Source organism: Syngnathus acus, unplaced genomic scaffold (assembly GCF_901709675.1).
Source record: "Syngnathus acus unplaced genomic scaffold, fSynAcu1.2, whole genome shotgun sequence".
NCBI lineage: Eukaryota > Metazoa > Chordata > Actinopteri > Syngnathiformes > Syngnathidae > Syngnathus > Syngnathus acus.
The window spans coordinates 124,436-196,524 of NW_023590226.1; the positions used below are offsets into that span (position 1 = coordinate 124,436).

Consider the following 72,089-nt stretch of genomic DNA (forward strand, 5'->3'; position numbering starts at 1 on the left):
ACTCTGGGTCCCTGACAGGACGATTCGTGCGGTCCTGCGTGATTGTAATCTGTGCAACAAATATAACGCAGGGCGACGAGGACATCGCACGGACGGATTGACGATCAGGAGTACTGTGCCGTGGGGCTCGGTTTGTATGGACGTAGCCGGCCCCTTGGGGATATGTGGCACTAAGGGTGAGAAATACCTTGTTGTGCTTGTTGACTCAATGTCAGGACATGTCGGGCTAAAAGCAGTAAGGAAAGCCAACGCAAACAGCGTGATCAAGACACTGGAAGACGGGTGCATGTGGCTAGGAATTCCCAAAGAATTAAGAACAGACAATGGAACTCATTTCAAAAATGCCCAGGTGGACAAGTGGTGTTGTGAGCGGGGAATAATCAGAGTCTATTCGCCTCCGTACACACCACAGGCTAACGGGGTAGCAGAGAGAACCATTGGGCTGGTTAAAACCTGGCTGGGAAAAAATGCAAACGGGAAAGAATGGAGTACTAAACTACTTGATTTGGTTGCAGACCTGAACGGAAGGACTAGGGCCAGCCGGCCCTCCCCGTCCGAAGAACTCAACCAACGGCACTTTGTGTCACAGGAAGTGGGCAGGACCCAAGACGGCTCGATCCAGCATAAAGAGAAGTGTCGGTTCAGCGTTGGACAGAAGGTGTGGGTCAAGTCGAGAGACCTGAACAGCAAGACTGCAGTAAAGGCCAAGTACGACTGCTTGGACATAGTCAGTGCGGTTTTGGATGACAACACAGTACGACTGAAGAGGAAAGGAATCCAGGGAGTTGAACAGCTGAAGCCGTTACCGGCTGACCCAATTAAAACCAAGAAGTAACTTAGAAGATATATGGCAACCGACTACAGTACATTCCCGGCCTTCGTGCGCTTGGCCGCGCACAAAGGAGCGGTCATCGTAAGACGGTCGCCGTATGGGATTCAAGCCGGAAGGGCCCTAAATCTAGTGAAATTGGCCAAGAGGGGGGGCACTCCCGATGGACCGGAACATTTTCGCTGGACAAGGGTCGACGAAGCATGTGTCATTTGTTCGACACCAAATTTGTTGCCTACTAAGTGGTCAGGAGTAGGTTTCATGATGCCATCAAATATGACCCCCGACGTAAGAGACTTGGAGTTTGCCCTGAGGAACGAGGACAGGCTCCCGGTCAAAGTGCTGGATGCCATGGTGTGCCACCCTTGTCGGATCACCATCTTGGCAAGAATGGTGGTCTTTGCACAGTGGGAGACCGGACCGATCATAGATGCACGGGCTCAACAAGTGGCCACGTGTACATGCGCTTGGGACGGCGGTATACTGACATATTGCCCCATGTGTTTGGATCGCATGGCAACGGGAAAATTATTAAGAGTAGGTGAAGCACAAGGATGGCATATCACCAAGGCCATGACTCCCCTGGCAACCCTCTATCCAGTAATGGGGGGAGCAGCTTGGCCTGCTTACGATCACAAACAGGCCATGAAGAATTTATATGCAGCCCTGGGCTATTGCTGGCCCTGGACAGGGCAAGCTGGCCGGCCTGCCGGCTGTTTCACGGACAAGGCCGATGAAAGGGCCTTGTTTGCTCGGGCATCAATTATTCCAGTAGGGGGCTGCACAGCATTAGGAGACCTGCTGAACGACCCTTGGAAGCCAATCACCTGGGCCCGGGCAATAGCCCAGTTGGTGGCGTACAAGGACGCACCGTTGGTCGCAGTGGGGGCAGCCCCTACGGAGACCAACACAGTCGTGAGCAATATGTATTGCTACCGAAGTGTATTGGACATGAGTAACAAAGGATTTCAGTATGTAACGAAGAAGGGAATGTTTTGTTTAGCTCCTGGTAACAAAGTCGGATCCGGCCTTTTGGTGAATGAGGATGAGGCAGCACTGGTAGGGATTACAGTCAAAATGGCAATCATTCCCTATGAAGGAATATATTCGCTGGGAGTGACATTCGAAGCCAAACGTCTCAGCCATTTCTTCGCCATAATGGGCGCCGGAGTCCTGGTCCGGGCGATTCGCAGGGATCCAAGACAAGCGAGAGCGGAACAAGAGCAAGTCCCGATTCCGCTCAGCGGAGCAAGAGAAGAACGAGAGCAAATCCTGGTTCCTCTTCGCGAAGAAAGAGGGGAACAGGAGGCCGCAGCAGCGGCAAGGGAACCTCAAGAAACAGTTGAGGAAATGAATGACCTGGAGCCGCCAGAGAGAGGAAAACGTCAGGAGAGCCCGGAGCTGGAGTTGACGCAGGAGGGTCTGCCTCAATCGATAATAACTAAGGAAAACGACGTTGAAAAACGAGGGGCGGGAGACTTAAGGGGTTTAACCACTTCTCTCCCCAGAACTACACCAAACCAGGGGGAGAATTTAGCGAGGAGCCCAAACGCGGAAGGCGGTGGCGCAAGTCACCAAACCAGAAAGTTCCCGTCCCCCTCCCAGTGCTTGACGAAGTCATATCCGGCAGTTTGCCCCATGCCTGGCTGTAATGGGGGTGGGAACACCCGACCAGGGTCAAGTACCCACCGCTCGCTCGGAGCATGTCCGGTGTATGCGGGGACCCTTGAGGCGTGTCCTACGCCTGGATGTGATGGAAGTGGAAGCACCAGATGGGGACCGGACCGCCACCGCTCCCTCAAGACGTGTCCAATATTAGCGGTGAGGAAGCGAAGAGCCTACGAGACTAGAGGACGGGTCGACGGCCGAGAGAGCGACAGGAGCCAGAGTGAAAGAGGCTGACAGCAGGGACTGCGGAGGCCACAGGAGGAAGGCGTGCCCATCCGACTTGGATGATGTCACAGGGGAGTGGCCAGTGACGAAGGAGGGGCTGGAGGAAATCTTGTATAAACAAGAAGGAGAGGTACCAGATCTTCATTCGACCCCGAGGAGTGCTCAGCCATGAGCTACCCGCACGGAGCCAAGAGAAGGAGAACAATGAGCTTGGAGGGTGGTGGGTCACCACGTACTCTCCCGGACTGCGTGGCTGTCCTTCCTGGCTGCGACCTCGCCGACCCAGGGGTCACACACACCGAGGCAAAGGGCTGGAACAATCCGGCCTTTGGAAAGAGGGCTTTACGACGGGAAGAAGAGAAGCAAGAAATATATGTGAATAAGGAATGGATAACTTTGGAGCCAATCTATGCGAACGCAGCTTCCGGGAGGAATAATCCAGGGCCAAACCTGGATGGCACCTGGCCTGAGGTGGTTCCTCCACCGGACCACAGAGCAAGCTCAAGACCGGTGGAGAGATATGCTGTCCACCGTCAGGAGCAAGGAGTAACTTTCAGAGCGAACGATGGTTATGAGGTTCCTCGAATCTCACCTTTTTACGAAGAGCCGCTGGACCTGCTCGACTACCCTACGGTGGATTGGGACACAATTGATTGGAAGCCGACCATCTCTCCTCGGCCCGCCTTACCAAGGAGGAGGTCCCGGGCGATGGACTGGCTGGCGGCAGTACTTATTTCAGTCATTTTGGCATGCGTCCTGGTCTGCTACGCGCTTCGAATGAGTACGACCCGGAACGACCTGATGGAGATGATCAACGTCAGATATGATGGAACACAGCTTTTCAACCAGACCTGTTGGGCTGTGGAGTTTGAAAGCATCACCGTGGAATGGAACGATTCCACGGCGCCTGACATTTCTGCGCGGCAGCTTTGGACAACGATGCTACGACAACCAGGAAAGATGACCGCTTGGCCGTTCAAACCAGGGGCATTTCCGCTCCCTGGTAATCAGGAGGACAAACGGAATAAGACGAAGAGGGACATCTTGAGGGAAGTGACTCTTTTTTCCGACCAATTTGAACACGTAAATGGGACACGACATGCCAGGCACAGCATCAGTGCTTGTGATATTCGGTATTTTATGGCACCCAGAAATTATGCCAATCTGACAATAAGCTTGATTTGCAAAATGAGGCTGGAGGGGAAAATTGTTAAGAGGAATTGGATTTACAAGGAGGGGAATAAGCACGCAGAATGGTATAGTAATGCTTCGTGTGTCCCGTTGCCCGAATCTCAAGGTGGTTATTGGGAGAAGGGCAGTAGGAGGCCGGAGGAATTCTCATTCCCAGCTCCGATGAAAAACTCCACTTGCCACGGTACTTATCCCGGCTGGGAACCGTGTTGGAGTTGTTTAGATTTAGTTTGTGAGAAAACACCAAATTATTCGAACAGTAAGCGTCGGCTTACCAGGGTACGTCGAGGCCGGCCCGACGAAAGGACGTCGGCGTTTAGGGATTGCCAGAAGGTTTATAGTGGGTTAGATCCGTGTTATTTTAATGTGGGACAAATTTGCAGTGACAATTACCATGTTATAATGTGGGCGTATAAGTACCAAAAATTGATGGCCCCTGTCACAGCCTCGACAAAGACAGGGAGGATGTTCAACCCTAATAAAGGTCCGGTGGATTTTGAGTTTTGGTTGAATGAATCGTTGCCATGGCTGTGGCAGGTCGAAAGAGAAATAGCTGTGCCAGCCAGGTACCAAGGGGGACACCGGTTGTACACGTCCGCGAGACAATTATGGGTTCAGCGGGTGCCCACGCCTGACGATTTATTTACAGTGATACCGGGGGACTTTGACAAAATTGACCAATGTGTAGTGGGGAAGATTTATGTTGATCTGCATGGTAGGGACTGGACTGTTGGAAAGTCGCCAAGATGTGACCTGGATGAGATCAAACGATCCGTCTTGGGCACAAGGTGGGTTCACAACTGTACCAGTCTCTTGGCAAACAGAACAGTTAAAGGGGTGTTACAGGCATGGTCTGAGGTGGCCACAAGAATTGCCGCGAAGACGTGGTGGGGGTTTAATGGGTATGAAATGAAACAATGGTTGATACCCTGTTTAAATGTAACTACAAATTATTGGGTCCAATACCAATTTATGGCGACAGTATATTCAAAAGAAACTGATATTTGGCCCACGGGCATGTATTCCCCCTATATCTATGTGAATCCTCGGCCTTGGTCAATGACTTGTAACACTGATAAAACAAAGTGCCTAGTGGCCCTGGCTCGTGAACAATGTATTACATTGCCTAATTGGAAAGAATATTGTGCAGACAAATATCAAGACGAGAAATACAGAAGTGTGGAAGGAGCCTTGTGGGAGTTGAACTCGCCGCAGAAAACGTGGAGACGTCAGCCCTCTAGCGACCGACAGCCGTGTGAAACTTGGTTACAAAATGAAGGATTGCTTAATCTGAGTAGACCTGTGTCAATTCCATATCGGCTGCCAGCTCTAATACAGATTGCGGAAGGGCGGGCGTTTCGAAAGAGCCTTTGCGAAGGCCGACAGTTTATGGGATTTGATTGGGTAGGGCCAAATAGGATTTTTAATAATGGAACATGTTTCTCCCCCGGGGAACATTGGATCAAGTGTGGCCATGGAAAAAATATTCACGACTGTACTTGGTTTGAAAAGATCGGATCGGCACTTCAAGCGGCTAAAGACGCCGCGATAGGCGTTATTGGTGATGTAATTACTGGCGCTCTGACAGTGGTGCTGAAATCGGCCGGGGCGGGGATATTATTGGTGTTCGTTTTGATTGGGGTCGCGATCGTAGCGGGCACTGCCTTAAAAGGAAATGTCAAGAGACTTCGAACTCTGACAATTATTGGGGCGTCACTACCTACGCGAATGACACCCCTCTCAGGAGGGGGAGTCAAGATTTCTTCTTAAATAGAAGGGGTCGGGCGGTGGCCGCACATTCGGGCCAGGGAAGCTCAGTGACTGGAGATTTCGGGGAGACAAAAAGAAAATAAGAGAAAACAAGCAGAAAAGGGAAGATAAAAAAAGGAAGTAAGAGAAGTCATGGCGAGTAATGCAAGTATTTTTATTAATCCAATGGGGAGGCCCGGAGCGCTAAAAGTGAGTAATGAACCTCAATATTGGGTTTTGTTCAGCATCTGGGCGGCCTATTGCTGTTCTGGGTCATGGGACTCGCGACAAATGACTAGGCCGGTGATTTTGGTAATGGCGATTCTCAAAGTTTTGCTTTTGAGATTTTTGCACAAGATATACACGATGGGATTGGGTCTCTTTGTCGTGTATATGCACGGCCGAATATATTTGGATCCTAAAACGTCCAGAGGCATCGCGGGGATTGTGCTGCTTTGTCTTTGGATGGCTTTAGAAATAGGATCAATGTTTTGTTACTATGTCATATTTGGAGTTATCATACTAGAAGCAATATTAGTAATAGGATTGGCCGCGCATGTGCTTGGAAAAGTGTCACAACTGGACCGAAATGTTCGCTCCTCTGTCACGTGGAAAAAGCGCACGGCCAAACTAATGCTCTGGTGCACAATATGGGGGCTATTGTCAGTGTTGCTTTGGAGCGACATAGTGGACCAACTTGTGATGACGACATGGTTTTTTACATACTCGGTCTTTTTTCCTCTCCCGTCCCTTACGGATAGAGGAGGGGAGCCGAGGAGCCCCCCTATTGTGCGCCATAGGGCGGGTAGAGGGTTTATGATTTGATATATTACATTTGTGCTTCCATGTGTTCCAGATGGTGCACCGAGTTGCGGATGCACCGGAGTGCGTCCTATGCGGGGTGAACCGTATGAAATTGGCCTGGGTGATCGGAAAGGCTTATGTGGGGGACTGTTGTTACCCGGCCTGCTTTAATGTGGCTTGGCTAGTCCCAGACGGAATTTATGTAAAGGAAGGGGAGCGGTACAGCTTGGACCATCTCGGATGGGAGGGATATGCGGATTTAATGTCCACCGCAACTCTGCTCGACACATCTAGAGGGTCCCTGTCTACATGTACGGTTCTCCTCGAGGAGGCTGGGGATGCTCACGGCACCATTTGGCCCCTAACCCACATGACATGGCGCCAACAGAACGGCGCTCGATGCGTCACATCACATTCACAGTGTGGCCGCTGCTTGACCGTCAGTCCGGTTCACCGGCGGCTGTCTGCGGACTTTTACAACACCCCGCGTACAGGGCGCGACTCGCCTCAGGGGATGGAGCAGCCCAACGGAGCCCCGGTGGGACTTGTCCGGCCTGCACGTCGGGACCGCTGTTTTGGACATTGGTCCCTGAATGGGACCTTCGTTGAGTGCGGAGTACCATGCGATGAGTGCTTGGAGCGTCAAGCTCCTGACGGCATCCGTCAACGTGAGAATCCTGGCTCCAGCGGCGACATTCCCCCCATTTCACAGGCTGGCTCCCCGCCGGGAGCTCCGTCTGTGTCTGAGGACGACGTCGAGGCTCGCGATTGGCGCGGAGATGAGGCGGACGATGAGAATGACGCCGCGAGTACTGCCACAGGGATTTCGACACCTCCGCTGCTGAGAGTCCTCACGTTGGAAGCTCGGAGGGACGACGACGACCCTTCTGATCGCTTGACCCGCCTGATCAACGCCCTTGCAGAGATCGCCAGACAGGGGGATGGGACGACGACCTGCCCTACATCTACAACCGCTGAGGTTGTGAATATTTCCGACGATGAAATGACTGATTAGCTCATGAAGTGGGTTGTGGACGGGGTGATTTATTACCTGCTTCTCAATCCAAGGGGGCCGTGTCATGTAACATGGAGTGGGGGGGGAAACAAATGGTGCATAAAGTGAGTATGGATTGCTCCCAGTAATAAATTGGCGGGGCTGACATTCCAAATTTTAACAGCAGATGGTGCAAAATTAAGTGGGGGAATATTGAATGAATTGGCAAAGCTGAAATTCCAAAATTCTCCAAAAGATGGAGCCAAACCGGTGCAGGAGACCAAAGAGAAAGAGGGGTCGGATTATGGGTCACACATGGAAGCACAAAAATGGTTTTTATTTGTATTTTTATTTTACTTGCTTGGCTAACATATATTCTGTAACCGCTTAAAGCAATATTATCACAGAATTAGGCTAAGCTGCCCACCCATATAAAAATAGGGGTGTGTCAAAGATTGTTGGAAAGGGAAGAACAAATGAGTTTTAATTTTATTTTATTTTTTATTTTTTTTTATTTTTCTTTGCTTGGCTGAAATATATTCTGTAACAGCATCAAGCAATATTATCACACAATTAGGAAAAGAGGCCCACCACGAGTGGTGTGTTAAAAAAGGTTAAAACATAAATTCAAGGGCTTTGATTTCTGATTTAAATGGTTGAGTAAAAAGTGTACTTTGAAATATTGGTTTTATGAAAGGAGAAGTAAAGAAAAGAGGAAATAAGGTGCTTGCCGGGGTTTCTACAGATTTTTGGTGGAAAGGGAGTGGGGTGGAACCAGCTGCTCAAACCGCAAGGTTATGACTCATAACTTATGAGCGTGGGAAACTGGACAGTATAGAGGCCAGCGGACACCTGCTCAAACCGCAAGGTTGTGACTCATAGCCTATGAGCGTGGGAAGCTGGACATTATAGACATTATAGAAGACAGTATAGAAAAAAGGGGGGGGGGGGCCAGAGAGGTCTATAAAAAGGTCACCTTGGACATCTGCGGGGCTCTCTCCCGGACCGCGTTCATACGTGAAGAAGCCCGTATGAGTTTCAAGACTTTTTCTACAGCCTTCAAGAGCCTTGTGTGAGACGCAAGATCGCTGGCCTGGATTAACTTGGATTTACTCAAAGAATTGGACTGGACAACTTTGCATGAGAAACTAGGTGAGGGGAGACTTCTTCTGTATGTACGCAAGCGGAGGAGACAGTCATCGGGTAGTCTGTCCTCACGGGGCCTAACTAGTTTCCAAATTGGATTTTAGAAATAAAATCGAACTGATCACTCGACTTTATTTCCACCAAAAAGAAAATAACACCCAATTGGTAGCTACCTTTTCCCTCTTTTCTGATTTTTGTTTTGCAATCAAAAGTGCTCCGGGATTGAATGATTTTATTTGCAAGTGTATCAGTGAGTGGGATTGTTCAGTTTTTGGAGGATTGAGATTTGTAATTCTATTTCATGCTTCTTAAATAAATGTGTTTTATATACTCATTTAATTCGTGGTGCGCTAATTTGTATGCAATTAATTGTTTGAGGTTGGGTTGATAACTCAGTTTATAAATAGGAGATTATTATGGTATGCAAACATACCATAATAAATAACAATAAGGAAGGTTTTCAAATTCGACTTTTCGGATTAGTGTTAGAGCTATAATTAGTAAATGTCCTTCGGGCAAGAGCCCGTTCCTGTTTTTTCGGGCCGCGTCAGAGGCTACTTTGAATGATTTTGAGGGACTAATTTGCCTTCAAAATAAATTGCAAGATAATAATAATCCGATTAAATCATTTTCAATCGTATTAAGTAAAATATTATTTTGTTGGAAACAATCGAATCGGTGGAAGCACTCTCACGGTTAAGTGTTTAAATATATCATGCTAAAATTAGTGATTTAATGCATTAAATCCATTCTCACACACTATCATTGACATACTTCCGCAAATGGGACTTTCTTCGGAGAAATAGGAAGTAAGCTTGTTACTTCCTCAAACCAAGTAGAGCGAGGCCATATCAAAAGTTATTTCGACAAAACTAGCGCTAGAGGGTGCGCTAGACCAACGAATCCTTGAGGTCTTATCAAAGACATCTAAACAATATCCGTAACGTAATACCAGCATCAAACAACCGAAGGGAGCCATCATTACGGCGCGGTCATATTGACGACTCGCCTCGAATAGAGTTACTCGGCTCGCGCGTCGGATGACTTAAAAAGGATTGGCGTCGTAAAGAAATTAGATTGATTCTGGTAGAATTAATTTAACTCGGGTGGTCAGCTACGGACGAGTCCCTTCACCCCCGGCTTATTGAACCCGTTACAGGGGAGCCGGTGCCACTTTAATAAAGTGCGCGTTTGACATGGTCCAACGTAAGACTGTTTAGGGTGAATAAAAATAACTGCAACAAGTTTATTCTGCTATTAACCAGATTCAAACTGGGATTGCAGCCGCCTCAATGCTATATTATGGCCAATATGCAGTTGCATGTTTAGGGTCTTTTCTCTAGGATCTTCAGCCACGACACCCAGGCAGACCATGAAAGAATGTTGATGTTAAAATGTTGGTGGAACTATCCAATAACTACGCAGATCCGATGATCCCTAAGACTTGAGATGAGACAAAATTGAAAAGGCTATTTGTTGACAGTGTCTGTGAGTTACTTCAACCCAAAAGTTCACATAAATTACACATAGCTAATGTTGACCACAAAATGGCATGTGAGCTGGCCAGGAGTCCTGGAATCTTCTGATCTGTAGACAGTATATATATATACTGTATATATATGTATATATAAAATATTTCTGACACGTAACCGGTCCGTGGTGCAAAACAGGTTGGGGACCACTGATTTAGTAGAAGGTGGCTACAGATAAAACTTTGAGTTTATTTTGAAAAACTTACAGGTCACTCACTTAAGTTCAAACGCACGCACAACCAATGCAGCTATATAATAACTCTGCTGCAAACATAGGTTAACGCACTTGGGTTGATAACTGAACCCTGGTCTTTCACACGACAAGCAGAGATACTATCCACGATACTAACGAGGAACATGCCCTGTGTTAGGGCAAGATGGACTGCTTGGCGGGAGAAAGGAAAGGGAGGGGGCAGAAAGGGGAACGCTCACGGGACACATGCGCGTATAACTATTATGTGGATTTTAATCATCTGTAAACGTTATTAAAACAGTACTGAAATGGGGCAATCTGCTGGTCTGGTTCGTATATGCCTGCCTTCAAGTTTAGAGGGCACTACCTTTAGGGGGCGCATTAGAGGTTAGGGTTAAAGGTGAAGGGGTTACCGTTAGCGAGTTAGCAGGTTAGGGGTTAATTGTTAGGGTTTGGTTATTGTTAGGGTTTTAGAGTTAGCGTTAGGGCTTGAAGTTAGGGAATTAGGAGCCTTAGGCCAACCAGATTCCATTTATTCCATTAATCACTGACATTCAGTCTTCAGATCCATGTCACATGGGCTACCAATCGGAATGTAACGGGGTCAACTGGTCTACTATTAGATAGATTAGATTAGATAATCCTTTATTATTCCCTCAATGGGGAAACTCCTGTGTTAGCAGCAGTACACTTAACATATACACACACACACACACACACACACACACACACACACACACACACACACACGCATGCGGGGGAGGGGGTAAAAGATTAAAAAAGTAAAAGATATATATAATTAAAAAATATGGACAATACATACACAATACATAATATACAGTGGAGATAAAAAAATATTAGATAGAAAAATAGTAAAACTGCAAAAAAGCAGGTAAGAAGAGTGTGAGGTAGACAGATATTGCACATATGATTGCACATATGGTTATTGCATGTTATTATTGCATGTTATTATTGTCCGTTAGCTACAGTGATCGGCCTGGTTGTACAGTCTGATGGCAGCAGGGAGGAAGGACCTGCGATGCCTCTCGGTGGTGCATCGTGGGTGACGAAGCCGGTCACTGATGGAGCTCTCCAGGGCTCTGACAGTCTCATGAAGGGGGTGGGAGACATTGTCCATGATGGAGGACAGCTTAGCCACCATCCTCCTCTCCCCCACCACCTCCACCCGGTCCAGACTGCAGCCCAGGACAGAGCCGGCTTTCTTCACCACCTTGTCCAGTCTCTTCTTCTCCGCTGCAGTGATGCCGCTGCTCCAGCAGACCACCCCATAAAAAATGGCGGACGCCACCACAGAGTCGTAGAAGGTCCTCAGGAGGCCGTCCCTCACTCCGAAGGACCTCAGTCTGCGCAGCAGGTGGAGTCTGCTTTGGCCCTTCTTGTATAGGGCCTGAGTGTTGACAGTCCAGTCCAGTTTATTGTTCAGGTGAACACCCAGGTACTTGTAAGAGTCCACAATCTCTATGTCCGTTCCCTGGTTGTTCACCGGCGAGGGGGGGGACTTTGCGCCGGCGGAAGTCCGCCACCAGCTCCTTTGTTTTTCCAGAGTTAATCTGGAGCCGGTTCCGCTGGCACCAGTCCACGAATCTGTGATTCAGTTCTCGGTACTCCGTCTCGTCTCCGTTGTTAATGAGACCGACGATGGCGGAGTTGTCCGAGAACTTCTGGAGGTGGCAGTTTGATGTGTGGTGGGTGAAGTCAGCTGTGTAGATGGTGAAGAGGAGGGGGTCCAGGACGGTAAAAAGCCTTAAAACAAAACGAAGAAGAAAATGACGTAACTTCCCGTTCGCGAACGAGTCGTGTATTGCATTTGCCGTTCACCAACGAACGAATCTGTGAGTGAACGGATCACTCATTGAGTGAATCACTCAGTGAGTGAATCACTCACTGAGTGATTCGCATTTCCAGTTCATCGTGAGAACGGATCAGTGAGGGAACGAATCCTGACTTTCCCGTTTGCAAACGAGTCATTGGGTTAACTGCCTTTCCGTGCATCAACGGATCAGTCAGTGAACGTGTTGCGTCTCCTAGCGTGAACTATGTAAGCCAGAATGTAGATTTACGATTTACTTATAGTAGGTTTTAAATGACGTGTATGCAAACAAAATGCCTAAATGCTATTATCTAATATATCGACTGTAGTTTCACATTAGATTGGTTTGAGATGTACTTTTATTATCATTATTATTATTATTATTATTATAAACATTTATGTTATAACTTGTCTGGTGTTTTATTCCTTGTTTTTATATTCGCCATTCAAAACATAAAAATCTGACATTTGGTTAACTGCTTTATATGACAATATGTATGTTTTACGTTGCTATATGAGTTGGTGTCCCCCAAAATAACAAACGTCGGCATAACGGTTTTTTTCCAACCTTTTCTTCAAACACAAACACATTCGGTATAATAACACCATCAACTACAAGCCAACAAATACAAAATTGAAACATCAATGTCGGCATAACGTGTGTCGGCTTGCAATAGCATAGCAGCAATGCTGTCTGTCACTCACTCACTCACTCGTGAAGACCAATCAGCAGCGCCAGCGAGCGTTAGATGGAGGAGGGACTTCACGCGTCAGTGACGTAACTTCCCGTTCACGAACGAGTCGTGAATTGCATTTGCCGTTCACCAACGAACGAATCTGTGAGTGAACAAATCACTCACTGAGTGAATCACTCACTGAGTGAATCACTCACTGAGTGAATCACTCACTGAGTGAATCACTCACTGAGTGAATCACTGAGTGATTCGCATTTCCAGTTCACCACGAGAACGGATCAGTGAGGGAACGAATCCTGGCTTTCCCGTTCGCGAACGAGTCAATGGGTGAACTGCCTTCCCGTGCATCAACGGATCAGTCAGTGAACGTGTTGCGTCTCATGGCGTGAACATTTCAGTGGGTGAAATGTAGAAGTGTAGATTTACGTTTTGCCATGGAAAGACTGAAACACCACGTCTTTTGTGCTCGTTTTCCCCAAGCTAATGGCTAGTGTGCAAGCGCATGAAGAGACTGCCGGCCGGCCAGCAGACCCCATCTTCAACTTTATTCCATGAAGGGATGCGCCGGTCTGCAACAGCTGGGAGACTATGTTTTTAAATAACATGTTTATGCATATATACGCCAAAATATTGTTCTCCAATCTATCTACTGCAATTTCACATTAAATTGCTGGTTTGAATTTGTATTTTAAAACTTGTCTGGCGTTCGAGTGTTTTATTCCTTGGTTTTATTTTTGCGCATGAAAACGTAAAATGTAAGTCCCAACATTGTAAAAATGAAAACAAAACATACAGGGCGTGTTTTCACGCTGTGTTGGTGTCCCCCAAAATAATAAATGAAGGTTTGTGCGTCTTCCACATCAAATACAGGACAGCAAAATAAGTCAAATCGCCGCGGTTGCGCACAAAAAGGGAGAGCGTTATGGTGGTCCGTTGTCGGAGAATGGGAGGGCTTTACCTTATAGGGTAATGTTTGGGGGTGGGGGAAGGGTTAAAGCACCCCGTCACCTGGATCAAACTAAATCCTTTTCCGGGCAGGGGGAGAGAGTAGGTGCTTGAATTACAGCACGATGTTTACAAACACAAGCCTACCCCCCTCTCCCTCCTGTTAATTGTATAACCCCATGACCCCCTCATCACTTTGTTGTTGTTGTAAGTTTTTTCTTTTGCTGAAGTTATCAGAAGACAAGATGAGTGAGTCAAGAAAAAGAAGTGCCGTGTGGACCCAATTTAATAACATTTCTGATAAAGCTGCAGCATGCAATATTTGCAAAGCAAAGATTTCAACAAAAGGTGGATCTACAGCCAATCTTCTGCGCCACTTAAGAAGTCAGCATCCAACTGTCCAGCTGCAAGAGGTGAGAGAAGACCTTCGCCTGACTGAAGCTACTACCAGCACTGCTAAAGTAAGCACTGTTCAAGCCAGACAAACCAGACTTACTCATTTTATTTCAAGGCCAATTGACCCACTTGGGCAAAAGGCCTTGGATGAAATACTTGCTAAAATGATTGCAAGGGATTTTCAACCCTACTCCATAGTGGAAGACCCTGGATTTCGGCAATTTACAAAGGCACTGAATTCAAACTGTATTCTACCTAGCAGAAAAACCTTGTCAAATACAGTCATCCCTGATTTGCACAAGAGAACCGTCGAAAAAATGAAGGACAGGGTGTGTGTTTGACCGCTGACTGCTGGACATCGAGGACCACAACATCATTTATGTCAGTGACATGCCATTTCATTGACAATTATGAGATGGTCTCTGTCCTGCTGGAATGTTTTGAAATGAGTGAGAGACACACAGCCAACCACCTATCGAAGCAGCTCGTAAGAGTTGCAAGGGAACGGGACATTTCAGACAAGATATGTGCCTGTGTATCTGATAATGGTGCAAATGTAGTAAAAGCAATTCAGATCACAGGTTATCCTCACCTTTTCTGCTTTGCCCACACCCTCAATTTAATTGTCGATAGTGGCATGATTGCAATAAAAGAAACGATGGAAAAAGTAAAGGCAATTGTTGAATATATGCACAAAAGCACAGTTGCCGCTCAAAAACTGCGAGCCACCCAAAAACAGTTAGGCTTGCCAGAAGCTCGCTTGAAGCAAGACTGCCCCACAAGGTGGAATTCAACATTGTACATGATCCAAAGTACTCTTGTGAACAAAGATGCAATAATTACAACTTTAGCACTTACAAATCCAAAATTGTCACTCCTAACACCAGAGGAATGGGAGGGAATAAAGCAGGCCTGTAACATTTTGAAGCCCTTCGAAGAAGTCACCAGGGAATTATGTGGCCAGAGGTACATATGTGCATGATCGTATTTTCGAAGTGTAATTTTGCCCTTAATTTTAAAGGCTTTGCTTTCAGTGTCCCTTTAAAATAAAAAATAATCAGAAAGAAAAAAACATTTGCCTTTTGTAGTTTTCAAGCAAATGTACTAATCATTACTGCTAATGCTAAACATTTCATATGCACCAACAACATGCATTCATATGATCATTGTTGTTATCAGAGTCAAACCTTTTTTTCCCTTGTCTCAGATACTATGTTACTGCATCAAAGGTGATTCTTCTTGCGAGAGGATTACAGAAGATAATCACAAATAAATAAAGAATTGCAAACATGACGGCGCCTGTGACAGCCATGGTGGAGACGATTGCGAGACAAATGTCAAACAGGTTCCACAAGATTGAGGCACATGTTTTGCTATCTGAAGAGGCAGCACTGGACCCAAGGTTCAAAAAGAAGGCCTTCGGCAGGGAGGAGGATCCCGATAGGACCTACCAGCATCTTAGCAATGCTGCTGCTAAGGTGAACCTTCCCAACCAGCAAGCTGAAGGAGAAGCAGAAGAAACAGCACAGCCTCAGAGTTCCGGGCAGGACAGCCAAATCTGGCAGGAATTTGACCAGCGGGTCTCAGGACTTGTGAGCAGCTGTCGTAATGCATTAACGGATTCAATGCTGGAGGTGCGTGCTTTTGTGGAAGAGCCCCTTATAAGTAGAGGTTCAAACCCCCTCTCTTGGTGGCAAAGTAGAGGTGTGGTTTATCCAAGACTTTCTCATGTGATGAAAAAGAGACTCTGCATTGTGGCTACATCTGTCCCGTCTGAGAGGATTTTCCGCAAGATGGGGCAGATATTATCAGAGAGATGAAATTGACTGAGTTCATCAAAAGTTAGTCAGCTTGTATTTTTGAATGCAAATCTGAAGTAAGAGCAAAAGAAAGTACAATGCATAGGACATTTTTACTTGACTTTGTTTGACTGTTTTGGTGTGTTTGCTTTGTTGATAACTGGATTTTTTGGGTCACTTTTTGGGGAATTTCTACCTCTTAGTGAAGTATTATTTTGCACAATTTTGGTGTGTTTGCTTGTTTGGTTACTGATTTTTTTTTGTCCCTTTTTTTAAAATGTCTACCTCTTAGTAAAGTATTATTTTGCACAATTTTGGTGTGTTTGCTTGTTTGGTTACTGTATTTTTTTAAACACTTTTCTAGCTCTTAGCGTTGTATTATTTTGCACAAAAATTATTTTGTATTGGACTTTTGCTTTAAAGTCTTTGTTTCAGTATCTTTTTATGTATTTCCGTATTTTATACACCTCGCCGTGAAACAAAACGAAGAAAATGATGTAACTTCCCGTTCACGAACGAGTCATGAATTTATTATTATCCATCAGTCAGTGAATATGTTGCGTCTCCTGACGTGAACTGTGCAAGCCAGAATGTAGATTTACGATTTACTTATAGTAGGTTTTAAATAACGTGAATGCATATATATGCCTAAATATTGTTATCTAATATATCGACTGCAGTTTCACATTAGATTGCTGGTTTGAGACGTACTTTTATTATTATTATTATTATTACTATTATTTTAATGAACATTTATGTTATAACTTTTCTGGTGTTTTATTTCTTGTTTTTATATTCGCCAATCAAAACATAAAAATCAGACATTTGCTTAACTGCTTAAATTAACAAATGTCGGCATAACGGTTTTTTTTTTTCAACCTTTTATTCAAACACAAACACATTCGATATAATACCATCAACTACAAGCCAACAAATACAAAATTAAAACATCAACGTCGGCATAAAGTGTGTCGGCTGGCAATGGCATAGCGGCAATGCTGTCTGTCACTCACTCGTGAATCTTCGCGAACGACCAATCAGCAGCGCCAGCGAGCGTTAGATGGAGGAGGGACTTTACGAGTCAGTGACGTAATTTCCCGTTCACGAACAAATAAGTGACGCAACTTCTCGTTCACGACCGGGTGAGAGACTGTTGCCAACGGATCAGTGTGTAGGTGTTGTATTATAGAAAGAAATGTGTCAATTACCCGAGCCAATTATTATTATATATAGGTTCTGTAGTTGTATTGTTTGATGTGTATGGGTTGTTGCCACTGGATGTTATAAAAAAAAAAAAAAAAAAGCCGTATCAGTGTGTGTGTGTGTGTGGGGGGGGGGGGGGGGGGAGAGAGAGATTCATTGAACGATTCGTTTGAACGAATCCTTTGAGTGAACTGATTCTAAGGATTCAGTTCACCTAAAAGAACTGGAATGCACATCACTAGTGGTAATTACATAGTATTTTGCATTTACTAATTTGTTACATACAGTTTAGCAAGCAAATGCACAGTTCCAGAGTACAATTAATAACATGTGTTTTGTTTTGTCGTTTAATGTGGGTTTGTCCGCCAGTTTTGTGTGTTCGTCTCGTCGTACCGGGTTGTGCTTCAAGTGCGGCGGGCTGGTTCTGCTCGACATCGGCGAAAGCGAGTTTTGTGGCGACCTGAACTTTGAAGCGGGGACATTAAAGGCGCTCGGTCTGCGCCGTCCTGGAGCGTCGCCGGACTCGCCTGCTATTCTTCCCCCGGTTGGGCGTCCGGGCCTGGCTGGCGGCCACCCCAGCTCGCCCGTCCGTGCCTTCCATTCTTCTGGCGGACGTTCGATCGCTGGACATCAACATGCCTGCTGAGTTCTGCGGACCGGACAGTGCGTAGCTGCTGTGCGTCTGGAGCGGATGGCGCGCTATCGGGCGGACCGGGCCATTGTACGAGGGGGAACATCGCGTGGAGGTGGACTGTGCGTCTACATCCGTGAAGAATGGTGCCGGGACTTTGTTGTGGGATGCCAGCACTGCTCGCCACTGGCGAAGTTTGTGATCTCCGGGCTGTTGGGGTCCTGAACTCTCTCCCCGTTGTTTTACTTGTGTGTTAATCGTGTGCTGTGTCTCGTCACCGTGGGATAGGGGGAACGGTATTTCGGTTTCTTTGTGTGTCCTAGCATGAAGAAATTGACAATAAAGCTGATTCTGATTCTGAACATGCTCAAAACCGTTCAGTGTGTGACAGCACCTAAACTCCATGTGCGTACTACTGCGCTTACTTTTTGCTTTAAACAGTAAAACCAGGGGAGAGCGCGGACGCAGTCCCCCACTACCAGAAATTATGCAGTCGAGATTCCCACATTCGGAGAATTCGCAGAGGTCAGCACAACCGGAGTGTAATGGCTGAGCCTCTCCCTGGGTGAACCACCTTCTTGATCACGGCGTCTCCCCTGCCAGGTAAGTATGAATTGGATCAGTTACCCGGCCGCCGTCTTTACCGCACACGCCATCTTCAGTCACGGGCTTAATTTCGCCAAACGTGTGGCACACATACACACTCAGTGGATGAAACAGGATTTGTAGAACTTTTTATATAGTACCTTTAGTCATTACAAAACCAAAGCATGATAAATTAAGTAAAAAATAGATTAAAAAAGACGACCATCATGCTTTGCTTCTTTTCCTACCCTTAATTGCCCCTACACCCGCGCCTTTGTTCACCTCCTTTTTCTTAGAGTCGCCATCTAGTGGTGATGGCAGCAACCCAACAAAATAAAGTGAAATAATATATCTGCAAAAACATGCCCATCACGCATTGCCTCTTTTAACCTGAGAACCCTAAAACTATGAATTTGTATTTATTGAAAACCTCCAGGGCAGCTCGGTGGTGCACTGGGTAGCACGTCCGCCTCACAGTTAGGAGGGTGCGGGTTCGATTCCACCTCCGGCCCTCCCTGTGTGGAGTTTGCATGTTCTCCCCGGGCCCGCGTGGGTTTTCTCCGGGCACTCCGGTTTCCTCCCACGTCCCAAAAACATGCTTGGTAGGCCGATTGGCGACTCCAAATTGTCCCTAGGTGTGAGTGCGAGTGCAAATGGTTGTTTGTCTCTGTGTGCCCTGCGATCGGCTGGCAACCGGTTCAGGGTGTCCCCCGCCTACTGCCCGATGACGGCTGGGATAGGCTCCAGCACTCCCGCGACCCCCGTGGGGACTAAGCGGTTCAGAAAATGGATGGATGGATGGAAGTTTTGAAAACGACATTTTCTTGAAAATTTGAGAATAAGAATTGTAATTAAAATTCTTGAAACAATGATAGGAAAATCTCAAGCAAAGAAACACATTTTAATTATATTTTAGAACGGTTACGTAAATTCTTGCTGCCTCTCAAGCCGAAACGTCTTACATTTAGATCAGACCCCATCAAGTCATAATTGACAGCTTAACCCTGTAAGAATGAAGCGAATGGATTGAAATGGTTTTCTTACATATTGAACTGTTGATTTGACCAGGAGAGGGGGTGCACCGTGCCTGGAGATACTGCTATATCAAGTCGATGCGTGGAGTGGACGGGGCAAGCCCCTTTTCCAAATCCCTATTCCAAATAAATCAATTAAATATGTGGTCCCCAGATGGGGGACGTATCAGCTATTAAACTGATAAGAACAGATACTACACTTGATCTTAGCCAAAAGGCCGAGAAGCGATAACCCGAAATGGCTCTGAGGCAACGACTTAAATAAAAAGACTACCAATTCAAGTTACGGTTGCATGTATCAACTGATGCTAATGCCACATATGACCCCTGTGAATTCCCCAAATGTGGGAATCTCGACTCCATAATTTCTGCTAGTGGGGGATTGCGTTCTTTCTGTTTAAAACAAAACTTTTGCGCAGTAGTACGCACATGGAGTTTAGGTCTACAGTGCTGTGACACACTGAACGCTTTTGAGTAGTGATGGACACATGAGGCTTCCTTGGTGTAACTGCCGAAGTCGAAGCAGTTGTGTCTTTCGCCGCTGGGCGGAGCTGTTGTGGCTCTGGCGAAGCTTCAAGTTTTGCATGGTGTGCAAATTATTTTTGTGTGAATTTATTTTTGTTCCTTGTTATTTGTATATAGTTTGTAGCACTGTCTTGTTGATATTAAGTTGCGATAGAAACCGGTGGTAAGTTAGACTTCGAGGGCACTTCCTGTTTCCGGGAAAGAAGCGGGAAGGTGACGTGATGCAACAGCGCAATAGTTAAGGGCCGACCTAGGATGCGTCATCGCGAAGCTACTAAGTCAAAACAGTAAAGTACCCGGTTGTTCACTGGCAGGCCAAAATATGTGTTGTCACCAGTTCTACGGTGTGGCTGTGATGTCAATGAATTAAGATCACAGTAAACATCTGTAACAAAGAACTCTCGTCTCTTTAGTGAAGAAACTGGCACACTTGGGATTTGAGGCTTTCCCACCAAACGGTTTGCAAATAGGTTCATTTCTCGAGGCTTCAGGTGCACACAACCCCTCCTGCTGGTCAAAAGGAGTAATTTATTCCATTAATGAGAATTACATTCACCTTTATATTTTGCTTCATGCAGCCTGATCAAAATGAATAAAACTTCTCTCTGTATGTGCATTCACGTGTAACATTGAAGGAGGTGGACGTGTGTTTCAATATGTAAATAAATACCATCATTGTCTATTAAGAAACTAAAAGTTGATGGAGCACATTTTGTTTTGAAGGGCTGCTGTGTTTTAACAAGGAAAGACTGATGTGCTTATGGATGAAGATGACTTGTACTTGTGATTGTGCTTGTGAACAGTAAAGGTTCAAGATTCAAGAATTTTTATTTGCCATGTTTGAGCGTGCCAAACAAGGAATTTGACTTCGGTACATCACAGCCTCTGTTCAACATTTTGGTAACTAACAACACTCAGGACGTGTGAAAAATGACAAATATTCTCCCAGGAGGGCAACGAAAAACTCAAAACTCCAACTAGGGCAAATGAGAAACCTTGAGAAGAGACCACAGATGGGAGGGTCCCTCTTCCAGGATGACCAGGCTGCAATGGATGCAGAGAGGACACAGTACAAATAGTGTAGACAATTCAAAAAAAGGTGTGGAGAGCGGGATGTTATTGCACAGCAATGACTCTGAGACTCTAAGAGTGGTGTGAGTTCATCAGAGCAACAACCTGGGGGAAGAAGCTGTCTCTGTGTCTGCTGGTTTGGGCGTACAGAGCTCTATAACGCCGTCCGGAGGGGAGTAGTTCAAACAGACTGCAATCTGGGTGAGAAGGGTCTATAGAGATGTTACTTGCACGTTTCCTGGTCCTGGACAGGTACAAGTCTTGGATAGATGGGAGGTTGATTCCAATGATCTTTTCTGCAGTCCTGACTGTCTGTTGCAGTCTGTGCTTGTCTTGTTAGGAGGCCGATCCAAACCAGACAGTGATGGAGGTGCAGAGGACAGACTGGATGACGGCAGTGTAGAAGGTCTTCCCGCAGCAGGTTGAACTTCTTGAGCTGTCTCGGGAAGTACAGCCTCTGCTGGGCCTTCTTCCGGACAGAGTCTATGTGGCCGGTCCATTTCAGGTCCCGAGAGATTGTGGTTCCCAGGAACTTGAAGGTGTCTGTGGAGAGAATAGTATTACTGCGGATAGTGAGGGGTGAAAGTGGTGAAGGGTCTCGCCTGAAGTCCACTGTCATCTCCACGGTCTTGAGCGGGTTCAGCTCCAGGTGGTTTTGGCTGCTCGTGGACCAGCCGCTCCACCTCCTGTCTGTACGCAGTCTCGTCACCGTCCCGGATCAGTCCGATGAGAGTGGTGTCGTCCGCATACTTCAGGAGCTTCACAGGAGAGTCACCTGAGGAGAAATTGTTGGTGTAGAGAGAGAAGAGCAGTGGGGAGAGGACGCACCCCTGAGGGGCGCCAGTATTGGTGGTCCGGGTGTCGGATGTGATGCTCCCCAGCCTCACACTGTTGGCCAGGAAGCTGGTGATCCACTGACAGGTGGAGGCAGGCACCGCGAGCTGGATGAGCTTCTGTTGGAGGACGCCAGGAGCGATGGTGTTGAACGCCGAGCTGAAGTCCACAAACAGGATCCTGGCGTACGTTCCTGGGGTGTGCAGGTGGTGCAGGATGTAGTGCAGTCCCATGTTGACCGCATCATCCACCGACCTGTTTGCCCGGTAGGCAAACTGGAGGGGGTCAAGCAGGGGGCCCGTGACATCCTTCAGGTGGTTCAACACTAACCTCTCCAAAGATTTCATGACCACAGATGTCAGAGCGACAGGTCTATAGTCATTCAAACCTGTGATGGCGGGCTTCTTGGCCACCGGAACGATGGTGGAGCTCTTGAAGCACGAGGGCACCTCACACAGCTCAAGGGAACGGTTGAAGATCCGTGCAAAGGTGGGTGCCAGCTGTTCAGCACAGACTTTCAAGCAGGACGGTGACATGGCGTCTGGGCCCGGTGCCTTCCTGATCTTTGGTCTCCGGAACATCTGCCGCACTTCCTCCTCGCGGATCTGGAGTGCGGGCGCGGCCTCTGCAAGAGAAAGAGTAGGTGACAACGGTGATGGAGGTGTGGACAGAGCGGTTGTGGGGGGAGGTGAGTATGTTGATTGTGCTGCAGGAGGTCCTGTAGTGTGGGAGGACCAATCAAACCTACAGTAGAACCTGTTTAGCTGGTTTGCAAGCCTTGGGCTCTCCACAGGACAGGGGGTTCGTTTCTTGAAGCCGTGATGCTCTGCAGACCTTTCCACACTGTTGAGGGATCAGGATTGGCAGAGAGGTGTCTCTCCAGGCTCTCCCCGTAACACTTGCTGGCTTTCCTGACCTCTCGGTTCAGTGTGTTTCTGGTCTGCTTGAACAGGTCCCGGTCGCCGCTCCTGTAGGCCTCCTCCTTGATTAAAGATTAAAGTCCCAATGATCGTCACACACACACCTGGGTGTGGTGAAATTTGTCCTCTGCATTTAACCCATCCCCGTGTGATTTTAATCCATCCCCTGGGGGAGAGGGGAGCAGTGAGCAGCAGCGGTGCCGCGCTCGGGAATCAGTTGGTGATCTTGACTTTGCGCAGCCTCCTGAGGTTCGGTGTAAACCAAGGTTTGTCGTTCTTGTACATGCAGAAGGTCTTGGTCTCCACACACAGATCCTCACAAAAACTGATGTATGATGTGACAGTGTCGGTGAGTTCATGCAGGTCTGAAGTTGCAGCTTCAAAAACTCCCCAATCGGTGCAGACAAAGCAGGCTTGGAGGTCCTGCCTAGACTCCACTGTCCACTTCCTCACAGTCCTCACCACAGGCTTAGAAGTCTTTAATTTCTGCCTGTAGGCCGGGATCAGATGAACTAGACAGTGGTCTGAGAGTCCTAAAGCTGCACGAGCCACAGAGTGGTGTGCATCCTTAATTACGGTGTAGCAGTGGCCCAGTGTCTGTGCCCCTCTGGTGGGACACGTTATGTGCTGTCTGTATTTGGGGAGTTCGTGTGCGAGGTTCGCCCAGTTAAAATCACCCAGAACAATGATTTGTGAATTTGGTAGAGGTTTCTCCATGTCTGTCACCTGGTCAGCCAGCATCTACGTGGCTTCACTCGCATGTGTGTGTGGCGGAATGTAAGCAGCCGCCATGACGATCGAGGAGAACTCCCATGGTGAATAGAACGGCCGGCAGTTTATGAAAAGTGTTTCTAGGAGAGCGCTGCAAGACTCTTTCGACACCGTGACATCAGTACACCAACGTTCATTAATACAGAAACAGATACCACCTCCCTTTGATTTTCCGGTGAGCTCCGCGCTGCGATCTGCACGCATTAGCCGAAACCCAGCTAACTCCACGGCGTGGTGGGGGGTGCGTCCGTCAAGCCACGTCGCAACGAAGCACAGCGCGGCGGATCTGCTCAAGTCCATGTTCCTTGAAGTGAGGAGCAGGAGTGCTTGTGCAATTGAGGGGGGTGGTTATTGGTTTTTATTCAAAAACAATATTTTTTGCCAAATTACAATAGACTGTCATGTGCCCATTCAAATGGGTACCACCAGAAATTAAACTGCATTGATAAACGAGGGCTTAAATGTGATTGTCTGTCTGCACTCGGCATTATTTCTCTGTTTATGTTCACATACGTATATGTCGGTATAAATTAGGTGAATGTATGACTGTTGCACGGAATATGATATAGGCGGCTATCCGTTGCGATACTGATATTTTCACAGAGAAAGAATGCTCCGCTTTCGCAGAGCATAAAAAAAAATTGAGATAGACTCTTATTGTTCCTCCCCACGGAAATCTTTAGTAAAAGGCGAAAGATTTATTCGATCTGAAGAGAAAAAAGTGTGATCTGATAATCTGGGTGAAAACGGGCCACCCCACTGCTGGTCTCACCAAATTCACAGGCGGTCTCACACTCAAATTGCAGCAACCATTCCTTCTAAAACAAACAATAGACGTTCATAGATTTACTATACTTAGAACAGGGGTCTCAAACTCCAGTCCTCGGGGGCCGCATTCCTACATGTTTTCCAAGTTTCCCTCGTTAAACACACCTGATTCAATTATCAGGCTCCTGCAGAACGTGAGGATGAACTGCTCATTTGAATCGGGTGTGTTTAACGCGGGAAACTTGGAAAACATGTAGGAATGCGGCCCCCGAGGACTGGAGTTTGAGACCCCTGACTTAGAAGGACTCAACCTAAATAGAAGGTTTAAACGAGTATTTTGTGTTCATTAATGTCTTTTTTACTTCAAACATTGTTGGTGCACAGGATTGTAGGTACCTGGTCGAACACTGACGGCGCTCATTCTTTCAAACAGCGTCACCTATTGATTGGGCGTCTATTTTGAGTATTGAAGGTAAAAACAGTTGTATGTCTCTGTACGTGTACTTTTGGTATGAGAGAACGGGAAATGATCCCATCTCTGTGTTTTACCAAAATGCCATATTGAACTCAAGCGAAGCAAATACGCACGAAAAATAAACACAAATGTTGATATGAACGTAAAAGAGCCGCATGAAACCAGCCAAAGAGCCGCATGCTGCTCGCGAGCCGCGGGTTGGCCACCGCTGCACTATATAATATTATAGTTTCAACATACGATAATACCACATCTCCCTTTTTCCAGAGATCATAGGGTAGACTGCCTTTGTTTCGTCAGACCTTAGAGGATTATTCTGCCTCTTGTGTAGAAAGGTCTGTTCCTAACCTTTGCCAAGTTTCAGGGCATCCTGATGGCATGAGTGACTCTTTTGGGTTGTGTCGCTCTTGTATGCATGTCCTGCAGTTCAGTATTATTTCGTTCACTTGCTGGCTGAGTCCCGGCCACCACACAGATTGACGTGCACGTGCTTTACATTTCACGACACCTAAGTGTCCTTCGTGTAATTTGAATAGCACGTCGTTCCTCATTGCAGAAGGTATTACCAGTCGTGTAATTTAGCAGTAAGCCATCTTTCACTGTTAATGTAGCTCGCTCCGGCCAGTAGTTTTTCAGCGCTGGTTCCTGTTTTGCATGTGCTGGCCATCCTTCCATGCACATGGTCATGACACGCGAGCAGACACTGTCGGCTTTCAATTGCTCTTTCAGGTTTTCTGTATATGATGAGCTGACAGGTAGACTCTCAGTGACACAGTCTGTTAGAGTGGTGCTCACTCTAACTTATTTTTGCAAGAACCACACGGGAGACAGTATGCCCTTTTTAAGCATTTGCAAATGGAGAACCATTCGTCGCTGTGCGTACAGCGATGATCGAATGAGGTCTGGCTCAGGCCTCTTGCAAGAGCATATTTATTAAGAACAAGCAGGGTGGGGGTGACATTGGACATGTTTGGTGGTCACCTCAGCAACTGGTTAATCAGTGCGGAGGGTCCCAGCTCATTGTTTTACAAGGTCGTGGAAACAGAAACTAGTGGAGCATTTTAGATGACTAACTAAGCAAGAATGTTTCCACACCATTTGGAAAGTTTCAACAACTGAATGGTTAAACTTTTCAGAGTCAAGGAATGGTTTAAACAAAGTTAATAATTCTAGTCTACATTCCAACATAATCATACGATCAAGATAATCTGTAAACCCTAACAGTCCACAAATATGTTTGTGCTCTCCATCAGCTCCTGGTCATCAGTGGACATGCGTAATTTTACAGGTGCACGTGAAAGTGTGTCTGCCGTCCAAAGCGACTTTCCTGGTACGTGCACGATGGAGTATGAGTAGCGCATCAGCCTCATCCTGAAACCCTGGATTCTCTGTGGCAAAAGATCCAGTGCTTGGGCTCCGAGCAGGCTGAGAAGGGGTTTATGGTCGGTCTCCAGGCAAAACTCCTTTCCGATGAGGAAATCCCGAAACCGTTCACAGGCCCATGTGAGGCCCATGTGAGGCCCATGTGAGGCCCAGAGCCTCCTTCTCCACCTGTGCGTATCGTTGCTCAGTTGGAGTGAGTGACCGTGATGCGTAAGCCACAGGCTTCCATCCTTCCCCCATTTCTGGAGAATTACGCCCCCCAACCCATACGATGATGCATCAGCAGATACTTTGGTGTCTCTGCCCGGGTCATACATAGCCAGCACCGGAGGAGAGGACAGAGCTTTCTTTCGGTCTTCAAACGCTGCTGCCTGGTCCACGTCCCAGACCCAGCAGTTTTTCTTTGAGAAGAGGTCACGGAGCGGTTTATCTTTTTCAGCTAGCTGGGGAATAAACCTTCCCAGCTGGTTGACCATGCCGAGAAAACTCCTTAATTCACTCACATGTGTGGGCTCTGTCATGTCTGTGGTGGCATCTGTCTTTTTTGGGTCAGGGCGGATGCCTGCGGCTGTGATGATATGGCCCAGGAAGACTACTTCGCTCTTGGAGATTTCACACTTGTCCACATTCAGTGTGATGCCTGCTTTTTCCAGTCTTTGTAGCACGGCATTAAGTCGAGTGTCATGCTCTTCCTGGCCCCGCCCCCACACCAACAGATCATCGATGTGACAAACCACACCGTTGAGCCCCTCTGTGATCTCCGCCATCCTGCACTGGAAATGCAGAGAACTTGCAGAGAAGAACCAGTGGAAACACAGAGTCATTGTCAGTCTTTTTGTACCTTTAATCAGGATTCTGCTATTGGCTGTAATGAAGATTTGGCACACAAAACGTTTGTATATTCCTGAATTGTTAAAGGAGTGCTTTCAGGCCTCCTCAGTTTAACATTGTTTTAGTGATCAACACACCAAAACATCTGCAACAGAGAAAACTTGGCATTTTTTCTTTTGGTTTTTGATGAACTGTAAACTGACAATGGAGGGGTCTGCAGTCCATCTCGGGCCATGGTAAAGGGGCTGATCGGAAACCAGCTTATGGGGACAAGGACCGGGTGGATGAACTCAATCTCTTCTTCAACAGATTTGATTCCGCCTCCCCCCCACCCCTTCACCTCGATCCGCATCTCATTCTGCCACCTTCGACACTCCAGCCCCCCCGCCAGCTCCCCCCCCCCCCCCCCCCCCGAGTCACTCTTCTGTCTCCACTCCATCACCCCGGTCTTCCGACATCCCCCTCTCCTTTACAGATCTTGAGGTGAGGAGTCACCTCAGAAAGATCAAAGCAGGGAAGACCCCGGGCCCAGACGGCATCTGGCCGAGACTGCTCAGGGACTGTGCGGACCAGCTGAGCGGTGTGGTCAGGTACCTGTTCAACCTGAGCCTGAGCCTGAACAAGGTCCCAGTACTGTGGAAGACCTCCTGCGTGGTCCCTGTACCAAAGGTGCCGTGCCCCAAGGAGCCTAACCACTTCAGGCCTATTGCCTTGACTTCCCACCTGATGAAGACTATGGAGAGGATCATCCTGGGTCACCTGCGTTCCCTAGTGGGAGCGCAGCTTGACCCAGAAGGAGCTAGTGGACATCTCCAGCTCCTCCAACTCCTTAAATAGGCCGGAGGTCGTCAGGTCGTTCTCATACAGGCTGCCGATGCATGAGGATGAGGACGAAGATGGAGGCAACTCAAAACCCCTACCGATGGTGCAGCCAGGGTCCTCATTAGGCCCTGCCTGCCAAATGCTCGTATCTGGCAAGAAGGGCTGCCTCGGCACCGCCAAGTGGCCAGTCAGGTCCGCTTTGCGTGCCTCAAAGTGGCTGAACGTGACAGAGGGGGGGTGCCGGTGCGGGGATGTCAGGTACACGCACTGCAAACACAAAAACGCCAGTCACTCCCGAGATGAGATTCACTGCGAGTCTTCCATCACTAAACAGAATGCTCAGTTTGGATTGACACGCTCTGTCAGGTGATCAGTTCAAAAAATTCAAAGAAACATTTTCTGAGACGTACCTGTATTATTATTGCCCATCAAAGAAGCATGCGGTTGGACATTATTGGTGCGTTCCAATTTTTTGGTACTGCACCACACTCTCTTTTTCTCTTGACCCTGCACAAAACACAAAATCATGTCATTTCACACAAAAACACTTTTTTTCTTTTTTTTTTTATTGTTCCGATGGATTCTAACTCACATAGTTATCTCGACAGGACCAATCCGGGTGCAAGCTGGCATGGATCTGGTTGAGCCAATCCGATTCATTAAAGTACTTTTCCTGCTCGTCCTGCGTGAGCGACTTCCACTGTGGATTTAATGAGAAAGTGTCAAAAAAAAACATGCGCGCGTGAATGCGTGCGCATCGTACTTACCATCTGCCCCAAGATTTTATTAACGGATGCGCTGTCTGTACGCTCTCCGCTTGAATTTTCAAGTTGAGCTTTGACAAAAGGCCGCTGCTCCTTCATAAATAACATAAACGCATTCGGTGGTTTTTTGATATACGGCTTGGAAGGAGTCTGGGGTTCTTTTGTCCAGCTGGAAAATCAAAAGCACAAGCAAACGCATGTCACCATCGTGTGGGCATTCAAAGGAATACATTTTGCAGAAACTGAGGATTTACCGTGCATTTTGGGGTGTTGGTGGTAAGATCGGAGTGAGCAGGTAACATCCTGGTGGTCGTATGTTATTGGACAAGTGTCCAAGGCTACAGAAAAATACGAACGTTAGACTGCAGAAATGTTGACGATAGAAACATGATATGATATACAGTTGTTACTTACATCACTCGATCAGGCAGGTGGCACCAAGGTTCCACCAAATGTGCATCCAGAATCTGCAAAAAAAAGTTATTAATTGTTTTATGAGAAACATGTAACTATTCCATTTTTCATGTTCTCGTGCATGATTCTCCTCAAAATCCAGAGTTTGCATGAGTTGTTCATACTTTAATCTTCATTCAAATCTGGCTGCAATTCCTCATTAAACATCTGGAACACTAAATTAAACATTTTAGTTTTCAGTTGAGTTTTTCCGTCCCGAATTGTAATTGTGTCTTCAAGTTTGTGCATGTTCCAATAAGTTTCAGAAAAGTTATTTATGCGAAAACGTTTCTTTATTGAAGTTATTTGGGTCTAAAACTTTTCCCTACCTGTTTTTGACGGTTTTGCATCATCTTTAAATCGGCGTTGGTTAATTTTTGTGCGTCTGATCGATGAGTTCCTGACTTCCGAAATGATGTCTATCCGTTATGATCGGCGTTATCATTGAGGCATACTTAAAAAAATTTTTTTTAAAAAAGGCCTCCTGGCTGAGTGTGATCGTTTTGAAGTTGTCACGCCAGTGGTCCAGCCGCGTGGGATCGTACACGCACAGAGGTTTGGATTGTCTCACAGGAGGGAGCTGAAAGAAATCTCCAACAGCAAGAACAGACATGCCACCAAAAGGTAAATTAATTCCTTTGATTTGTTTCAACCTGGCATTCACGTAGGCAAAGAGGTCTTTTGACACCATGGAAATCTCATCGATGATGAGTATTTCGGCGATCGACAGCTCGGCTCTGACTTCGTCCAGTTTATTGCCCAGGCCGTGGTACGGGCAGTGGCGTAGCCAAGCCGGGGCGAGCCGGGGCGGCGCCCCGGTTAGGACTCCCTGCGCCCCGGTTGAAAAAAATCGAGCTTTTTCGATTCTTCATTTTCATGCCGTTTTTTTCTTTCGGTCTTGCGCGAATGTGCTTGCGCTATTCTATGTGCGCGATGTTATCCATTCACCGTTTGCCTCCCGGACCCGGATGTTGTTTTAGCGATCAGCGAACGGCGTGGGTGATGTTCGATTTTTTTTCTCCTACATGAAGATGAATAAAAAGCGAATTACCGATTTCTTTGGTGTACCTAAAGAAAAAAATTGTCAGGAAGAGGATGATGCTTCTCGCTCTAGCTGTAGCATTGGTAGAGTTCCTGAAAGTCGACTCGGGAGCGACTCAGTCAGAGTCGAGCAGTGCCAGTGTCACAATCACTATCGAGAATGGTTCTGCATGCACGAGTGGCAGTGCAACGCCAACTGGTACAACTAGTGCTACTGCTGCTGATGAGACCGCTGGTTCTCCTGCTGCTCTTGATGGTGATCCTGCTCCTGATCGGCATGCAACTCTTACTCAGCAAAAAATGGGTAGGTTATATACTATATAGCCTGTGAGCATGGCCTAATTTAGTTGTTGAATAAAACTAATTTAATAATTAGTAGCCTAATTATTCAAATTATTATTAGCCTATATCAAATTATATTAGGCCTAATTTAGGCCTAATATTAATAAATTATTTGGGGCCTACTGGTTTAATAGATAAGTAATAAATTATTACTTCTACCTGTACCAGTACTATCATTCTGACTGCCAATGTATGTGCTTTTTGACTGGTTATAGATGAGATTTTGTTTTTATCCTTTTTATTTTTTGCATATTCATTTTCATATCCAGCTTTAAATTTTTTAAAAGTAACTCCACATTCATATTTTATTTCATAGATATGATTAGAAATAACTACATCAGAAACTAATCTGGTTATTTGTTTTCTTTTGCCAGTAGCTGCGCCATCAGATATTTCATCTGCTCCAGAGAATGGACCAGCACAGCCAAAACTGCAGAAGTTCCCAAGGACACTCTTCTCCAAAGAAGGAGCAAAGAGAAAGGACTACAGAGCCTTCAATCCTGCGTGGTACAAGTGTTATCCCTGGATAGAATACTCTGTGGAGGCCAACAAAATGTACTGTTTTCACTGCCGGGCACTGGACAAGCACAATCGCCAGGAGATTGAGGAAAACAGAAGATATGTGACTTACATTGTAAACACAATTGTGTTTCTTGGACGCCAAGGACTCGCTCTGAGAGGGTCTGACGAAAGCTCAGGTTCTTTTCAGAGGGGGAATTTTCTAGAGTTGGTCGATTACACTTCCAAGCTCAGTCCAGAGTTTGCTTCGCTCAAGAAGAAAATGAGACGCAATGCCACCTACCTCTCACCTGAGATCCAGAATGAGCTCATCACACTGATAGGCAATCATCTCCTGGATGAAATCTCTGATGAACTAAGCAAAGTTAAATACTTCTGTCTGTCTGTCAGCAGATGAGACTAAAGACACATCGCACCAGGAGCAGCTTTGTGTCACACTACGCTACCTAAAGGATGGCAATGTGGTTGAACGGTTTGTGGGATTTCATCCTTTGGAGCAGCTGAATGCAAGATTCATGGCTGAGAAGATAACCAAAGTGGTCAGCAAAGTCGTTCCTATGGACAAATGCGTTGCCCAGGTCTATGATGGTGCTGCAGTGATGAAGGGACAAAAGAATGGAGTAAATGCTATCATCAGCCAGGACTATCCGAAGGCATTGTACTTGCACTGCCAGAGCCATGTGCTGAATTTGTGCTTGGTGGGCACGGTGTCTTCTGTTCAAGAAGCAGAAGGTTTCTTTTGTGTTTTGAAAACCTTATATGCATTTGTTACTTCATCTGCTGTCCATCCCAAGTTTGTTTCTGTGCAGGAGCAGATGAAATCTCCAAAAGAACAGGTGAAGCACCTTAAGTCATGGCCTGACACAAGGTGGTTTTGCAGAATTTCTGCAATTCGTGCTGTGCATGGCACTTATGCCTTCATTCTGGAGACATTGAATTGGTTTGCTGATGAAGAGGTGAATGCTGAGCGTCGTTTGAAGGCAACTGCCCTCAATAATAATAATAATAATAATAATAAATTATATTTATAACGCACTTTATATTCGGGGGAATCTCAAAGTGCTACATGGCAGATAAAAAACTAGAAAACAAGGACAAGTATAAAACAACTGGACGACAACCAAGATATGAGAGAAACTACGGAAATGCTAAGGTAAAGAGGTGAGTTTTAAGTCCAGTTTTGAAAGAGTCAGTGGATTGGGGTGCTCTTAGGTGGTCGGGGAGGGAGTTCCACAGTGTAGGCTGTATGGCAGAAGGCCCGGTCGCCCATGGTGCGCAGCTTGGTTTTCGGATCCTCAGGCACCAGGTTGCTCATTTTGAATTTTTGTTGATGCTTCATGTAATGCTCAAACTCTTTTCCATTACTGAATCTTTGACATTGTGTTTGCAAGCCAAGTCTCTGCATGCAAAGGCAAGCATTGATCTCATTGAATCAACTATTGCAGAATTGGAGTTGTTATCTCAAGATGACTGGTTTGATGAAATTTTTGAGCAGTGTCTGACTCTAGCTGGAAAATATGAGTTCCCTGTCACTCTGAGGTCAGGAGAGAGAAGGAAGGCCAAGTTACCTGAGAAGTTCTCTGACTCTGTTGTCACCCACAAGGTGCCTGATAGGAGAACTGATGCCATGTCTGCTCCTGATGCTAAAGTTCTTGCTAAGCGTGTTTGCTCAGATGTTGTGAGCATGATGGTGGGAGAAATGAAGTCCCGCTTCAGCAACAAAACCTTGCAATTCCTGAGGGGATTTGGAGCTCTAGAGCCCATGATCATGAGGGAAGGAGTGCTCATTGAGAATGATCAGTTTCTGAATTCAGATGATCTCTTGGTCATAACTGAATTCTATGGGCTTTGTTCCCAGAGTGATTTCCTGGCTGAGGCAAGAGTTACACGCAGAGTCATCATGAAAAGATGGCATGAAGCTTCCAAGACTGAATTTTCAATTGACAGTGTGATGTCTATTAGCACTGATCTTGGCGAGATTTTTCCTTACATTCTTTCACTTTATGAACTTGCTTTGACAATTGGGTGCAGCAGTGCCTCTTGCGAGAGGTCTTTCTCTGCTATGAAGCGAGTAAAGAGCTACTTGAGGTCTTCAATGACTGAAGAGAGGCTGCATGCTCTATCTGTCATCAACATTGAGAATCAGCTGCCTATTGATGCTAATGCAATTGTTTTGAAATTCGCAGCCAATGATGGAAACAGGCGACTCCTGTTGTATTAAGCTTTACAGTTAAATATGATACAGTTGCTTTCTTCTACAGTTCCATTCTGTTTTTTATTTCGTGGTATTCTTGTAACTTTTTCTTATAGCAAGTTCTATTCTGTTCAGGTGTTTTTCATGTTTTCTGTTCCTTTACAAAAAGTTATTGGTATAGCTTGATTTTTATTAGCATGACTTGACTGAATTCAGAAACTGATCATTCTAATCAGCACTCCTTCCCTCATAGTAGTGACTGTGTTTTCTTAGCATGTATATTACTAAATCAACCCAAGGTGGACTATATTTTTGGCTCATATATTTTTCATATTCATTATAGCAGTGTATTTGTTATTCATTGTAGTTATTGAAGTAAAATACTGAATCTCAGTTATGAATCTCTCTTATGTTGCCTGGATTTCATTATGCTATACCACTCCCAATATGAATGGATATTGTAACTGCTGATCTATGTTTAATAAACAAGGTTGTACTTCTAAGAAATTCCAAGTTATTACTGATTACTGAGTTGATTTATTACCCTGGAACTATATGTTAAAAATATAAGGTTTTTTTACATTGAAACATCTGGTTGTGGGGCCTGTGGGCGCGCGCCCCTACTGGAAAAATTCCTGGCTACGCCACTGGGTACGGGGGTTTGAGACTTGTAAAATAATGTCTGATGGTACTTAAACCTGACACAAAGATTGACATAGGGGTGACCTGTTTTGGGCCTAGTAAAGGTTACCTAGAAGTTAGTTCCTTTAAATTAACTTTTGTTAAACTGGTAAAAGGGGGGTGACTGGTTGATCTCGTCAACCTCTATTGCAGTTCCAGACTTTCACCAGAAGATGGTGCCAAAGTCAAATTTATCAGACATAGTAAATTAATAGTTTGAGTTATTGACTAAATGAACATGTTCTGAGTGACACAGCAACACACAATTTTGGATTATTTAATATTATTTTGTTTTGCTATAATATACTTTGAAACAGTTTGAGTATTTTAATCTGCTAACGAGGAGAACCCATGATCATAGTTATGGTCAGGGACGTGCGGTCAGAGGAGGCAAGGCACGCCTCCCCTGCCGTCATGAAAATGGGAAAAACAAATTCAATTGTTCTTATTATAAAGTCATTTTCCTTTTAATTTCAATAATTTTGTATCATTTTGAACCAAAATCGCTGCATTTTTATAGTTATTTTAAAACCGAAGACGATTTGCTCGGAGGACCCAACGTCCTGTCGCCTCCTCTGAGGATTGCGTAATTACACGGCTGCCTATGTTGACAGGCAATGCGGTTAGACAGAACTGCTCTCTGTCTTCATGTCGCTGTTTAAGTGTTCAAACACTGTGGCTATATTAATTAATTTTCGTAGTTAGGATGGTTTATATAATATCTTGTGTTGTCATCTGTCTGTAACGTCGTGTTTCTTTAGATCAGGGGTCACCAAACTTTCTTAAACCGAGAGCTACTTCCTGGGTACTGATTGAGGCAAAGGGCTACCAGTTTGACACACACTTCTAAAATAGCCAATTTGCTCAATTTGGCTTTCACTATGTGTTTTTATTGTCATTTCCAGTTCACATGTAAGTGTGATTTTAACAAGAATAGCAAAAATACAGTCAAACCTTGGTTTTTGACCACAATCCGTTCCAGAAGGCGGTTCGAGAAGCGAATCGGTTGAATTCCGAATCTATATTTCCCATTACAAATAATGGATTTTTTTAATCCGTTTCAAGACAAAAAAACCCCGCCTTTTCTAAGCATTTTTTTCATTTGCGCATATTTGGTGATAGCGCAACTGCAGCGCACCGCCGAACGCGCAACCGTAGCGCGTCGCCCACTGCGCAACTGCACCGCGCTGGTCGCATTATTGTGACAGAGCCGTCGCTGAAATTTAGAAAATAATTTTAAAGTCCTGATGTACTTTCCAAAATTTAAGTAGACCCAAGTGCGCAGGGAGCTTAATTTTGTCCGATCGCGCAACTGCAGCGCACCGCCGAACGTGCTACCGTAGCACGTCGCCTACCGCGCAACTGCACTGCGCTGGTCGCATTGTTGTGACAGAGCCGTCGCTGAAATTTAGAAAATATTTTTAAAATCCTGATATACTTTCCAAAATTTAAGTGGACAACAGTGCACAGGGAGCTTAATTTGGTCCGACCGCGCAACCGCAGCGCGCCGGGCGCTCACTGTCGCATTGCTTTAAGTGCGTCTTTGTGTTTTAGGATGGCTTTACTGCTCCCACTTGCTTTCTTTGGCGGCATGATTAGGGGTTGATACAATCCTCAAAGTAACGAAAATACAATAACAAGGGAGTCAGTCGGCATCCGGGCCGCGCGGTCGGGTTTTCTCGGGTCCTCCCGGCTCATCTCGCGAGGTTCGACCTCCGAATTTTGTTCGACAACCGAAGCAAAAAATCTTGAATTTTTTGTTCGAATTCCGATTTGTTCGAGAACCGGGACGTTCGAAAACCGAGGTTTGACTGTAAAATAAATAAATGCAGCTCACTGACGAGTGCCGCGATATGAGCTAATTTTAGAACAGTCCTGCGGGCGACTCATGCGGTCCTCACGGGCGACCTGGTGCCCGCGGGCACCGTGTTGGTGACCCCAGCCATGAAGGCTATTTTGTGTGTTTTGGGGTGTTCTTTGGTATTGAGGGGGGCTGGTTGGCCGCGTTTACTTTTTTCCTTTTTCTTGTTGCTTTGCTTTGATGGCTTTTAACTTTCACACTTAAAGGCTTTTTTTGTGCCGCCGTTGTGTGGCAGCCTTATAGGAGCCTATTGAGTTGCTTTCATGTCATGTGTGTGTCTTTTATATATCTTTTATATGGTATGAATAATGCTGGGGCCTGAATTTCCCCACCCTTGGGATTAAAGGGAAATGTGCTTTCGCCAGTTTGCAAACATATTTTATTAAGGCGGCGCTAGACTTATAATCATATCAATATAATTTTCAGTAGTAATGTACTCGTGTGGTCACATAATAAGTGGAAAGGAATGTGCAGGCAACTGCATGAACTTATTTTCTACAAAGTATTGTGGAACAGGATGTCCAGACAGGGAGGACATCTTACAAGGACATCTCGAGAGGAACGCGAATAACAACTCGTCTTGGTGGTCCAGACCCAACCGCCCACAACTGAGACCAGACACCTGCGCTGAGCAGCGGAAAAACACCCAAACGAGGAGGAGATGACCATCGACTAATCACCACACAATATTTTGCATGCTTGAATATTCATATTGTGTTTCCTTAAAACTGGGCAACCCGGAAGAATGTATTGTCTTTGATGGTCACGAAGGCACAAGAGTTTTTTGGTGTTAAGGACCCGAGACCCAGGCGCCTGTATTGAAAAAAAAAGATTAAAGTCCCAATGATCGTCACACACACACCTGGGTGTGGTGAAATTTGTCCTCTGCATTTAACCCATCCCCGTGTGATTTTAATCCATCCCCTGGGGGAGAGGGGAGCAGTGAGCAGCAGCGGTGCCGCGCTCGGGAATCAGTTGGTGATCTAACCCCCCAATTCCAACCCTTAATGCTGAGTGCCAAGCAGGGAGGCAATGGGTCCCATTTTTATAGTCTTTGGTATGACCCGGCCGGGGTTTGAACCCACAACCTTCCAGTCTCAGGGCGGACACTCTACCACTAGGCCACTGAGTATTAGCTTGCTTTGTCAGGATTAAACAATTGGTAAATTCGGCCTAATTGATTTATTGGTCTTCTCTTTGACAGAACAAACTCGCAAAATTGTTAGGTGTACCGGTGTGTGGATTAGGACATAACGACTCATGTGTTAAGTGTTGATCGTAATTTGGAGTCAGATCAATAGCTAAAATCCGTAGCCTAACAGGATCAATAAAGTTTCAATCAATCAATCAATCAATCAATCAATCAATCAATCAATCAATCAATCAATCAATCAACTATATACCAAATAACTAACATAAATGCCAAATTTATCGGACCATCCGTGTCACTCCAAATTATTAAATTCATTGAAATCGTCATCCTCTGTGTCACGTGCGTTCGCGTCGCGCCGGAAGTGACGTCATGCAGCCTGATAACTGGCCCAAAAACCAACCTTCTGAGGATGCAGCCTGTGAATTTGGTCACAGCTAGTGACGCCTTTTTTGCATCAGTTCTCTTGCTAGCAATGAGGCTTCAACACCTACCGCTAATCAAAAATTCAAACACAGTACTATCAAGCAAGGTTAGCAGATGTAGCTGTCTGTCAGACCCTAGTGGGAATTTAACTCACACCCTCTGATTTATAATTCTAGTGCTCTTATCACTAAGCTACGTGGCCTTGCTTGGCAAAACTGTGTCAACCTTTTAGAAGATGAACCAAAAGAAACTCTTGAAAATGTACTTTAACCAGGACTCTAGGCCAGTGATTTTCAACCAGTGTGCACACATTTGTGTGCCATGAGAAACTATAAAATTTCCCTTCACGTCCCCAAAGAGTACAACAACTCATCACACAACTGCTCGTCACCAGTACCATGGACAAGATACGTGTACACCCTCAACTATTATAAATTCAACTTGCACAGCAAACATTAAGTATGTTATTAGGGTTCAGTGAGGAAAGAAACTCAAAACCCCTTGGTGACTAGACCAGTACCCTAACTACTGAGCTACAAGGCCTGCTCTATGGCTGTTACTAATAAACTATAAACTATTCATGTACAATATTGCGAAATTTAATCAGATTGTGTCACAAATCAACAGGCACGTTTAACTACCATGCAACTAATTTGCGAGCAATCAAAGCAAGATACCTGAGCCAAGTTTGAGAACCAGTTAGTGTGCTCGAACCTCATAGCTGGTTGAAGCGCTGGTCTTGGAAAGCAGGATCGAGTCCTGATTTTGATTCTCCTTTATGTACAAGTTTGAATGTGACAACAGCCGGGAACAGCCATGCCTAACGAGCAAAAGGACAAGGTGTGTCCTTTCATCAAAAAAGATGTGGCCAAAGAGTCTGTCAGAAGGGACATTTAAAAACACATGCAAGAACACACACAGGTGAGAAATGTTTTTCCTGCTCAGTTTGTGGCCAAAGAACAGTCACTTAAAAATAAACACAAGAACACACACAGGTGAGAAATCTTAGTCCTTCTCAGTTCCTGGCCCAAGATTGTTAGGGTTGACAAATTACAGTGGAGCCTCGGTTTTCAAACGTCCCGGTTCTCGAACAAATCAGTATTCGAACAAAAAATTCGAGATTTTTTTGCTTCGGATGTCGAACGAAATTCGGTTGTCGAACCTCGCGAGATGAGCCGAGAAGACCCGCATGCCAACTGACTCCGTTCGTTATTACATTCTCGTTACTCTGAGGATTGCATCAACTCTAATCATGCCTCCAAAGGAAGCAAGTGGGAGCAGTAAAGCCATCCTAAAACACAAAGACGCTACTAAAGCAATGCGACAGTGAGCGCCCGGCGCGCTGCGGTTGCCCGATCGGACAAAATTAAGCTCCCTGCGCACTGAGGTCCACTTAAATTTTGGAAAGTCCATTAGGACTTTAAAAATATTTTCTAAGTTTTAGCGACGGCTCTGTCGCAATAATGCAACCAGCGCGGTGCAGTTGCGCGGTCGGCGGCGCGCTACGGTTCCGTGTTTGGCGGTGCGCTGCAGTTGCGCGATCGGACAAAATTAAGCTCCCTGCGCACTGAGGTCCACTTAAATTTTGGAAAATACATCAGGACTTTAAAAATATTTTCTAAATTTCAGCGACGGCTCTGTCACAATAATGCGACCAGCACGGTGCAGTTGAGCGTTCGGCGCTGCGCTGCAGTTGCGCAATTGGACAAAAATGCGCAAATGGAAAAAATGGTTAAAAAAGGCGTTTTTTTTTGCTTGGAATGGATACATTTTTTTTCCATTATTTGTAAAGGGAAAACATTATTCGGAATTCGAACGATTCACTTCTGGAACAGCCTTCTTGAACGGATTGTGGTCGAAAACCGAGGCTCCACTGTTCTTGATTGTATGATTATGTTGGAATGTAGACTATATTGATTAACCAGTTGCTGAGGGGAACAAACTCCCCCTCCTGCCCTGTTTTCTCTCAATAAATATGTCCTTATATGTTCAGAGTTTCTGAATAGATATTTGAAAGAGTAATATGGGAAATGACTTTAAAATATATGTAGTCTCCGCTCAGCATCCATCGCCATTTAAAGAATGCCAGTTTCAAGGCTGAATTCGTGTGTCACATGACGTGCGTTCGCGTCGCACCGGAAGTCATGTCATGCAGCCTGATAATTGGCAAAAAAAAGACTTTCTGAGGATGCAGCTTGTGAATTTAGACACAGCGAGTGAATCTTTTTTTGCAAGACCAGTTCTCTTGCTAGCAATGAGGCTTTAACACCTACCGCTAATCAAAAATTCAAACACACTACAACCAAGCAGGGTTAACAGATGTAGCTGTCTGTCAGACCCTAGTGGGAATTTAACTCACATCCTCTGAGTTACAATTCTAGTGCTCTTATGACTGAGCTACGCGGCCTTGCTTGGCAAAACTGTGTCAACCTTTTAGAAGATTGACCAAGAGAAACGCTTGAAAATGTAGTCTAAACAGGACTGTAAGCCAGTGATTCTCATCCAGTGTGGACACATTTGTGTGCCGTGAGAAATTATAAAATTTCCCTCAAAGACAATAACAACTCATCACACAACTGCTGGTCACCAGTACCATGGACAAGATATGTGGAATTACACCCTCAACTCTTATAAATCGAGCTTGCGCAGTAAATGCTTAGTATACAATCAGGCCTCAGTGAGAATTGAACTCACGACCCCTGGTTTACAAGACCAGTGCTCTAACCACTGAGCTACAAGGCCTGTTCTACTGTGAAACTATAAACTATTCAACTACAATATTACAAAGTGGAAATCAGGATGTCACCACGTTTGCCTCCCATGCTACTATTCTGCGAGCAAGCAAGGCTAGATAGCTTGGCCAAGTTTGAGAATCAGTTAGCGTGCCCGAACCTCTGGTTGAAGCTGGTGGTTGAAGCTGGTGGTTGAAGCGCTGGTTTTTATGTACAAGTTTGAATGTGACAACAGCCAGGAACAGCCATGATTAATGAGAAACAGGAGGCCGAGCCAGAGCAACTTTGATAAAAGAGGAGGGGAAAGAGAAGGAAGAAGAGGATATCTACAGTATGCCCTCAACTTGTCTCTCGTTGAAAAGTATAGATGAGGGTCAACGTGAGGTGAGCAAAGGGGCGGAGCCTGCAAGAAGCAGCTCTCGTCAACACATGACAACAGAAGATAATGGAGCCCACCGTGGAGAATCGCAAGCAGACGACCTCTTAGCTCCAACATCAGATTGTGATGACATGTTGTCACATGCTTCTGACGCTGCAGATGATGAGTCAGAAGTTGATATTTTATACCAAACACTGGAAATGTTCTCAGTGTTGGAAAATGTTTGCTCATAAGAGGAGTTTGAAACTACACCTAAGAATACACACAGGAGGGAAACATTTTTCCAAAGATTCTCTCAGAAGAGGCACTTAACAAGTCACATGAGAACCCAGACTGGGGAGAAACGTTTTTCCTGCTCAGTTTGTGGCCAAAAATTCTTTCAGAAGGGTGACTTGCAAACACACACAAGAACCCACACCAGTGAGATATCTTTTTCCAGATCACTTTGTGGCCAAAGATTCTCTCAGAAGGTAAACTTAAAAATACTACATGCAAGAACACACTCAGGTGAAAAATATTTTTCCTGCTCAGTTTGTAGCCAAAGATTCTCGCAGAACAGTCACCTAAAAATAATGACAAGAACACACACGGTTGAGAAACCTTTTTCCTGCCCAGTTCCTGGCCAAATATTCTCACAGAAGGGTGACTTAAAAACACACACAAATACCCCCACCCATGAGAAACCTTTTTCCTGCTCAGTTTGTGGCCAAAGATTCTCTCAGACGGGACACTTAAAAACACATTCAAGGGCACACACAGGAGAGGAACCATTTTCCTGCTCAGTTTGTGGCCAAAGATTCTCTCAGAAGGTAAACTTAAAAACACACGGAAGAACACACACAGGTGAAAAACATTTTTCCTGCTCAGCTTGTGGCCAAAGATTCTCAGAGAAAGGAAGCTTGAAAAGACACACAAGAACCCACACTGGTGAGAACCCGCTTTTCCTGCTCAGTTTGTGGCCAAAGATTCTCTCAGAAGGTAAATTTAAAAACACATGCAAGAACACACACAGCTGAAAACCCTTTTTCTTACTCAGTTTGTGGCCGAAGATTGTCAGAAAAGGGAAACTTAAAAAGACACACAAGAACCCACACTGGTGAGAAAACCCTTTTTCTTGCTCAGTTTGTGGTCAAAGATTTTCAGAGAAGGGACAGTTCAAAACACATACAAGAACACACACAGGTGAGAACCCTTTTTCCTGTTTAGTTTGTGGCCAAATATTCTCTCAGAAAGTAAACTTAAAATCAAATGCAAGAACACACACTGGTGAAAAACCTGTCTCCTACTCACTTTGTGGCCAAAGATTCTCTCTGAAGAGAAACTTCAAAATCCACTAATTGTCGGACACCACGAGCGGTTACCTAATATGCAAGGCCTTTTTTTTGGGGGTTTGGCGCCACTGTGGGTGGCAGCCCCCCAGCAGTGTTCTCTCTTTTCCTCTTTATTTCCTTCTTTTCTCCTTTTTCTTTCTTTCTATTTGTCCATTCGGCAATGCTGGTGCTTTCTATCGCACCTCGGCGTGTGCAGATTGTTTCGGATCGGATATTTTTTTTCCCTGGGAGATGGGATGGCTGCACACATTGGTCGGGACCGGCGTGACTCTACGACGGCCATCCTGTTCATCCGGCCGGTGCTGACCAGATCCCTCGCTTTGGCCTCGCAGCCGCGACCCGTGTGGGAGGTCCGCTCCCTCGTGCTCGTTGAAGCCAATGACCTTCGCCGTACCAGCCCCATGGTGACTATCTGCACGTGCCCCGACTAGGTGCCCAGGACGCTGCTCACACGTTTGCCTGTTTTGTGATGTTTTACCGATTTACGACCACGGTCCATTGGGCGCCGTTGAACTTGACTGCCCTTACACCTGTTTATGGACCCCGTGGAGGCTATTTTGCGTGTTTTCGGGTGTTCTTTGGAATTGAAGGGGGCTGGTTGGCCGGTGTTACTTTTTTCCTTTGTCTTGTTGCTTTGGTTTGATGGCTTTTAACTTTCGCACTTACTGGCTTTCTTTGTGGCGCCGTTGTGTGGCAGCCTTATAGGAGCCTATTGAGTTGCGCTCATGTCATCTGAGTGTCTTTTACATACCCGCTCTATACTGCTGGGGCCTGAATTTCCCCACTCCCGGGGATCTATAAAGTTTCAATCAATCAATCAATCAATCAATCAACCAATCAATCAATCAATCAATCAATCAATCAATCAATCATCTGACTTAGCTCCCACAATTGTCATGCTGTTATGTTTTGTGAGTTGTTTTTGTCTTGTCCTGTTCGTCGTATTGTCACTTCCTGTTTTGTTTTGGTAACTCTCCTCTCGTTTCAGTTCGTGGGTCCTTCCTCTGTGTCAGGCTACTTGTCTTCCCTGATCCCAATTGTGTGCACCTGTGTCTTTGGTCCTAATTGTCTGCACCTGTGTCCTCACCTTTCTATGTGTATTTAGCCAGCGTCTTCCCCTTGTCTTGTGCCAGTGCGTCTTGTCCCGTCTTGAGCACCAGCGATCGCGTGAGTAACAGATATCACTTTAGAGAACCTAGTTTAGATTTAGGTTTTTTTTTTGCCACCGTGTTTTCCCTCGATTTGAGGTGCTTTTGGTTTTTGCTGTCTCCAGCCAACTCAGTGGCCTAGTGGTAGAGTGTCTGCCCTGAGACTGGAAGGTTGTGGGTTCAAACCCCGGCCGGGTCATAACAAAGACTATAAAAATGGGACCCATTGCCTCCCTGCTTGGTACTCAGCATTAAGGGTTGGAATTGGGGGGTTAGATCACCAAATGATTCCCGAGCGCGGCACCACTGCTGCTCACTGCTCCCCTCTCCCCCAGGGGATGGATTAAAATCACATGGGGATGGGTTAAATGCAGAGGACAAATTTCACCACACCCAGATGTGTGTGTGACGATCATTGGGACTTTAACTTTAACTTGTTTTCCCTCTTTTTGAGGCGCTTTTGTTTTTTTGTGCTGTCTCCAGCCTGTTCGAATAAATACCTTTTGGTGGCACTCTGCATCCGAGTCCTCTCCCTGATCCAAACCTGACAACAATAGCTCCTACAAGATGTCTCCCGGGTCTCTTAGCTGGCTCGTATCTTTGTTTGTTAGCCTTGGAAACTCCTCTATCTTGTTTAGCAGTGTGTCTTCAATTGCTTCTGAGGAACGGTGACACTCTTCAACCCGTTCCCAAATCATCTTTACGCCTCCAGCGGGTACTGCATGAACCCTTTTCACCTGTTCTGCAGATCTTGGACCTAGCCACCTTGTTAGTAGGTCGAACTCCTCTCTTTTTAATAAATTTACGTAAGTCTTTAGTCGCGCCAATAAAGGATACTTTCCATGTCCAATAGTTTTGCGGTTTGTCGTCAAATTGCAGTAAACCAACGCTGACGAGTTACCGTATTTTCACGATTAAAACGTGCACTGTAATAAAAGGCGCAGTCTCAGTTATGTGTGCCATGACTGTGTTCAACACACATAGGGCGCACCTCATCATAGGGCGTGGGTTTTATATATACAATCCACGCCCACACTTGCCCCTTTAACGTTCTCATGGCGCTCTCAACTACGTCCGCCTTACAACAACACACACACACCCACACACGCACACATACACATACACACACACACACGCACGCACACACACAAATACACACACGCAGCAGTGACTCTCCAATACACATCGATACCAAATGATCAGGTGACGCTTTCCCGCCTTTATAAAACCTTCTGAGATGGAGGGTGTTGTTACATCTGCTGAAGTGCCATGTGTACTGACCGCCATTAAACAACCCAAGATCTTGCCAATAAAGAACCAACCGTTACCCCACATCTTAGTTTTCCTGACCCAACAACGGACATCATCAACAACACGCAACAGCCGTTGATGGAATCGAACCCGCACTTTCTTAACTGTGAAGCGGACATGCTAACCAGTTCCCCACCGAGCCGCCAAAGAGTATAAATATTACTATATTGAGTCAAATACAAACCAGATTACAGATACAGTGGAGCCTCAGTTTTCGACCACAATCCGTTCCAGAAGTCTGTTGGAGAAGTGAATCGTTCAAATTCCGAATCATGTTTTCCCATTACAAATAATGGAAAAAAATGTAAAATTTAAATTTAAAAACCCCGCCTTTTTAAAGTATTTTTTCATTTGTACATTTTTGTCCGATCGCGCAACTGCAGTGCTTAATTTAGAAAATATTTTTAAAGTCCTGATGTTCTTTCCAAAATTTAAGTGGACCTCAGTGCGCAGGGAGCTGAATTTGGTCCGATCGCGCAACCGCAGCGCGCCGGGCGCTCACTGTTGCATTGCTTTAGGAGCGTCTTTGTGTTTTAGGATGGCTTTACTGCTCCCACTTGCTTCCTTTGGAGGCATGATTAGAGTTGTTGCAATCCTCAGAGTAACGAGAATGTAATAACGAACGGAGTCAGTTGGCATGCGGGTCCTCTCGGCTCATCTCGTGAGGTTCGACAATCGAATTTCGTTCGACATCCGGAGCAAAAACTTCTCGAATTTTTTGTTCAAATACTGATTTGTTCGAGAACCGGGACGTTCGAAAACCGAGGCTCCACTGTAAAACAACTTAACACCGACTTTCGACGAGGATGGGATTTGAACCCATGCGTGAAGAGCACAATGGATTAGCAATCCATCGCCTTAACCTCTCGGCCACCTCGTCTTGCTCATATGGCGTTGACAACACGTTATGTACGTTGTGCCAAGATACTTTGTGTGAAAATCCGACGATGTGATATGAAATGAGTGGAGAGCACAATGGAGTAGCAACCCATCGCCTAAATATCTCAGCCATCGCATCTCATGCATGAGTTGCATGGGCGACATGATATGGCATGTACAGGGTAGTATAAGCTACAAGGTAAAATGATACGATACTTTAGATGTGAAACGAAGAAAAGCTAAGCCACAAAAGAAGTGACACTGTCAACAAAGAAAAACATTTTTTCAATGTTGTCTCACCCCAAATCTTTGGGATCATCGGCTCTGCGCAGTTGGATTGTTCCACCAACATTTTAACATCAACATTCTTTCATGGTGTGCCTGGGTATCTCGGCTGAAGATCCTAAAGAAAAGAACCTAAATTTCTTGTATGCTATTGCATGATCGTATAGTGTTGTGGCCGTAGCATCCCCGGAACGAATCTGGGTCATGGCGTAATTAAATTACCTTGCTGAATTTGTCCGTTGTTCACTGTTACCAAACAGCCTTCTGTTGAACACAAGCTTCCAGACATTACGTCCACCTACGTTTTCACATCAACTTTATTTCATAAAGTTCTTCCTATTTCATCTTGGCGAAACTCCCTCAGGCGTTCCCATTTTTTTTTAGGCCTGGCTGCCACGAGGCAGCGGTAGACACACAATTATGACCCTGAAAGGACACGTCCAAACTATGATATTAATCAGAATTCATTAATCACTGAAATGCAGTCCTCAGGTCCATGTCATATTCGCTACCAATCGGAATGTAACGAAGCTGTTTCTACCCAGTCACGAACTGGGGACTTTTTGCGTGTTAGGCAAACGTGATAATCACTACACGATGGAAACATCTGCTACAGTGGTGCACCTTACTTACTGGACCAAAGGTGAGTGCTACTAGGCACCAAGCGCACCCGAACCATCACTGTTTTAGATCTTTACGGTTACTCCCTCATTCATTCACATGTTTGGTGAAACCTCCCCAAATCCCCACTCAAACATGCAAAGCTTACGATTCGACATGAAATCAAATCCATTTGTATCATATAAGGACTTTTGACTTGTGATCTGGTGCTCCCTGTGTGGAGTTTTTAGGTTCTCCCCGTGCCTGCGTAGGTTTTCCCCGGGTTTTCCTCCCACATCACAAAAACATGCTTGGTCAGCCTATTTAGTAATCCAAACTGCCCATAGGTGTGAGTGCAAGTGCGAATGATTGTTTGTCTCTGTGTGCCCTGCGATTGTCTGGCAACCAGTTACAACGTGTCCCCCGCCTACTGTCCGATGACTGCTGGGATAGGCTCCAGCACGCCTGCGACCCCCCGCAGTACAGATAATGGACGGAATGGATGGAATTGAATGGCGATCAGTTTAGGGCCTGAAGAGGGAGCAACAGCAATATGCAGATACTCTTATTAGTTTATACAAACATATCAATCAATGTGTAAATAATTTACCCAAACATAGTTGCTCAATCAGAGCACAGACACAGCACACAGAGCTTTGTGACTTTCATTTACACATAGGCAGTGAGCACAGACACGGCACACAGAGCTCAGTTAAGTTCCATGACACATAGTCACAAAACATTCAGTAAATAACAGGACATTCAGGTGATAACAGAACAGACCTTATCCTTCCCTCCCATTCCCTTCCTAGTTCCTGCTTTTGGTCAGTATAAAGCCTTCTGATTTGAAGTTTGACGTTGTTGTTTCATCTGCTGAAGTGCCTTGTGCACTGACTGCCATTAAACAACCTAATATCTGTTACAAAAACTGTTACTCCACATTTTTGTTTTACTTGCTTAACGATGGACATCTTGAACAAAACGCAACAGGCCGTTTTAGCTATACTATTCACGGCCTCGGCTCGGCAAACTGAGGCTCAATTCCCCGACGCGGAGTCTAAAATCAAAAGGATCATAAGACTTGTTTCCAACCAGGGACCTTCAGCGTGTGAGGGAATGTGATAACCACTACACCATGGAAACTGCGCTGACACATAGCCTTTTGAAGAGCCTGGCAAAAGTTAAAGAAAAGTGCGAAACCTGGTTTTCACCCAGTCTCAAATCAGGTACCCTTTAGCGAAACGACTCAGCCTGGGCTCGGCAAATCGGGCTTCAATTCCCCGACGCGGAGTTTATTTCTTTGTATGGAAAAATTGCTTTTGCTGCCACAGTTTTGAAAAGCAAATCAAAAAGTTCATAAGTGCCTGCTTTCTTCCTCACTCACTTTTGTTGAACTTTTGCCAGGCTTCTCAAAATGCTTTGGACGTCACAGCAGTTTCCATAGCGGTAGTGGTCATCATGTTCTTCTCAGACGCGAAACAGCCCCTGTTTGAGACTGGGTGGAAACAACATTTTCTAAATCTATTTGTCAGTGTTGTCTGCTTTGCAAAGTGTGCCAGGGACACCTCGGCAAACAGGAGCCATATAGTATTTGATAAAGTAATCACATGTTCTCCGAGTTACAATGTCAACTGGTGGAACTTACTTTAGATCTTGGATGGTTTTAAAGCTAATGCTCTTCTGGATTACCGAGTAATCGGTTGAGACCGGCGTAACTCTACGACGGCTTCCTGCTTATCCGGCCGGTGCTGACGGGTCCCTCGCCTTGGCCTCGCAGCCTCGTGCTCGTCGGAACCAATGACCTTCGCCGTGCTAGCCCCGTGGTGTCCATCTGCACGTGCCCAGGACGCTGCTCACACGTTTGCCTGTTTTGTGATGTTTTCACCGATTCACGACCACGGTCCATTGGGCGCCGTTGAACTGGACTGTCCTTACACTTGTTTATGGACCCCGTGGAGGCTATTTTGTGTGTTTTGGGGTGTTCTCTGATATTGAGGGGTGCTGGTTGGCCACTGTTACTTTTTTAATAATAATAATAATTCATTCAATTTATATAGCGCTTTTCAATAACCCAAAGACGCTTTACATGGAATAAAAAAGAGTGGAGGGGGGGGGGGAGAGACAGTAGGTTATACTTAACAAGACATCGGTCAGCAGTGCGAAGGAGATGGATGGAGGAGCAGGAGGGGTGGGAGCGGAGGTTGTTGAGGTTGCCAGTACGGGAGGTGGGGGTGACGGGGGGTTGGTAGTCCAAAAAGAGGAGATGGGTGAGCCATCGGGGAAATGCCGCTCAGATGTAGCGGCGACGGCGAAGGATCCCAGCCTCGTGTGGAAGCAGCAGTGGACCAGGTGGTGATGCCGGTCGACCTCGACTGCACCCGCTCGAACGGCAGGCCCCAACGCACCACGGCGGCACACAGCAGAGCCACAGTTGGCGAGCCCGCAGGGAGTGGAGCCCGTCCCCCAAGGACGCCGAACGGAAGGCCAGAGAGCCGGGCCAGAGCTGCCGTCGAGTCCACAGCAGGCGGCGGCCACAGGCTCCGAGTCGGGAGGCAGGAGGGTCCGGTGGTGGTTTTGGCCAGTTGGCTGTTGGCTAGCTGGCTAACGTAGTTGGTAGTCCGAGGGAGAGGAAACAGATAGGTGAGAGCGGAGCTGCGGGGATGCGAGGTGGACGGAAGACAACACGAGAAAAATAAAAGAAGAGACGGGTGCAGTGAAAACGGGAAAATGAAAAACAAGTAACGGACACGGTCCGGGATAGAAGCAGCAGTCAACAAATCTGACGCCAGCGTGCTCTAACCCGGAAGACAACAGACGGTGGGGATTAGCCTTTTTTCCTTTGCTTTGTCGGCTTTTATCTTTCGCACTTACTGGCTTTCTTTGTGGCGCTGTTGTGTGGCAGACTTATGAGAGCCTATTGAGTTGCGCTCATGCCATCTGTGTGTCTTTTGTATACCCGCTCTGTGGTATGGATTCTGATGGGGCCTGAATTTCCCAACCCCCGGGGACCAATAAACGTTCAATCAATCAATCAATCAATCAATCAATCAATCAATCAATCAATCAATGTTGGCATGGTGTGATTGTGAGCACTCTGAATCTAGCAATCCAAGTTCAAGTCTTGGTGGAACTTTCAATTTGTAGTCATTTACATGGAACACAAATTTGGAAATTCCAATTCAGTACTTTGTGGACAGCCCTATGAGTGTGTAAGCCCTGCCTCCACTACTTTTGTCAATTTCGTAAAATGAGCGCCTTAGTTAGTGCATTGTGCTCAGAAAAATTATGCTCCTCCTTCTGTCACTGCCAGGGTTCTATGGTGTAATGGTGAGCACTCTGGACTCTGAATCCAGTGATCCGAGTTCAAGTCTCGGTGGGACCTCAAATAATTTGTCATTTAGTTGGAAAAAATTTGCGAAATGGCAACAGCTTGTGTGCTGCCCCATGAAATCGTATGCTTCCCTACACCTGAGGGTTCCATGAGCGTTCTAGACTCTGAATCCAGTGATCTCAGTTTTAGTCTCGGTTGGACCTCAAATCTTTGGTCATATACAGTCGTATGCAAAAGTTTGGGCACCCCTAATCAATTTCAACATTTTCTTTATAAATCCTTGGCTGTTCGGATCAGCAATTTCAGTTAAATATATCATATAGCAGACAGACACAATGATATTTGAGAAGTGAAATGAAGTTTATTGGAGTTAACGATTTGTCAAGAAGAATGGTCCAATATTCCTTCAACCAGAATCCACACTCTCATTGGAAGCTATAGGAAGTGTTTAGAGCAGTGGTTCTTAACCCTGTTGGAGGTACCGAATCCCACCAGTTTCATATGCGCAATCACCGAACCCCTCGTTAGTGAAAAACATTTATATATTTTTTTCAAATTCAAGACATAGATGTTTTTTACTGGCACACAAAATGAGCCGTGCATGAACATCACCTCGTTCAAAGAATAAAACCAACACAATGCATGAATTCACGTCAAATGACATACCAGCAAATCAGTGTGACTTCTGCTGTTGCCTTTGCGAGACCAGTTCAGATATGCGTTGTCACGAATTTATAAATCAGGTGTGTTCGGACCTCCCCAGTAGAGGCTCTGCTGAACCCCTGAGACCGACTCACCGAACCCCTAGTTTGACCGATTCCAGGTTCAGGACCCCTGGTTTAGAGGCTGTTATTTCTGTAAAAGGAGGATCTACTAAATATTTCTGTCATTTTTCTCTTGGGGTGCCCAAATGTATGCACCTGCCTACTTTTGTTGAAATAATGATTCCACACTGTCTGCAAATCCTATAAACTTCATTTTACTTCTCAAATATCACTATTTACCACCGCTGCCATCCACCGTGCATGGATTCGGGCCATCTGATTGGTTCCTTTCGGTTCGTTTTTTGGTTCGATTCGAATCCGGGTTATGGCATAATCAAATTACCTTGTTGAATTTGTCTGCTGGTCACTGTTGCTAAACAGCCTTCCTTTGGACAATGACAGTTTTCCACACAAGTTTACAGTCAATACAGTGTTGTAGGGCGAGTGGCGCAATGGATAACACATGATGGCAGATTTAAGTGATGTTTTATGTATGATGAGAATCAAAATAGCAGACGAAAGAGACTCAAGGTCAATTAACTCAAGCCGTTTCATTGCAATTGATAGCCCATATGACATGCACCTTAGATTAAATGGAGCTAGTTCAGGGGTCGGCAACCCGCGGCTCCAGAGCCTCATGCAACTCTTTAGCACAATCCTAGCTGCTCCCTGGAGCTCTTGCAAAAATGGGTGAAAATGGAAATAGATGTTGTTGTTTTTTTTTTAAATATGGTTTTTAGATGGTAATCATGACACAAACATTCTTATTCTGTAGAAAATGTATGTAGTTGTGAATATATTAAAAATACTAAATTTCAGAATGGCGCAAAATTGCGTCATAGCAAGCGACACAGCACAGGCGAGTTGTAAACAGGTGTTTGAGTGACGGGCCATGATTCTAAAGGCAAAAAGAGAAAGATTGCTGATAAGAACAGAGGGTTTAAGAAAGAATGGACTCAACTATTTGCTTTCATTACCAATGCTGAAGGATTGCCTGAATGTTTGATTTGCAATGAGAAGTTGTCAAATATAACAAAAAGAGCAATTTGGAGTGACATTTTCAGCTAAAGCATGCTAAATTTGCTGATGATCACCCAGTTGGAACTGAGAGGAAAGGTGCAATTTGAGGAACGAAAAAACAGTTTCAAGAAATAGATTGCATCTCCAAACTCTACTACTGCTGCAAGTTTTGTTGCAGCCCGGGAGATAATAAAGCGCGGAAAACCATTCACCGATGGCGAGTACATGAAGGATTCATTCGTTAAAATATCAGAGTGCCTATTTTCGGACTTCAAAAACAAAACCGAGATCATTCCAAAAATTAAAGACCTGCCTCTCTCAGCAAAATCAGTGAACGAAATGGTAATTTGAATGGCAAACAATATTACCAATCAGCAAATCATCATCATCATCATCATCGGTTTAAAGTCCGCTTTCCAGTCGCCGCTGGGTTGGACTGGATTCTCGATATGGCTTTCTTCCACCGGGAACGGTCCATGGCCATCTCGTGGTTGATGCCGAGCGCCTTCATGTCGGCTGCCACGGTCGTCTGCCAGGTCTTTTTAGGTCGGCCACTGGGTCTTGTTCCCTCTACGTTATACGACATAACTTTCTTCACCCAGTCGTTCTCGTCCTTCCTCACTACATGTCCGTACCATCGCAGTCTGCCTCTCCTCACCACATCCACTATGGCCTCCACTCCCATCTTCTTTCTCAGCTCTGCACTGGTCTTTTCTTCCCTCATTGACACACCACACATCCATCTGATCATCCTCATTTCTGCTCTGTTTAGTTTGTCTTTGTGTTCTGTTTTCAAGGCCCATGCCTCACTTCCGTACGTCATACCACTTCTGACGCAGGCTGAGTACACTTGGCCTCTCATCTTCAGGGATGGGGCCTTAGATGTTAAGAAGGGCATGAGTTCATGATACTCATGTATCAAGGACATCAATTCAGCTCCAGCTTTCTCAATTGCCTGTGATGAGTCGTGTGACATGACCGATATCGAACAGACAGCTCTGCTATGCAGGTACGTGAACTCTAATGGGCCGCAAGAAGAAATTGATACCACTAAAAGGCCAAAAACGGGGGGAGGACATCTGCGAGGCTGTGCTGCAGTGTTTAAATGACAGCGATACACCCTGGCCACCTGATTTCAGACGCTACAGACGGCACACCGAGTTTGAGAGGATCGCAAAAGTTTGTGACTTTACGACAGAAAGCATTGGATCAAAATTTGCTTGCATTCCATTGCATAGTGCACCAAGAGGCGTTGTGTGCGTAAACATTCCCACCAGAGTGTATGGAGGTAATGAACCTTGTCATCCAAATTGTGAAGAAAATAATCGCAAAAGCATTAAACCCCCACCAGTTCCGTGAATTGCTAGATGAAGTTGAGAGCGAGCGAATATGCCGATCTCCTGCTGCACAACAAAGTCTGCCGGCTATCCAGGGGCAACGTCTTGCGTCGCTTTGTTGCTTTGTATTTGTAGCCTAGTTAATTAATTTAATAGTAGGCATACAGGTCATGTATTGACAGTCTATATTGCCTTATAAAAAGTTTTTAGATTTTTGCCGCTCTAGACAGGTATGGTTTTTTTTGGGGGGGGGGACAACATGGCTTTTTGAACATTTTGGGTTGCCGGCCCCTGGCCTAACACGTGAAAGATCCCCAGTTCGAGACTGGGTGGAAACAGCTTCTTCTACTATTTCTTGTCATTGTTGGTTCCTATGAAAAGTCCATGACACATTAAAACGATTTTGCGCTGCAATTATGTTGTGGTACCTGATTTGAGACTGGGTGAAAACTGGCTTCTTTCCCTCACTTTAGATGGAACCATGCTGACTCTGATACATTCCATTTGGTAGTTCTTAGCTGTGTCTAAATTCATATCACGTGTCACACAAATGCAGCCTGTAAATGATGCGCATGTGACATTGGCCTGTCGAAAATGGCAGAGAACAGGAGCCAGCTGTTTCAAAGTAGGCCTCATTTGATAGTTGAACCCGAGACCTCTCGCACCCTAAGCGAGAATCATTCCCCTCGACCAACGAGCCCCATATCAAATTAGCTGACGCCGTTACATTCCGATTGGTAGCGAATATGACATGGACCTGAGTACTGCATTTCGATGATTAATGAATTTTGATAAATATCATAGCCAGTTTGCGCGTATCCTTTCAGGGTCATAATTGTATGTCAATCGCTGCCTCGTGGCAGCCAGGCCTAAAAAAGATAGGAATGCCTGAGGGAGTTTCACCAAGATGAATTAGGAAAAACTTTATGAAATAAAGTTGATATTAAAACATAGGTGGACGTAATGTCTGGAATCTTGTGTTTAACAGAAGGCTGTTTGGCAACAGTGAACAACGGACAAATTCAGCAAGGTAATTTAATTACGCCATGACCCAGATTCGTTCCGGGGATGCTGCGGCCACAACGCTATACGATTATGCAATAGCATACAATGAGTTTTAGGGTCTTTTCCTTAGGATCTTCAGCCAGGACACCCAGGCTGTCAGGATTCTTCCAGATTATCTTGATCGTATGATTATGCTGGAATATAACCTGTAATAAATAACCTAGCTAGATTAGTTTTATGCTTATGTTGGAATGTAACCTGTAATAAATAACCTAGCTTGTCCCATCCTACACAACGTCGTAAAACACCCCCTGCTATGCTTTGACTAGAGGTCAAGGGCTTTCTCTCCATCCAGTCCACTCTCCCCCCCACCCTGTTTCTCTTAATAAAAATGCTCTTGCAAGAGGCCAGAGTCAGACCTCATTCGATCATCGCTGTATGCACAGCGACGAATGACTCTCCACCTGCAGGTGTTTAAAAGGGCATACTGTCTCCCGTGTGGTTCTTGCAAAATAAGTTAGTGAGCACCACTCTAACACAGGCATACCATGAAAGAATGTTGATGTTAAAATGGTGGTGGAACTATCAGACTGCGCAGATCCAACAGAGACAACATTGGAAAAACTTCTTTGTTGACAGTGTCTGTGAGTCACTTCAGCGCATAGGATTCAAGTGCACATAGCTAATGTTGACCAAAAAATGGCATATAAACTAGCCAGGAATCGAACCTAGAATCTTCGGTTCCGTACTCAGATGCATTATCCATTGCGTCCATTGCCCCAGAATAGGTTGTTCCCGCTACGTTTGTGTGTAACATTTTTGCAAAAATGATTCGAACGAGCTGCGGCCACAACGCAGAGTACTTATCACTATACGATCATGGCTTATATGCGGAAGCATAAAATGAATTCAAAACCTTTAGGATCTTCAGCCAGGACACCCAGGCAGACTATGAAAGAATGTTGATGTTAAAATGTTGGTGGAATTATCCAACTGCGCAGATCCGATAATCCCAAAGATTTGGGGTGAGACAACATTGAAAAAACGTTTTTCTTTGTTGACAGTGTCACTTCTTTTGTGGCTTACCTCTTCTTCGTTTCACATCTAAAGTATCGTATCATATTACCTTGCGGCTTATACCACCCCGTACATACCATATCATGTCGCCCATACAACTCATGCATGAGATGCGGTGGCTGAGATATTCAGGCGATGTGTTGCTACCCCATTGTGCTCTCCACTCATCATTTCATATCACATCCTCGCCGGATTTTCATTATCTTCACATCCAAAGTATCTTGGCACAACGTACATAATGTGATGTGTCAACACAAGTTGTCCACGACGAGGTGGCCGAGAGTTTAAGGCGATGGATTGATAATCCGCTGTGCTCTGCACGCATGGATTCCCATCCTCGTCGAAGGGTGGTTTTAAATCTGTAATCTGGCTTGTATTTGACTCAACATAGTAATATTCATACTCTTTGGCGGCTCGGTGGTACACTGGTTAGCACGTCCGCTTCACAGTTAGGAAAGTGCGGGTTCGATTCCACCAACGGCTGTTGCATGTTGTTGATGATGTCTGTTGTTGGGTCAGGAAAACTAAGATGTGGAGTAACGGTTGGTTCTTTATTGGCAAGATCTTGGGTTGTTTAATGGCGGTCAATGCACATGGCACTTCAGCAGATGTAACAACACCCCCCATCTCCAGGTCAGAAGGTTTTATACTGTCCGGAAAAGGCGGGAAAGCTTCACCTGACCATTTGGTATCTATGTGTATTGGAGAGTCACTGCCCTGTGTGTGTGTGTGTGTGTGTGTGTGTGTGTGTGTGTGTGTGTGTGTGTGTGTGTGTGTGTGTGTGTGTGTGTGTGTGTGTGTGTGTGTGTGTGTGTGTGTGTGTGTTCCATCAGCACACAGGGCGTGTGATGCGTCAGTGCAGTAGTGTTGGAGTCGTAGTGCCTGTAGTTTGTGCATGCTGCATGCTGCCTCTGCTTGCCACTTTTCTGCTTTCAGCTACCGCCACCGGCTAGCCCTCTGTTTCCGGGGGTGAAAAGAGGAGCCGAGTGTATAAGCCTCCTCAGCCGGTACACAGCCTCTCCATTGCCAAGACTTGCACACGCCTCCTTGTGGCCACACACGGCAACTGGCACCTTGTGGTCCCAGGCTAAGTTGTGCAGGATCTCGGAGCAGCAGTGGGCCCCAGAGATGTGGCATGTAGGCCCACCGGTGTGTGGACACGCCCTACTGCCCATCAACAACTGTGGGTAAACAGCTCCAGCTATGGGTAAATAGTGAAGACCTCAACGGTGGACCAGGCGGAGGATGATGGCTGACCTAAGGGGTGGCGTCACAACGGCTGGGAAGGCGGATGAAGGCAGCAGCAGAAAAGGGTCACCAGTCGTCTTGTTCTCCTTGCCAATGGACTCTGACCCCGATCTGTCAAGGACAGTGTGGTGACTGTCTGTGCACCAGTCTCCCCACTTTAAACAAAGTCACGCACAGGCGTCTTTTTCAGGGAATTCACCTTACATCCCGGATTAAAGTCCTGTGGCGACCAGTAAGTGGCAACGGGGGCAGGATTGTGAAGTCTGGAAGCCCCTAGTCACAAGCTGGCACATCATGATGGCGCCGCGGATGGCAGCCACGGTGAGTCGCTCTCTGTTTCTTTGTCTTATTTTGTGTGTTTTCTGTGTCCTCTGCTGTCCATCCCGGATCACTTTTACCAGAGAAGCGCTGTTAAACATCGGACAGTCTTCTTCTGGTATTTTCTCTCCTGTTCTCTCTGATTCAGACTGTTTGTCGGAGATTCTAGCCGGAGCGGCGGTGCTATACAAGCTAGCGCGACGACGGCGGCGCGGTAAACGAGCCGGAGCCCTCGTAAAGCTGAGGCAGAGAGGGTTCCGTTCTGCCCTACCGTCAATTCATCTGGCGAATGTCCGCTCCCCGGCGAACAATTGAATTTGGCCCAGGCACATTGGCTATCCCAAAACATGCAGTAGTTCAAAATTTCACCAGGAGATTTTGTTAAAGCTTGACATAGGGGTGACCTGATGGAAATTAACAAATCTAATAAATTAAATTGTTAGCAATTGGGAGGACACGACCTGTTCAAACACGTAGCAACGCACAATTTTGGAATATGAGTTTGCTATGCCATAATTTTAAGATGTAACAGCTTGAGCAATATCAATATATGTGTTTAAGTTGGAGGAACCCATTATTGTGTTAAGTACTATTATGTGTTGAAATTGATCTTTATTAGACAAGATATATGTGATTCATGTTGCAATGTTTTGTCCAACCTGTATTTAACACTGGTGTTCCATCCATACCTGAATGTATTAAGTTCAGAGGAGACATTAAGGGCTAATAGTGAAAGAAAGAACGAGCAAAACAGGAAACATCTGCATCCGGTGACGGACTGCGGTCAGGCGCAGTTGTTGCTGCTTGAAGCAAGGTTGCCAAGACAACCAGTGGTGCATCTACATATTACGATGAGGTAATGCCAGAAGCCTATAAATATGTTGCCCGGACACAGAGCGGGCGCGCTTCTTCCTGGTCAGGGCGATGGCCGTGACGCTGCCCGGAGTAAAAGAACGAAGGATTTTTCATTCTTTTTGAGATTGAACCAAAATCTACTAAAATGAATTTCCAGAGTCTTCGAATTGGACTTTGTCAAATTTTAAGCTTCGAGGAAGGCAGAGGAGACAGCCGCTCCGGGCAGGAAGGGGAAGACGCCAATTTTACTTTTTTGGCTATGCTCCTCACGGCCAGACCTTTCCTCTTTTTTAAACAGAATTCGGATTTTGGAACAAAGGAGAGCCGATCACTCGACTTGTTCAACCAAATAGGATTTTAGACCTTTAGTCTCCTCTTTTGTTCTGAGTGGGTGAGTCTTGTTATTTTGTTTTTTCGACTTGGAATTATTTTTCTTGCTTATTCATTAAACCTCTTCTTAAGCCTTAATTCGGTATCGATTATTTCGTATTAACTATGTTGAGCATGGTTTTATATGCGGTAATTACAACTTTAAAATGTCTTTATTTCCCTATCATAGTCATTCTTTAAATCCGTTCAATTCTTTTTAAAGTGAAGACAGCTTTAATCCTTAACATCAGGAATTGTCAGATCTGGTTCGAAGTAGTTATCTTGAGCTCAGCTAGGGCGAGGGCGCTCTAGTAAATTAACGAATCCTTGAGGTCTTAACAAAGACATCTAAAAATATCCGTAACATAACACAAGTATCAAACAACCGAAGGGAGCCATCATTATGGCGCGGTCATTTCGACGACTCGCCTCGAATTGAGTTACTCGGCTCGGGCGTCGGATGACTTGAGAGGGATTGGCGTCATATAGAAATTAGATTGATTCTGGTAGAATTAATTTAACTCGGGTGGTTAGATACGGACGAGTCCCTTCACCCCGGCTTATCGAACCCTTTGATGGGAAGCCGGTGACACTTTAATAAAAAGTGCGCGTTTGACAACACCGAACCTCAGGAGTCAAGGAGGCCTACAGGAGCGGCGAACGCGACCTGTTCAAGCAGACCAGAAAGACACTGAACCGAGAGGTCAGGAAAGCCAGGAGGTGTTACGGGGAGAGCCTGAAGAGACACCTCTCTGCCAATCCTGATCCCTCAACAGTGTGGAAAGGTCTGCAGAGCATCACGGGCTACAAGAAACGAACCCCCCGTCCTGTGGAGAGCCCAAGGCTTGCTAACCAGCTAAACAGGTTCTACTGCAGGTTTGATCGGTCCTCCCACACAACGGGACTTCCTGCAGCACAATCTACATACTCACCTCTCCCCACAACTGCTCTGTCCACACCTCTATCATCGTTGTCACCCACTCTCTCTCTTGCAGAGGCCGCGCCCGCACTCCAGATCCGCGAGGAGGAAGTGCGCCAGATGTTCCGGAAACAAAAGACCAGGAAGGCACCGGGCCCAGACGGCGTGTCACCTTCCTGCTTGAAAGTCTGCGCTGAACAGCTGGCGCCCACCTTTGCACGGATCTTCAACCGTTCTCTGGAGCTGTGTGAGGTGCCCTCGTGCTTCAAGAGCTCCACCATCGTTCCAGTGGCCAAGAAGCCCGCCATCACAGGTTTGAATGACTATAGACCTGTCGCACTGACATCTGTGTTCATGAAATCTTTCGAGAGGTTAGTGCTGAACCACCTGAAGGATGTCACGGGCCCCCTGCTTGACCCCCTCCAGTTTGCCTACCGGGCAAACAGGTCAGTGGATGATGCGGTCAACATGGGACTGCACTACATCCTGCACCACCTGGACACCCCAGGAACGTACGCCAGGATCCTGTTCGTGGACTTCAGCTCGGCGTTCAACACCACCGCTCCTGACATCCTCCAACAGAAGCTCATCCAGCTTGCGGTGCCTGCCTCCACCTGTCAGTGGATCACCAGCTTCCTGACCAACAGGAGACAGCGTGTGAGGCTGGGGGGCATCACATCTGACACCCGGACCACCAATACTGGAGCCCCTCAGGGGTGCGTCCTCTCCCCACTGCTCTTCTCTCTCTACACCAATGATTTCTCCTCAGATGACTCTCCTGTGAAGCTCCTGAAGTATGCAGACGACACCACTCTCATCGGACTGATCCAGGACGGTGATGAGACTGCGTACAGACAAGAGGTGGAGCGGCTGGTCCACTGGTGCAGCCAAAACCACCTGGAGCTGAACCCGCTCAAGACCGTGGAGATGACAGTGGACTTCAGGCATGACCCTTCACCACTTTTACCCCTCACTATCCGCAGGAATACTATTCTCTCCACAGACACCTTCAAGTTCCTGGGAACCACAATCTCTCGGGACCTGAAATGGACCGGCCACATAGACTCTGTCCGGAAGAAGGCCCAGCAGAGGCTGTACTTCCTGAGACAGCTAAAGAAGTTCAACCTGCCGCGAGAGCTTCTGAAGACCTTCTACACTGCCATCATCCAGTCTGTCCTCTGCACCTCCATCACTGTCTGGTTTGGATCGGCAAAATGTTTTTCTTTGTTGACAGTGTCACTTCTTTTGTGGCTTAGCTTTTCTTCGTTTCACATCTAAAGTATCGTATCATTTTACCTTGTAGCTTATACTACCCCGTACATGCCATATCATGTCGCCCATGCAACTCATGCATGAGATGCGATGGCTGAGATATTTAGGCGATGGGTTGCTACTCCATTGCGCTCTCCACTCATTTCATATCACATCGTCGGATTTTCACACAAAGTATCTTGGCACAACGTACATAACGTGTTGTCAACGCCATATGAGCAAGACGAGGTGGCCGAGAGGTTAAGGCGATGGATTGCTAATCCATTGTGCTCTGCACGCATGGGTTCAAATCCCATCCTCGTCGAAAGTCGGTGTTAAGTTGTTTTACAGTGGAGCCTCGGTTTTCGAACGTCCCGGTTCTCGAACAAATCAGTATTTGAACATAAAATTAGAGAAGTTTTTGCTCCGGATATCGAACGAAATTCGATTGTCGAACCTCACGAGATGAGCCGAGAGGACCCGCATGCCAACTGACTCCGTTCGTTATTACATTCTCCTTACTCTGAGGATTGCAACAACTCTAATCATGCCTCCAAAGGAAGCAAGTGGGAGCAGTAAAGCCATCCTAAAACACAAAGACGCTCCTAAAGCAATGCAACAGTGAGCGCCCGGCGCGCTGCGGTTGCGCGATCGGACCAAATTAAGCTCCCTGCGCACTGAGGTCCACTTAAATTTTGGAAAGTACATCAGGACTTTAAAAATATTTTCTAAATTTTAGCGACCGCTCTGTCACAATAATGCGACCAGCAGTTGCGCGGTCCGTTGTTGGGTCAGGAAAACTAAGATGTGGAGTAACGGTTGGTTCTTTATTGGCAAGATCTTGGGTTGTTTAATGGCGGTCAGTACACATGGCACTTCAGCAGATGTAACAACACCCTCCATCTCAGAAGGTTTATAAAGGCGGGAAAGCGTCACCTGATCATTTGGTATCGATGTGTATTGGAGAGTCACTGCTGCGAGTGTGTATTTGTGTGTGTGCGTGCGTGTGTGTGTATGTGTGCGTGTGTGTTGTTGTAAGGCGGACGTAGTTGAGAGCGCCATGAGAACGTTAAAGGGGCAAGTGTGGGCGTGGATTGTATATATAAAACCCACGCCCTATGATGAGGTGCGCCCTATGTGTGTTGAACACAGTCATGGCACACATAACTGAGACTGCGCCTTTTATTACAGTGCACGTTTTAATCGTGAAAATACGGTAACTCGTCAGCGTTGGTTTACTGCAATTTGACGACAAACCGCAAAACTATTGGACATGGAAAGTATCCTTTATTGGCGCGACTAAAGACTTACGTAAATTTATTAAAAAGAGAGGAGTTCGACCTACTAACAAGGTGGCTAGGTCCAAGATCTGCAGAACAGGTGAAAAGGGTTCATGCAGTACCCGCTGGAGGCGTAAAGATGATTTGGGAACGGGTTGAAGAGTGTCACCGTTCCTCAGAAGCAATTGAAGACACACTGCTAAACAAGATAGAGGAGTTTCCAAGGCTAACAAACAAAGATACGAGCCAGCTAAGAGACCCGGGAGACATCTTGTAGGAGCTATTGTTGTCAGGTTTGGATCAGGGAGAGGACTCGGATGCAGAGTGCCAACAAAAGGTATTTATTCGAACAGGCTGGAGACAGCACAAAAAAACAAAAGCGCCTCAAAAAGAGGGAAAACAAGTTAAAGTTAAAGTCCCAATGATCGTCACACACACATCTGGGTGTGGTGAAATTTGTCCTCTGCATTTAACCCATCCCCATGTGATTTTAATCCATCCCCTGGGGGAGAGGGGAGCAGTGAGCAGCAGTGGTGCCGCGCTCGGGAATCATTTGGTGATCTAACCCCCCAATTCCAACCCTTAATGCTGAGTGCCAAGCAGGGAGGCAATGGGTCCCATTTTTATAGTCTTTGTTATGACCCGGCCGGGGTTTGAACCCACAACCTTCCAGTCTCAGGGCAGACACTCTACCACTAGGCCACTGAGTTGGCTGGAGACAGCAAAAACCAAAAGCACCTCAAATCGAGGGAAAACACGGTGGCAAAAAAAAAAACTAAATCTAAACTAGGTTCTCTAAAGTGATATCTGTTACTCACGCGATCGCTGGTGCTCAAGACGGGACAAGACGCACTGGCACAAGACAAGGGGAAGACGCTGGCTAAATACACATAGAAAGGTGAGGACACAGGTGCAGACAATTAGGACCAAAGACACAGGTGCACACAATTGGGATCAGGGAAGACAAGTAGCCTGACACACAGAGGAAGGACCCACGAACTGAAACGAGAGGAGAGTTACCAAAACAAAACAGGAAGTGACAATACGACGAACAGGACAAGACAAAAACAACTCACAAAACATAACAGCATGACAATTGTGGGAGCTAAGTCAGATGATTGATTGATTGATTGATTGATTGATCGATTGATTGGTTGATTGATTGATTGATTGATTGATTGATTGATTGATTGATTGATTGATTGATTGATTGATTGAAACTTTATAGATCCCCGGGAGTGGGGAAATTCAGGCCCCAGCAGTATAGAGCGGGTATGTAAAAGACACTCAGATGACATGAGCGCAACTCAATAGGCTCCTATAAGGCTGCCACACAACGGCGCCACAAAGAAAGCCAGTAAGTGCGAAAGTTAAAAGCCATCAAACCAAAGCAACAAGACAAAGGAAAAAAGTAACACCGGCCAACCAGCCCCCTTCAATTCCAAAGAACACCCGAAAACACGCAAAATAGCCTCCACGGGGTCCATAAACAGGTGTAAGGGCAGTCAAGTTCAACGGCGCCCAATGGACCGTGGTCGTAAATCGGTAAAACATCACAAAACAGGCAAACGTGTGAGCAGCGTCCTGGGCACCTAGTCGGGGCATGTGCAGATAGTCACCATGGGGCTGGTACGGCGAAGGTCATTGGCTTCAACGAGCACGAGGGAGCGGACCTCCCACACGGGTCGCGGCTGCGAGGCCAAAGCGAGGGATCTGGTCAGCACCGGCCGGATGAACAGGATGGCCGTCGTAGAGTCACGCCGGTCCCGACCAATGTGTGCAGCCATCCCATCTCCCAGGGAAAAAAAATATCCGATCCGAAACAATCTGCACACGCCGAGGTGCGATAGAAGGCACCAGCATTGCCGAATGGACAAATAGAAAGAAAGAAAAAGGAGAAAAGAAGGAAATAAAGAGGAAAAGAGAGAACACTGCTGGGGGGCTGCCACCCACAGTGGCGCCAAACCCCCAAAAAAAAGGCCTTGCATATTAGGTAACCGCTCGTGGTGTCCGACAATTAGTGGATTTTGAAGTTTCTCTTCAGAGAGAATCTTTGGCCACAAAGTGAGTAGGAGACAGGTTTTTCACCAGTGTGTGTTCTTGCATTTGATTTTAAGTTTACTTTCTGAGAGAATATTTGGCCACAAACTAAACAGGAAAAAGGGTTCTCACCTGTGTGTGTTCTTGTATGTGTTTTGAACTGTCCCTTCTCTGAAAATCTTTGACCACAAACTGAGCAAGAAAAAGGGTTTTCTCACCAGTGTGGGTTCTTGTGTGTCTTTTTAAGTTTCCCTTTTCTGACAATCTTCGGCCACAAACTGAGTAAGAAAAAGGGTTTTCAGCTGTGTGTGTTCTTGCATGTGTTTTTAAATTTACCTTCTGAGAGAATCTTTGGCCACAAACTGAGCAGGAAAAGCGGGTTCTCACCAGTGTGGGTTCTTGTGTGTCTTTTCAAGCTTCCTTTCTCTGAGAATCTTTGGCCACAAGCTGAGCAGGAAAAATGTTTTTCACCTGTGTGTGTTCTTCCGTGTGTTTTTAAGTTTACCTTCTGAGAGAATCTTTGGCCACAAACTGAGCAGGAAAATGGTTCCTCTCCTGTGTGTGCCCTTGAATGTGTTTTTAAGTGTCCCGTCTGAGAGAATCTTTGGCCACAAACTGAGCAGGAAAAAGGTTTCTCATGGGTGGGGGTATTTGTGTGTGTTTTTAAGTCACCCTTCTGTGAGAATATTTGGCCAGGAACTGGGCAGGAAAAAGGTTTCTCAACTGTGTGTGTTCTTGTCATTATTTTTAGGTGACTGTTCTGCGAGAATCTTTGGCTACAAACTGAGCAGGAAAAATATTTTTCACCTGAGTGTGTTCTTGCATGTAGTATTTTTAAGTTTACCTTCTGAGAGAATCTTTGGCCACAAAGTGATCTGGAAAAAGATATCTCACTGGTGTGGGTTCTTGTGTGTGTTTGCAAGTCACCCTTCTGAAAGAATTTTTGGCCACAAACTGAGCAGGAAAAACGTTTCTCCCCAGTCTGGGTTCTCATGTGACTTGTTAAGTGCCTCTTCTGAGAGAATCTTTGGAAAAATGTTTCCCTCCTGTGTGTATTCTTAGGTGTAGTTTCAAACTCCTCTTATGAGCAAACATTTTCCAACACTGAGAACATTTCCAGTGTTTGGTATAAAATATCAACTTCTGACTCATCATCTGCAGCGTCAGAAGCATGTGACAACATGTCATCACAATCTGATGTTGGAGCTAAGAGGTCGTCTGCTTGCGATTCTCCACGGTGGGCTCCATTATCTTCTGTTGTCATGTGTTGACGAGAGCTGCTTCTTGCAGGCTCCGCCCCTTTGCTCACCTCACGTTGACCCTCATCTATACTTTTCAACGAGAGACAAGTTGAGGGCATACTGTAGATATCCTCTTCTTCCTTCTCTTTCCCCTCCTCTTTTATCAAAGTTGCTCTGGCTCGGCCTCCTGTTTCTCATTAATCATGGCTGTTCCTGGCTGTTGTCACATTCAAACTTGTACATAAAAACCAGCGCTTCAACCACCAGCTTCAACCACCAGCTTCAACCAGAGGTTCGGGCACGCTAACTGATTCTCAAACTTGGCCAAGCTATCTAGCCTTGCTTGCTCGCAGAATAGTAGCATGGGAGGCAAACGTGGTGACATCCTGATTTCCACTTTGTAATATTGTAGTTGAATAGTTTATAGTTTCACAGTAGAACAGGCCTTGTAGCTCAGTGGTTAGAGCACTGGTCTTGTAAACCAGGGGTCGTGAGTTCAATTCTCACTGAGGCCTGATTGTATACTAAGCATTTACTGCGCAAGCTCGATTTATAAGAGTTGAGGGTGTAATTCCACATATCTTGTCCATGGTACTGGTGACCAGCAGTTGTGTGATGAGTTGTTATTGTCTTTGAGGGAAATTTTATAATTTCTCACGGCACACAAATGTGTCCACACTGGATGAGAATCACTGGCTTACAGTCCTGTTTAGACTACATTTTCAAGCGTTTCTCTTGGTCAATCTTCTAAAAGGTTGACACAGTTTTGCCAAGCAAGGCCGCGTAGCTCAGTCATAAGAGCACTAGAATTGTAACTCAGAGGATGTGAGTTAAATTCCCACTAGGGTCTGACAGACAGCTACATCTGTTAACCCTGCTTGGTTGTAGTGTGTTTGAATTTTTGATTAGCGGTAGGTGTTAAAGCCTCATTGCTAGCAAGAGAACTGGTCTTGCAAAAAAAGATTCACTCGCTGTGTCTAAATTCACAAGCTGCATCCTCAGAAAGTCTTTTTTTTGCCAATTATCAGGCTGCATGACATGACTTCCGGTGCGACGCGAACGCACGTCATGTGACACACGAATTCAGCCTTGAAACTGGCATTCTTTAAATGGCGATGGATGCTGAGCGGAGACTACATATATTTTAAAGTCATTTCCCATATTACTCTTTCAAATATCTATTCAGAAACTCTGAACATATAAGGACATATTTATTGAGAGAAAACAGGGCAGGAGGGGGAGTTTGTTCCCCTCAGCAACTGGTTAATCAATATAGTCTACATTCCAACATAATCATACAATCAAGAACAGTGGAGCCTCGGTTTTCGACCACAATCCGTTCAAGAAGGCTGTTCCAGAAGTGAATCGTTCGAATTCCGAATAATGTTTTCCCTTTACAAATAATGGAAAAAAAATGTATCCATTCCAAGCAAAAAAAAACCGCCTTTTTTAACCATTTTTTCCATTTGCGCATTTTTGTCCAATTGCGCAACTGCAGCGCAGCGCCGAACGCGCAACTGCACCGTGCTGGTCGCATTATTGTGACAGAGCCGTCGCTGAAATTTAGAAAATATTTTTAAAGTCCTGATGTATTTTCCAAAATTTAAGTGGACCTCAGTGCGCAGGGAGCTTAATTTTGTCCGATCGCGCAACTGCAGCGCACCGCCAAACACGGAACCGTAGCGCGCCGCCGACCGCGCAACTGCACCGCGCTGGTTGCATTATTGCGACAGAGCCGTCGCTAAAACTTAGAAAATATTTTTAAAGTCCTAATGGACTTTCCAAAATTTAAGTGGACCTCAGTGCGCAGGGAGCTTAATTTTGTCCGATCGGGCAACCGCAGCGCGCCGGGCGCTCACTGTCGCATTGCTTTAGTAGCGTCTTTGTGTTTTAGGATGGCTTTACTGCTCCCACTTGCTTCCTTTGGAGGCATGATTAGAGTTGATGCAATCCTCAGAGTAACGAGAATGTAATAACGAACGGAGTCAGTTGGCATGCGGGTCTTCTCGGCTCATCTCGCGAGGTTCGACAACCGAATTTCGTTCGACATCCGAAGCAAAAAAATCTCGAATTTTTTGTTCGAATACTGATTTGTTCGAGAACCGGGACGTTTGAAAACCGAGGCTCCACTGTAATTTGTCAACCCTAACAATCTTGGGCCAGGAACTGAGAAGGACTAAGATTTCTCACCTGTGTGTGTTCTTGTGTTTATTTTTAAGTGACTGTTCTTTGGCCACAAACTGAGCAGGAAAAACATTTCTCACCTGTGTGTGTTCTTGCATGTGTTTTTAAATGTCCCTTCTGACAGACTCTTTGGCCACATCTTTTTTGATGAAAGGACACACCTTGTCCTTTTGCTCGTTAGGCATGGCTGTTCCCGGCTGTTGTCACATTCAAACTTGTACATAAAGGAGAATCAAAATCAGGACTCGATCCTGCTTTCCAAGACCAGCGCTTCAACCAGCTATGAGGTTCGAGCACACTAACTGGTTCTCAAACTTGGCTCAGGTATCTTGCTTTGATTGCTCGCAAATTAGTTGCATGGTAGTTAAACGTGCCTGTTGATTTGTGACACAATCTGATTAAATTTCGCAATATTGTACATGAATAGTTTATAGTTTATTAGTAACAGCCATAGAGCAGGCCTTGTAGCTCAGTAGTTAGGGTACTGGTCTAGTCACCAAGGGGTTTTGAGTTTCTTTCCTCACTGAACCCTAATAACATACTTAATGTTTGCTGTGCAAGTTGAATTTATAATAGTTGAGGGTGTACACGTATCTTGTCCATGGTACTGGTGACGAGCAGTTGTGTGATGAGTTGTTGTACTCTTTGGGGACGTGAAGGGAAATTTTATAGTTTCTCATGGCACACAAATGTGTGCACACTGGTTGAAAATCACTGGCCTAGAGTCCTGGTTAAAGTACATTTTCAAGAGTTTCTTTTGGTTCATCTTCTAAAAGGTTGACACAGTTTTGCCAAGCAAGGCCACGTAGCTTAGTGATAAGAGCACTAGAATTATAAATCAGAGGGTGTGAGTTAAATTCCCACTAGGGTCTGACAGACAGCTACATCTGCTAACCTTGCTTGATAGTACTGTGTTTGAATTTTTGATTAGCGGTAGGTGTTGAAGCCTCATTGCTAGCAAGAGAACTGATGCAAAAAAGGCGTCACTAGCTGTGACCAAATTCACAGGCTGCATCCTCAGAAGGTTGGTTTTTGGGCCAGTTATCAGGCTGCATGACGTCACTTCCGGCGCGACGCGAACGCACGTGACACAGAGGATGACGATTTCAATGAATTTAATAATTTGGAGTGACACGGATGGTCCGATAAATTTGGCATTTATGTTAGTTATTTGGTATATAGTTGATTGATTGATTGATTGATTGATTGATTGATTGATTGAAACTTTATTGATCCTGTTAGGCTACGGATTTTAGCTATTGATCTGACTCCAAATTACGATCAACACTTAACACATGAGTCGTTATGTCCTAATCCACACACCGGTACACCTAACAATTTTGCGAGTTTGTTCTGTCAAAGAGAAGACCAATAAATCAATTAGGCCGAATTTACCAATTGTTTAATCCTGACAAAGCAAGCTAATACTCAGTGGCCTAGTGGTAGAGTGTCCGCCCTGAGACTGGAAGGTTGTGGGTTCAAACCCCGGCCGGGTCATACCAAAGACTATAAAAATGGGACCCATTGCCTCCCTGCTTGGCACTCAGCATTAAGGGTTGGAATTGGGGGGTTAGATCACCAACTGATTCCCGAGCGCGGCACCGCTGCTGCTCACTGCTCCCCTCTCCCCCAGGGGATGGATTAAAATCACACGGGGATGGGTTAAATGCAGAGGACAAATTTCACCACACCCAGGTGTGTGTGTGACGATCATTGGGACTTTAATCTTTTTTTTTCAATACAGGCGCCTGGGTCTCGGGTCCTTAACACCAAAAAACTCTTGTGCCTTCGTGACCATCAAAGACAATACATTCTTCCGGGTTGCCCAGTTTTAAGGAAACACAATATGAATATTCAAGCATGCAAAATATTGTGTGGTGATTAGTCGATGGTCATCTCCTCCTCGTTTGGGTGTTTTTCCGCTGCTCAGCGCAGGTGTCTGGTCTCAGTTGTGGGCGGTTGGGTCTGGACCACCAAGACGAGTTGTTATTCGCGTTCCTCTCGAGATGTCCTTGTAAGATGTCCTCCCTGTCTGGACATCCTGTTCCACAATACTTTGTAGAAAATAAGTTCATGCAGTTGCCTGCACATTCCTTTCCACTTATTATGTGACCACACGAGTACATTACTACTGAAAATTATATTGATATGATTATAAGTCTAGCGCCGCCTTAATAAAATATGTTTGCAAACTGGCGAAAGCACATTTCCCTTTAATCCCAAGGGTGGGGAAATTCAGGCCCCAGCATTATTCATACCATATAAAAGATATATAAAAGACACACACATGACATGAAAGCAACTCAATAGGCTCCTATAAGGCTGCCACACAACGGCGGCACAAAAAAAGCCTTTAAGTGTGAAAGTTAAAAGCCATCAAAGCAAAGCAACAAGAAAAAGGAAAAAAGTAAACGCGGCCAACCAGCCCCCCTCAATACCAAAGAACACCCCAAAACACACAAAATAGCCTTCATGGCTGGGGTCACCAACACGGTGCCCGCGGGCACCAGGTCGCCCGTGAGGACCGCATGAGTCGCCCGCAGGACTGTTCTAAAATTAGCTCATATCGCGGCACTCGTCAGTGAGCTGCATTTATTTATTTTACAGTCAAACCTCGGTTTTCGAACGTCCCGGTTCTCGAACAAATCGGAATTCGAACAAAAGAATTCAAGATTTTTTGCTTCGGTTGTCGAACAAAATTCGGAGGTCGAACCTCGCGAGATGAGCCGGGAGGACCCGAGAAAACCCGACCGCGCGGCCCGGATGCCGACTGACTCCCTTGTTATTGTATTTTCGTTACTTTGAGGATTGTATCAACCCCTAATCATGCCGCCAAAGAAAGCAAGTGGGAGCAGTAAAGCCATCCTAAAACACAAAGACGCACTTAAAGCAATGCGACAGTGAGCGCCCGGCGCGCTGCGGTTGCGCGGTCGGACCAAATTAAGCTCCCTGTGCACTGTTGTCCACTTAAATTTTGGAAAGTATATCAGGATTTTAAAAATATTTTCTAAATTTCAGCGACGGCTCTGTCACAACAATGCGACCAGCGCAGTGCAGTTGCGCGGTAGGCGACGTGCTACGGTAGCACGTTCGGCGGTGCGCTGCAGTTGCGCGATCGGACAAAATTAAGCTCCCTGCGCACTTGGGTCTACTTAAATTTTGGAAAGTACATCAGGACTTTAAAATTATTTTCTAAATTTCAGCGACGGCTCTGTCACAATAATGCGACCAGCGCGGTGCAGTTGCGCAGTGGGCGACGCGCTACGGTTGCGCGTTCGGCGGTGCGCTGCAGTTGCGCTATCACCAAATATGCGCAAATGAAAAAAATGCTTAGAAAAGGCGGGGTTTTTTTGTCTTGAAACGGATTAAAAAAATCCATTATTTGTAATGGGAAATATAGATTCGGAATTCAACCGATTCGCTTCTCGAACCGCCTTCTGGAACGGATTGTGGTCAAAAACCAAGGTTTGACTGTATTTTTGCTATTCTTGTTAAAATCACACTTACATGTGAACTGGAAATGACAATAAAAACACATAGTGAAAGCCAAATTGAGCAAATTGGCTATTTTAGAAGTGTGTGTCAAACTGGTAGCCCTTTGCCTCAATCAGTACCCAGGAAGTAGCTCTCGGTTTAAGAAAGTTTGGTGACCCCTGATCTAAAGAAACACGACGTTACAGACAGATGACAACACAAGATATTATATAAACCATCCTAACTACGAAAATTAATTAATATAGCCACAGTGTTTGAACACTTAAACAGCGACATGAAGACAGAGAGCAGTTCTGTCTAACCGCATTGCCTGTCAACATAGGCAGCCGTGTAATTACGCAATCCTCAGAGGAGGCGACAGGACGTTGGGTCCTCCGAGCAAATCGTCTTCGGTTTTAAAATAACTATAAAAATGCAGCGATTTTGGTTCAAAATGATACAAAATTATTGAAATTAAAAGGAAAATGACTTTATAATAAGAACAATTGAATTTGTTTTTCCCATTTTCATGACGGCAGGGGAGGCGTGCCTTGCCTCCTCTGACCGCACGTCCCCTGACCATAACTATGATCATGGGTTCTCCTCGTTAGCAGATTAAAATACTCAAACTGTTTCAAAGTATATTATAGCAAAACAAAATAATATTAAATAATCCAAAATTGTGTGTTGCTGTGTCACTCAGAACATGTTCATTTAGTCAATAACTCAAACTATTAATTTACTATGTCTGATAAATTTGACTTTGGCACCATCTTCTGGTGAAAGTCTGGAACTGCAATAGAGGTTGACGAGATCAACCAGTCACCCCCCTTTTACCAGTTTAACAAAAGTTAATTTAAAGGAACTAACTTCTAGGTAACCTTTACTAGGCCCAAAACAGGTCACCCCTATGTCAATCTTTGTGTCAGGTTTAAGTACCATCAGACATTATTTTACAAGTCTCAAACCCCCGTACCCAGTGGCGTAGCCAGGAATTTTTCCAGTAGGGGCGCGCGCCCACAGGCCCCACAACCAGATGTTTCAATGTAAAAAAACCTTATATTTTTAACATATAGTTCCAGGGTAATAAATCAACTCAGTAATCAGTAATAACTTGGAATTTCTTAGAAGTACAACCTTGTTTATTAAACATAGATCAGCAGTTACAATATCCATTCATATTGGGAGTGGTATAGCATAATGAAATCCAGGCAACATAAGAGAGATTCATAACTGAGATTCAGTATTTTACTTCAATAACTACAATGAATAACAAATACACTGCTATAATGAATATGAAAAATATATGAGCCAAAAATATAGTCCACCTTGGGTTGATTTAGTAATATACATGCTAAGAAAACACAGTCACTACTATGAGGGAAGGAGTGCTGATTAGAATGATCAGTTTCTGAATTCAGTCAAGTCATGCTAATAAAAATCAAGCTATACCAATAACTTTTTGTAAAGGAACAGAAAACATGAAAAACACCTGAACAGAATAGAACTTGCTATAAGAAAAAGTTACAAGAATACCACGAAATAAAAAACAGAATGGAACTGTAGAAGAAAGCAACTGTATCATATTTAACTGTAAAGCTTAATACAACAGGAGTCGCCTGTTTCCATCATTGGCTGCGAATTTCAAAACAATTGCATTAGCATCAATAGGCAGCTGATTCTCAATGTTGATGACAGATAGAGCATGCAGCCTCTCTTCAGTCATTGAAGACCTCAAGTAGCTCTTTACTCGCTTCATAGCAGAGAAAGACCTCTCGCAAGAGGCACTGCTGCACCCAATTGTCAAAGCAAGTTCATAAAGTGAAAGAATGTAAGGAAAAATCTCGCCAAGATCAGTGCTAATAGACATCACACTGTCAATTGAAAATTCAGTCTTGGAAGCTTCATGCCATCTTTTCATGATGACTCTGCGTGTAACTCTTGCCTCAGCCAGGAAATCACTCTGGGAACAAAGCCCATAGAATTCAGTTATGACCAAGAGATCATCTGAATTCAGAAACTGATCATTCTCAATGAGCACTCCTTCCCTCATGATCATGGGCTCTAGAGCTCCAAATCCCCTCAGGAATTGCAAGGTTTTGTTGCTGAAGCGGGACTTCATTTCTCCCACCATCATGCTCACAACATCTGAGCAAACACGCTTAGCAAGAACTTTAGCATCAGGAGCAGACATGGCATCAGTTCTCCTATCAGGCACCTTGTGGGTGACAACAGAGTCAGAGAACTTCTCAGGTAACTTGGCCTTCCTTCTCTCTCCTGACCTCAGAGTGACAGGGAACTCATATTTTCCAGCTAGAGTCAGACACTGCTCAAAAATTTCATCAAACCAGTCATCTTGAGATAACAACTCCAATTCTGCAATAGTTGATTCAATGAGATCAATGCTTGCCTTTGCATGCAGAGACTTGG

At 45.5% G+C, this 72,089-nt stretch overlaps 1 long non-coding RNA gene and 8 other non-coding genes across 9 annotated transcripts; 3 read left to right on the plus strand and 6 right to left on the minus strand.

Annotated features, from left to right (window-relative positions):
• Window positions 1-8,473: 8,473 nt before the first annotated feature.
• LOC119118968 lies at window positions 8,474-20,995 on the minus strand. Its single transcript, XR_005097035.1, has 3 exons — window positions 20,984-20,995; window positions 20,757-20,767; window positions 8,474-8,608 (listed from the first exon to the last, which is right to left on the minus strand). It is a non-coding gene; the product is annotated as an uncharacterized LOC119118968 (long non-coding RNA).
• Window positions 18,279-18,442, minus strand: LOC119118973. The gene has a single exon (XR_005097039.1). It is a non-coding gene; the product is annotated as a U1 spliceosomal RNA (small nuclear RNA).
• Window positions 19,488-19,680, minus strand: LOC119118975. Its single transcript, XR_005097041.1, has one exon. It is a non-coding gene; the product is annotated as a U2 spliceosomal RNA (small nuclear RNA).
• Window positions 20,996-24,182: 3,187 nt separating the features above from the next.
• Window positions 24,183-24,296, minus strand: LOC119118970. The gene has a single exon (XR_005097037.1). It is a non-coding gene; the product is annotated as a U5 spliceosomal RNA (small nuclear RNA).
• A 15,654-nt stretch (window positions 24,297-39,950) lies between these two features.
• Window positions 39,951-40,023, minus strand: trnat-ugu. Its single transcript has one exon. It is a non-coding gene; the product is annotated as a tRNA-Thr (tRNA).
• Window positions 40,024-44,980: 4,957 nt separating this feature from the next.
• On the minus strand, window positions 44,981-45,062 carry trnas-gcu. The gene has a single exon. It is a non-coding gene; the product is annotated as a tRNA-Ser (tRNA).
• Window positions 45,063-49,256: 4,194 nt separating this feature from the next.
• trnaq-cug lies at window positions 49,257-49,328 on the plus strand. The gene has a single exon. It is a non-coding gene; the product is annotated as a tRNA-Gln (tRNA).
• Window positions 49,329-59,683: 10,355 nt separating this feature from the next.
• trnas-gcu lies at window positions 59,684-59,765 on the plus strand. The gene has a single exon. It is a non-coding gene; the product is annotated as a tRNA-Ser (tRNA).
• Window positions 59,766-64,443: 4,678 nt separating this feature from the next.
• On the plus strand, window positions 64,444-64,516 carry trnat-ugu. Its single transcript has one exon. It is a non-coding gene; the product is annotated as a tRNA-Thr (tRNA).
• Window positions 64,517-72,089: the final 7,573 nt, after the last annotated feature.